At 35.4% G+C, this 51,163-nt stretch overlaps 3 protein-coding genes across 4 annotated transcripts; 2 read left to right on the forward strand and 1 right to left on the reverse strand.

Moving 5' to 3' along the window:
- The first annotated feature begins 24,592 nt into the window (after positions 1–24,592).
- On the forward strand, positions 24,593–30,857 carry LOC110816290 (Glyoxalase/Bleomycin resistance protein/Dioxygenase superfamily protein). 2 transcript variants are annotated; one of them, XM_022044424.2, is made up of 9 exons: positions 24,593–24,873; positions 25,170–25,374; positions 25,499–25,623; positions 25,787–25,851; positions 26,011–26,223; positions 26,358–26,405; positions 27,244–27,351; positions 27,469–27,609; positions 30,669–30,857. In XM_022044424.2, exons 1-9 carry the CDS (start codon positions 24,732–24,734, stop codon positions 30,708–30,710), a joined length of 1,089 nt encoding a protein of 362 aa, XP_021900116.1. In that variant the 5' UTR covers positions 24,593–24,731; the 3' UTR covers positions 30,711–30,857. The 2 variants fall into 2 exon arrangements, with proteins under 2 accessions (XP_021900116.1, XP_088064128.1); XM_088208002.1 differs by lacking the exon at positions 25,170–25,374 and having other exon boundaries at positions 24,734–24,873.
- A 1,030-nt stretch (positions 30,858–31,887) lies between these two features.
- LOC110816293 (S-adenosyl-L-methionine-dependent methyltransferases superfamily protein) lies at positions 31,888–35,478 on the forward strand. Its single transcript, XM_088208003.1, has 8 exons — positions 31,888–32,132; positions 32,444–32,558; positions 33,694–33,741; positions 33,886–34,159; positions 34,516–34,603; positions 34,738–34,803; positions 34,951–35,019; positions 35,110–35,478. The coding sequence occupies exons 1-8, from the start codon at positions 31,995–31,997 to the stop codon at positions 35,197–35,199; spliced, it is 888 nt and encodes a 295-aa protein (XP_088064129.1). The 5' UTR covers positions 31,888–31,994; the 3' UTR covers positions 35,200–35,478.
- Positions 35,479–38,297: 2,819 nt separating this feature from the next.
- LOC110816263 (casein kinase 1-like protein 3) lies at positions 38,298–42,943 on the reverse strand. Its single transcript, XM_022044381.2, has 15 exons — positions 42,689–42,943; positions 42,548–42,588; positions 42,169–42,238; positions 41,860–42,008; positions 41,498–41,593; positions 41,310–41,380; positions 41,079–41,140; positions 40,920–40,983; positions 40,654–40,738; positions 40,435–40,561; positions 40,071–40,153; positions 39,886–39,946; positions 39,168–39,304; positions 38,730–38,902; positions 38,298–38,606 (listed from the first exon to the last, which is right to left on the reverse strand). The coding sequence occupies exons 1-14, from the start codon at positions 42,762–42,764 to the stop codon at positions 38,738–38,740; spliced, it is 1,287 nt and encodes a 428-aa protein (XP_021900073.1). The 5' UTR covers positions 42,765–42,943; the 3' UTR covers positions 38,298–38,606; positions 38,730–38,737.
- Positions 42,944–51,163: the final 8,220 nt, after the last annotated feature.

Here is a 51,163-nt window from a genome sequence, read left to right on the forward strand (position 1 = left end):
TAAATATGGTCAAACTTATTTGATTACGTAAATAATTTTAATTAGATTAAATCAATCGGCAACATGTGGTAGTCTCATTTATTGCAAAAATTTAATCATGAATAGTTATGTAGCTTAAATTATTTACACCCTATCGAAGAATGATAGTGCTTGGAGAAATTAGGTTCTATAAGTTTATTAGGATATAATCTCAGCTAACAATAAAATATGAAACAGTCAATCAAAATATTACACATTGCATTGTGAATCAATTTTAATATTATGTATCGTTAATAAATAAAAATTTATAAGGCCAAACATTTGCAACATTGCACAAAATAATTTAATTTTACATAATAATGAAGGTATTACTAATTCAAGTGATTTAATGTATTTAATAAAGTAATCCGTTTAGACATTTGTATGCCATTTATATTATGTAGATAACTAAATATTTTATATTATAATTTTTGTGCTTTTTTTTTTTCTTAAATCAGTTAGTAAATTAACTCAAAATAATTATTTATTGACTAGCATCAGCTATCAGCTAACTTGTATGAATCACACATTACACATATTTTTCAGCATTAATTAAAAATCGATATTATTTTTATCACGTAGTATCAATTTTTTTATTTTTTTAGTTATGTACGTCAAAAAAATGCAATTAACTACTCATTTATACTATTTAGTATAAGTAACATGTTGGACCCAAAAATTATTTATATTGTCAAGTCAATAATTTGATTTTTAATTTTCGTTCAAATCATTTAAGCAAAATAATACTTTAGATTAACAAAATTTTTATAAATCAGCTTCGTATATAAAGAATTAATCTTTATTATTTTTTTATTTATAATAAAATTTTATAAAAATTATAATTATTATTATTGACAGAGATTTGATAAAGTTGCATTAAATATATGTTTAGGTACGCCGCCACCAAAATAGAAACTAAGATTGGGAGTAAAAGAGTTTGAGAAGGCCACCCACGTTGGTTAATTAGTTAGTAATTGATGGATATAACCTTTTCATTTGTGGTCCCTCCTCCCATCTCATTTTTTATATCTAACCTTAAACTCTTTTTAATCCAATATTATTGAATCCTCCTCAAATTTTATAATAAAAATATCTCTCAATTCTATTTTTATACTTTTTTTTGTAACGGCTCTGAAAATTTTTAAATAAAGATGTATGTATTAAAAATTTTAAGTGCAGAAGCGAAATAAAAATTCTGATTAACATCCCTTACACAATAACCATAAACGTATTCAACGTATGAAAGAATAAGCTAATTAAAAAAAATACTCGAAATAAAAACTATAGATAGAACTATAAAATTTTTAGGCGTCTAACTCGCCGTCTTCCTGCAGAACGGGCTCAGAAACTACGTCTTTCTGATCTGAAATAGTTAAGTAAGGAATGAGCTACACTAGCCCAGTAAAAACATCACACTATCTCACTGCTACGGAAGTAAAGGTTGGTAGAAAACAAAAACGACCAATAAAGCATAATTTATAACAAACTCATTTATTAATGATAAAAACTTTTACTGTTCACATACCTCAGTGAGATTCTTGAAAATAACATATGGAAATGATAACGTTATAACCATCATAAAATCATATACACTTTGTAACATAATACATGTTATACTTTTGCACTTCAGTAATCAGACAACAATTCTCCTCTTTTACCAGTCTACTAGTATTCATGGGGATCCATAAGGGGTCTCCGTTACACGTGAACCATTAACATCAATAACCTGATTCCAGGGCCGTCCCCATACTCCGTCCAGTATGGGGTGTCAAAACCATAAACCTCAATACCCCGTCCGGTATGAGGGTGAAATGGGTCGTCCCCATACCTCGTCCGGTATGGGCGCCAAAATACATAAAGTCTTCATACCCCATCCGATATGAGAGACCACGTTCCCGGTAGGGTTCCCTACGGACCCGGTCCGTCCACCATCTCCTAGGATATCTAGTCAGACTGTCCACATTATCCATTTATCAATTCACATAACATTTTTCCTATTTTTCTTGGTCTCAATTATCCAATCATACACAAATACGTAAATCAATAATGAACACCAAACAAAATAACACAACATCGGGTTCATCATAATTCAAACCATAATAAAAGAAACCATGATTCATGCATACGTAACCAAAAAATAAATACATCAAATACCATACTATATTTAAAGCTGAAAAATAGATCAAACAACAACTGACCGAAAATACATTAGATTCGAGCTCCATTAGTAACCTTAATTAATTATACACATGTATTAATTTATAAAATGTCGTTTTATTATTTATTGTGCTTTAATACCGTGATAGAAAATAGGGTGAGAAATCCTTACTTGTTTTGGGGTCTGAAATCAACTTTACAGTGCGCCTACGGACTGTCCCTAATTTTTTTGAATTTTTTCCAGAAAACTGAAACGCACTACCGGTACCTGCACGTGTCCCAAAAAATCCCAAATCAGACCTAGGGCCCCTTTCGGCCAATATCGGAATTCCGGCACGGTGGCTCCGCCGTGTTCCGGCGACGGCGCTGCCGCTTGCGGCAGCGATTTGTCTCGGGTTGGCCGTTTTCGGCCGAATTTGACCAAACTTGCATCGGTCCTTGCGATAAAACAATTCTAGGGCCCTCGGTGGGCCAAAAAATCAAGAAAAACTGAGACTTACCTGCAGCGATGCTCTCGGGTGCGGCGGCTCATCCAGCGTGAGTCGCGTTTTGATGTTTGGCTCCGATCAACCTGTAGAGAAAAAAACGGTGATCACAGTGGTATAAAATTTGCATTGAACGGAAGCCGGGAAGGCCCTCATCGGAGGCAAAAACAAAGGGGAGTCGCGGCGGCGCCGCTGGACTTCGGCGAGATTTTCTGGTTGTTTGGCCATAGGTGGATTCAGCATCGAAAAACGAGCCAGAGGGAGAAAATTTACCTCAATTGGCGGTCGGAAACTTCTCCAGTGCGGCGACGGGCGGCGGCGGCCGGCTCCTCCGGCATCTGGTTCTTCTTCTCCGGCGAGGCACTGGCGGCTAGGGTTTTGTGGTCAGGTGTGGGTGCGGTTATTTATACCCTTTGCCTTTTAATCTCAACCGTCCATCAAGATTAAATCTGAACCGTTCGATCGCGATTTAATTGGAATTAAATCTGGGCCGTCCATCGCGATGCAATCTGTGCCGTCCGTACGCGTGAATCTAGGCCGTCCGTGCGCACATTTGATCTGGGCCGTCCGTGCGCACGGGAACGGATCTGGGTCATCCGATCGCGCGCACATGGATCGCCCACGTGGCCCGTCCCGTGTCAGCGTTTCCTTGCCACGCAGTGTGTCTTGGTTGGCCGGGGCTGCTGACGTGGCACAATTTTCTAAATTGCGTTTTGATCCCTAGTTTCTGATTTTTTTTTCAAAAAAACCCCCAAAATCTAAATTTTCACCACTTTTTCTCAAAATCAATTTCAATTAAATTCAAATAATATTTTTACCCAATTTTATCATTATTATTATTTTTATTTTCCTTAAATTAAATTAAATTAAATAAAAATTTAAAAAATTCAAATACAAAAAAAAAGAAAAATAAATAAAAATAAAAATAATATATTCTAAAAAGCATTTTTCTTTTTAATTTACTAATAGCATTCTCAATCTCAATTATTGTTTCTCAAAATGTTGCATTCTCTTATTGTAGATGATGGGTTGAAAATGTATAAAAATTGAGTTTTCTTTTCAATGATTAAATATATTAATTTTTTTTTCTTTTAATACATATTAAGTTACATTTTTAATCTATTATAATTGTCTTAATTAAGAAAATTTAGTTATTATATAATATTTTTTTTTAACAAAAAACATAATAAATTTATTAAAATTAAATTTAATTTGATCGCTCTTATATTCTATTTTAAAATTACGAATTTAAATTTTATTAAAAATATAAAACTTATCTCTTTTTAAATATATTATGCATCAGTAATAATCGATATGTAATGTTTGATAAATTAAATTTATTAATTAATACTTTATACATAATTAATGTTGTTTATATAGTAACATTTGAATACATAAAACAATAGATATTGAATATAGAATTTTTATTCTATAAAAAAAAAAAATCTAAAATATGGTATTCATTTAACACTTGACAGCATGTCAAACTTTCTATATATTTATTCCTAATTTATTAAAGTTTTAAACCATTGGGTCTTCTTCTTCTCTCAGCCGCTGCCCCCTAAACCACCGAAACCCTTAATCGCCGAAACCCTAAGATGCTACTCTCTCTCAACATCGCCTTAACGAAAAAAGGGGAGGCGTTGCCTTGCCTATAAACGAATCAGTCCACAAAGAAGTTTAAGATAAGGTCGGAGGAAAATCACTCTCCATTTTCGATGAGCAACAGAGTATGGAGGAAGGGATGGCGGACGGAGAGATGGAAGCAGAAGAGACGCCGCCCGACCCGAAAGTAAGCCGAATACGGTGGAACGATGCGACTCGTGCTGGGGCCGACCGCCTCGCGTCAATGGCAGGCGAACAGGGCCTGGTCCCAACGCCGATGGGAGGAGATGCGAAAACAAGGGAGGTGGAACGTTCTTGTGTGACCCGATCTGCGTGCCCGAACGTGACTTAGCTGATCGCGATTCAGAGGGTGGTTACGGAGGATGAGCTGATGATGGAGGCAACGTTGGTTGACAGTAAGCCGGCAACAGAGGCGACTCTCCACTATCCTGGTATGACCCGACCGACAACCCCAACCTTGCTCCAGTTTGGTGTGAAAAAGTTGAATGTGGAATATGTAACTATGGTGGATACTGTGATTGGGGATGGGTCTTATGGAATGGGCGGAGAGACAGTGAACCTTAGGCAATTTACAAGCGAGAAACCACAAGCCACACACCTTGGAAAATATCCTTGGCCTCAGGAAGCACCAAATGTAAAACTCTTCTTTAAAGATAAACTCATTAATAGTCATCAAGCTGCTAACCACCACAGAACGGGGCAAGTTTACTCGATTGGCGGTTGCCTACTATATGCTTTGATTGCGGAGTTTATGGACACCTTAAAGGCCAATGCAAGGAAAATGTTGAGACGAAGATTGAGTCAGTCAATAGTGGAAACATAGAGTCAGTCAATAGTGGAAACATAGGCCCCAAGGAACAGGATAATGTGGCAGTACCAGATGAAAATTATGGTTCCTGGATGCAAGTCCAATGCAAGGGGAGGAAAGTTGGAAGTAAGGGTCCTATTCTACCAAGTAAAGGTTCAGATATCCCAAGAGAGAATAATAAGAATATATCAATATTTAGTATGATTGTGGACATGGAAGGAGCCTTAAAAGGACCAAACTAGTTTGTGGTTAAAATCCCTAAACAGTCTTAAGTGAGAGACAATCCCCAAGGAACAAAAGAAAAACGTCGGTGGTGGAAGACAGTGATATGTCCTTCCCGAAATCATGGTTCCACCATGTTGGCCAATACTAAGCTCACAATTGGACGGGTGATGCCCATGACTAATATGACCTGAGAATCTAGTGAGAGAAAGAGACGTTCCAGCCCCCATGGCGCATGAATGATTTATACTGAGAAGTTTGTAATAAGTCAATGCACTACTATATTGGAACTTTCAAAAAATAATGTTGTAATAATTAAAGATAGGGCGGACCAAGACCACGAACTCAATCGGTCCTCCCCCCATAGCTCCATGGCACCAACAATCTTTTTGAGAGATCGCATCAGGGCGGTAGTCAAACCGTTTGATAGACTTTGTATTAGTAAATGCATAAAAATTAATAAGACCTTTAAAAAATAAGTTAAGACTAAAAAAGGGGACAAGGTAACTACATCCACTTATTCCACTACGATCAATCCCCTTTTGTTCAAAATTTAAGAGTTCGAGTGCTGTTGATGCCTTTCAGAAGGAGCAAACATAGTCCCTCTTCTGAGCATCAGCTCCTCTTTTCCCTTATCCTTACCCTTTGGATTATTCATTTCTTGTGTGGAATTGTTAGGGCGCTGCAAAAGTTGGCCTCCGGCATGCCCTAAAGTCATTTGTCAATATCCACAACCCTACTTTAGTTTCGTTGTTGACGCCTAAGACGGCAGTCGAGAAAACGGATAAAGTGATCAAGAACCTGGCTTTCGGCTACTCTCATAGAGTTAAGGCGATTGGATTTTTGGGGGCTATTTGGATGATGTGGAGAGAGTCTATCTAGGTTAATATAGATTACAACCATCGTAAGTTAATATATTCCAAGATAAACAAGAATGATGGTCGAGAGAATTTCTCTCTCTATTGTCTATGGGAGCCCAAATCCCCATAAACAAAAAGACCTTTGGGAGGAGCTCACCACTATTGAGAATAACATGGATCGCCCTTGACTCCTTGTTGGGGATTTCAATGCAATCTTAGAGTCAGACGACCGAAGAGGGGAGACGGCTAAACGGTCTAAAGGTTACGCTCTCTTTAACCAATTCATTGATATCAATTTTTTACAGCAGCTTGATTATGTAGGACCTAACTTAACATGGTGTGAGACCTTTTTTCAATGGCTTAATAGAGCTACCTGTAACCAAAGATGGTTCAACCAATTCCCATAGGCCATCATTCACCACCTTCCAAAAGTGCAATCTGATCATAGACTTATCCTGATTATCTCTTACACCCGTCACTCTCACAATATGGACCCTAAGTCCTTTTACTTTTTAGCTGCGTGGCCATCCCACCCCGATTTTCCTAACTTGGTTCGGAGAAATTGGCAAAATCATCTTCATATCAAAGAGAACATTAATAATTTCAGCGAGACTGTGCAAGACTAAAATAGAAATGTGTTTGACCATATCACTAAGAAAACATATCTTCCTGGCAATACTAGATGGGATCCAACGAGCATTGGAGAGACACCACTCTGTTCGGTTCTAATAGCTAGAAAAATCCTTGAAAGAGGAATTAGAGGGGGTGTTATGGCAAAAAGAGATGCTCTAGAAGCAAAAATCTTGATATAATTGGATTTTTCTAGGAGATAGGAACACTAAATACTTTCATGCTCAAACCATTTCTATAATAAAAAAGAATAAAATTAGTATGCTTAAGGATGGGGATAGTAACTGGAGTACCGATGAAGGCCAGCTTCAGATAATGGCCTCCACCTTCTTTGAGAACCTTTATATGGCTGAAGAGGGACCCATACCACAGTACCATGTTAGAGGCTTATTCCCGAAGTTAACAGCTATTATACAGACTACAGCCTTGCCTAAATCTCTATGCAATCAGATTGAAGTAGTGGTTAAGAAGTTTATCTGGGGTCAGGGGAGTGGCAACCGAAAAATCAGCCTTGTCAGTTGGACTGACATGTGTATGCCTTACGATCCTAGGGAAAGCGGACTTCAGTCTATCCACAAGTAAAACCAAGTTTTCCTGATGAAATTGGGCTTTGCTATGATTGCGAAACCCGATCTACTATGGGTCTAGATCCTCACCCATAAGTACAAATGATCTGACTTATCGCAGAGTTACAAGCCAACAGGACCAATCTCTCATCTTTGGTGCAACCTTAACCATCTTTGGATGGACCTTCAAGTTGGCATCAAATGGTTTATTGAATTAAGGAAAAATGTTAGGTTTTGGGAAGATTGTTGGTTAGGGGACATAGGGCCGCTTAAGCTTTTGGCTTTCGCACCTATTGATGAGTATGATCTCCATAGATGTGTCAGGGATTATGTGGTGTCGTCTAGCCAATAGAATTGGGAGGCCCTGTACTGGGTATTGCCAATGGGCACGTTGCTCCAGATGGCTGCAATACTAACCCCTAGAGATGGCAATATTCCAGACTCTTGCTTTTGGAATATGACGAGCTTTAGGTGTTTTTCGGTTAGCTCAGTTTATGCCCTCCTAAAGAATGATCATTGGCACCCAGAGGATAGGAATTTGAGAGACATTTGGTGTTGGCTAGGTGCTCAATGGGTGCGTATGTTCCTCTGGTTGGCTATTAAGGGGAAGCTCTTGACGAATTGGGAGAGGTACCGACATCACATGTCCTTTACTGCGAATTACAATAGGTGTGACGACCCTATTGAAGATGTGGATCATGTCCTCCACAATTGCAGCGTGGCTAAGCTGTTGTGGTTGAAGATCATACCTGCTGAAGCCCATTCAATGTTCTTTTATGGTACTGTTGATGAGTGCTTCGTGCTAAACCTCAAAAACAATTGGTCCTGGTGCAAGACATTTCAGGATTGGAGAGTGACATTTGGCCTTACTAACTGGAACTTGTAAAACCATATAAATAAATTTATTTTCCAAGAGAGTGAGAGGAGCATCGATGAGGTTTCTAAAGATGTGTCCCTCATTACTGATTATACTTTTATGGCTAATAATATAAATCTTTATTTTCTTTCAAGTATGGCGTACAGGTTGAAAAAACTTGTAGCCTGGCAGAAACCTCCTAGGGATTGGTGGAAGGTGAACATTGATGGTATTTATCGCGCTGCTACCAATCTCGCATGCTGTAGTGGACTTATTAGGGATAAAGATGGTGTTTGTCTAAGAAGCATCTGTTCTTCAAGCCAAGCTTTGGGGTGCTTTCGATGGCCTTCAACTCACTTGGCATGCTGGGTTCTGTAATATTATCCTGAAAAATGGATAGCGCATTGGTGGTGTAGTTACTTACTAAGGAGGATTACGATACTAATAGGCATACTGCCCTCATTCGTGAGATCAAACATTTGATATTGCAGAATTGACAGGTCATGATCTAACATATCTATCATGAATGAAATAAATGCGCTAATTGGTTGGCAAATGTTGGTTTCTCTCTAACGATGGGCCTCCACTCTCATATTCAAGTGTCAAATGATCTCCAACAGCTCCTCACTGACAATATCATGAGTGTCTCTTGAATCCGTATGTACATGATAATCTTTTAATTTTTTTCTTTTAACTTTTGTCTCTCTTTGTAAAAAAAAAAAAGTTTTAAACTATTGAAATTCAAATCGAATCCAAAAGGTTAAAAAATTGCATTTATATTTTCACAATGAATTTGAATCCAATCTAATCCTTATTCTTTTGAATAAAAAATCTAAAATATGGTATCAAATTAAACATATGTTCTAAGATATGGTATTCATAATTTATTAAAGTTTTAAACCAATGTAATTTAAATCTATTCCAAAGGTCTAAAAATGTATTTATATTTTTATCTAAAAAAAAAAGTCAAAAAATGTCTAACTCCAATCTAACACAAAATTAATTTAAAATTAAGACATTATTTTATTTCAAATGTTTGTTCTATTTGTATTATAATAACAAATTAACTTTCAAAATCTGTAAAAATAAAAAAATGAAAAAAATAAAAATTGTATAAGAAACTAATCAAAATTGATCTCATGTTTTAAATAAAATTTTCACTCTTACAATTAAAATTAAATGAATTTCGAATCCAATTCCAAAGTTAAAAAATAATAAATTATCAAACAAGCACCAAATTTAATACTTTTTTTACAATCTGAACTCTAATTATTTTTTTTGTTACAACATACTCCATAATATTTTCTATTTTATTTCAAATGTCTACTTTCTTTTTTTCTAATAAAAAATAAATTAGTTAAATCATATTTATATATTTTAAAACAATAAGTTAAAACAAGTTTAACTAATTGCTTAAATTAATAATAATAAAAATAAAATTTAAATAATTAATTTATTAATCTATTAATTTAATTAATTAGTTAATATTATTTTTAAATTATTTTTTAAAGTCTCTACATATCATCTAATTATTTTAATATTTTTATTATAAAATAAAATAAAATAAATTATTTGAAGTATAAAAATACCAAGAACGAAATTGTAAGAAGTGACAAATTTTGGCGACTAAGATGATTTATTAAAAAAAATTTAAAGATGACATATTAATAATGTACGAGAAATATATATATATATATAAATAAGTGTTGAAATTATTTTGGTATGGCCTTATTATAAAGAAGAAGAAAGTAAAAAAAAAAAATTAAAAAAAAAAAAAAAAACATGTGAAATCACTTGAGAAGCCTAAAGAAAATAAACAAGATTGGCAAAAGCCATAATGTCAAAATTGAAACAACAACTAAACGTTAAAATGAAAAGATTACATATATGAACTCAAATCACATCACCCTACCCTCCTTGGCCCCCTACCCATATGCTTTCTCTTTTCATAAATGTCTAAGTTCAATTTAACACCAAAAACAAAAAGAAAAAAAATAGAAAGAAAAATCCATTTATGGGTAAAGAATTTGGAGTTTGGGTTTGGCAAAGAAGGCCATAAGAAAAGAATGTTGTCTCCTTTTAAAACCCATTTATGGGCTCCCATAAATTTTCTAAGAAGCCCATATGTGTCAAGCCTTTTCTAATTCCTAATTTTCTAATAAATTAACTACTTACTAATAAGGTATTTATTTTCTTATTTCTTTATGCTAAGGCATATATATATATATATGTATATATATTTTTTGCTTTATATTATTGTAATACTTGGTTTAGAAAAAATAATATGATTATTTTATGGCATTGATTTTACATTGTAATAAATAAAGAGGTTATCTCATAAATAAAGAAAAAAGCACAATAGTGCTTTTCTCAAGAGGTGGAGAATCACTCTATGTACAAGTTAATTATTGGAGCTTTATTTAAAGATTGGAGAAAGAAAATGAGGATGTTTTGTAACAATAATTTAAGTCTCCTAAACCTTTAATTAGAATTTTATTACATGACATAAAAGTTAAAAGACAAACTCGTACACGTGCAATAGAAGAAAGAATTATTATGTTCTCGCTACATTTTTTATTCGTTCGTCAAACTTCTACAATCTTATTTTATTCATAATTTAAATATCCTAAACTTTTTTATAGGTTCTGACATTGCATAATTTAAATTAAAACTGAAGAAATTTCAACCATATTTAACTTTTTTTTTATAATTATTATCAACTTTTAGTCATCAAACTATTTTATTTATGACTTTATAAATTATAATCCTTTTATAGGATTAGAATTAAGCAAATTATGAATTTTTAAAAATCAAGGCTGCTGTATAACATAAATCGCATGATAGTGATATTTAGTTGCATTTTTTCAATTTTTCTAACTTTTGATCACCCGATGAATAAATTTCAACATCTTAAACTTTTTATAAACACTAAGATTATATAATTTGGATAAAAAAATACAAACCACACATGTAGTGGTGGCATCCAATGTCCGATTTCAAGACTCATATAACTATAAGTTAGATGCCATAAGCTTTCTATGAACATTAAAATTACATGATACATATGAGAATTGAGAGAGTTCAAAATGTTTTAAATATTTATGAATGCTAGAAAAAATTCAAATCTTAACAGCAATTTTAGGTTTCCAATTTTTTTAGTAACATTTTTTATTCGTCCATTATTTTAACTTAAAGTCCTGCATGCTTGTCCATTAGTATTTGAAAAATATGTCTTAAATTGATCTATACTGATTGAATTTTTAAAAGTAGTTATGTAACAGTCCGAACTCTCATTCAGAGTTTTAACCGTACATACACTACATAATGATAAAATAATCTATAGGAATACTTTCCACAGTAAATATTAAAATAATAAAAGTATATCTCTTACGTACTTAACTAAAAATATCCAATATTTATGCGATATGTTTAAACCCTAAAATAATATTACTACAAAAGAAATAATTAACTTTAAGTGCTGTTTAAATTAAAATAGAATGAAATGATCTCTTAATAAATCTCTCATTATTCATGAACGGAATTCTGATTATCCTGATATGAAAAAACTGAATAATGAATAGTGCAACGGCCCCAGAAATTCAAAAGAAAATATATAATAATTTAAGTGCAGAAGCAAAATAAAAGGTTAAGTTTTACATACTTTACACAATAACTTAAAAGTACTAAACAAACATCACGGAATAAATTCTCTGAAAAAAATACGAGAAATGAGAAAAATAAAGGAAAATATAAAATATCTAGCATCTACGCATAGTCTTCTTGCGGATCGGCCTCGGAAACCAGGTTCTCTTGATTTGAAATGGTTAAATAAGGGGTGAGCTACACTAGCCCAGTAAGAACAACATACTATAACACCAGCATAGAAGCAAATGTTGGTAGAAAATCAAAACAACTAATGGAGCACTAAATTTAGCAAATTCATTTATCAATCATAAAATCATTTACAGTTCACTTACCATTGTGGAATTTATGAAAACAACCTATAAAGACAATAATATCATACAGATCATAACTTCATGCACAATCAATAATATAGAACATATCATAAATTTATATTCATTAACAATAACTAAATCATAATCGTTTCTCGTTTCACCACCCTACTAGTATCCATGGGGATCCATAGGAGTGTACCCGTTACACGTGAACTATTTTTCTTAACAATCTTAATTACAGAGTTGTCCCCATACCCCGTCCGGTATGAGTGCTAGGACATTAAACCTCAATACCCCGTCCGGTATGAGGGTGAAGCGATCGTCCCCATACTCTGTTCGGTATGAGTGCCAAATGACTAAGTCTCCCTATCCCATCCGGTATGAGACAACGCTCACGGTAGGGTTCCCTATGAACCCGGTCCGTCCACCATCTCGCAGGATATCTAGTGAGGCTGTCGTCTTATCTGTTTATTTGATCACACCCTTTTCCTGTTTTTCCTTAGTCCCCGTTACCAAATCCAACATAATCACATAAACAAATGAACATGCATCCGGTAATGCAATCATATTTTAAATCTCAAAATTACACAGTGGTCAAGTAAGGCAGTAATATATGTATTTAAAATCATAAAATAGATAAACCAAATACTATCATGCTTTTAGACTGTAAAATAAATCAACAGAGAACAATATCCTGTTCGGGCTACATTAACAATCCATAATTAATTATGCACATCTATTTAATTTATTCAAAAGATCGTATTATTATTTATTTAAACTTCAAATCTATGATAGAAAATAGGATGATGGGTCTTTACTTGATTTGACGCCGAAAAATTAAATGGTTTACTGCACTTATGGGCGGTCCCTAGGTTCCCTGAATTTTTCTTCGAAAACTGAAACGCACTTACGGTACCTACAAATGTTCCAAATAAACCCAAAAATTAGTCCTAGGGCCTACTCGGCCAATTTTGAAAATTCGACATGGCAGCTCGCCGTGCTTCGGCAATGGCGATCTGCCTCGTGTTGGCTGTTTTCGGCTAAATTCAGCTAAATTTGCATCAGTTCCTGTGAGAAAACACCCTTAGGGCCCTCGGTTGGCCAAAAAATGTAGAAAACTAAAACTCACCGGCGGCGGAGCTCTCCGGTGCGGCGGCTCCTCCACCTTTTGTTGCGGTTGGGTATTTTGCTCCGGTCAACCTATAGAGAAGGAAACGGTGATAACAATGGTGAAAAAATACATCAAATGAGAATCGGGAAGGGCTTCATCGAAGGCATTTTTCAAAATACCCCGCGGCAGCGCCGCCGGGCTTTGCTAGCATTTTTCGATCAATCAGTGGGTCCTTTTGCTCCGATTTGGTCATGAGGGTGTTTAAAATTAAATTCTGAGCAAAGGATAAAATTTTTACCTCATCTGGTAGTCGAAAATTGCTCTGGTGCAGCGATAGGTGGTGGCGGTCAGCTCCCCGGCGGTTGGGTTGTCTTCTCCGGCGAGGGGTTCTGACGGTTAGGGTTAGGGTTTGGGTGCGGATGGGGTTATTTATACCTATTCGCTTTTAATCTGGGTCGTCCATCGCGATTCAATCTAGACCATCCGTGCGCAATTTAATCTGAACCGTCCGTGCGTGATTCAATCTGGACCGTCCGTGCGCGCAATCAAACAGCTGAGGTCCGTTCCCGCGCATACGTGGATCGCCCACGTGGTTCCCCCCCGCGTGGCCTCCTGCGTCAGCGCCTTTGCCACCCGGCGCGTCCTGGTTGGTCGGGGCTGCTGACCGGGCATCTGACGTGCAGTAATTTATTAAAATTACGTTTTGACATCTGATTTCTGATTTTTCTTTCAAAAATACCCACAGAACCCAAATTTTTACCATTTTTTTTTCCAAAATTATTTTCAATTTAATCCTTAACTAATTTTTTTACCATTTTTTTAATTAAAATAAAATAAAATAAAATAATAAATAATTATATTTATAAAAAAGTAAAAAAAAAATAATGTTGGGTGTTACAAATAGAGTGAGTTTAACATGTTCCGTAAACGTGTAAGTACCAATAAATAATAGAGTAATCTATCCAAATCGGTATAATACATAAAACTGCTGACGAAGAGAGTTTAAAATAATTTTATTTTTAATTCTAAAAATACGTAGTATTTACACTCTAACTCATTCACTAAAGTTCTAAATCAGTTCATTCAACAAATATCAGAATTCAGTATAAATAATTCGATAAACATCAGAATTTAGTATTCTAATATCATAAATTAAGACATATATAGTTCAACAAACATCATAATTCAGTGTCATAATATCATAATATAATACCCAAATAGTTCAATGAACATTAAAATTCAGTATTTCTGTCTCACAAGCTACACAAATGACTTACATTCGTTCCTATCGATCTATTTCTCATTAAAAATAATTTCATCGCGCGATACCATTTTTGTCGGTATCAACGAGGGCAACAAGAATCCCCTCTACCACATGAATTCGTTGCAGTTCAACGTTCACAATTCCACAGTATTTATTGTTTCGTCACTTCTAGCTAAAATTGTATCCACAGATAAGGTTCACCATAGTCACACGCTAAAAGGCTACACACATACCCACCCCTCGGTGATACCAGTTAAATGATTTTTTTTTAACGTATTTTAATATTCTTTTTTATTTTAATTAACTAATAAATTCTCTAATTTTGTGATTTAATATTTATGATACACATACTGTCAATATTCATCACCTTAAACTCGTCTACATACCCTTAATATATTGACAATTAAAACTTAGCAATCAATTACACAGATTCAGTTACAAAATAGAGCAGAACAATTTATCAATAATTTTAGTAATAACTATAAATAAGAATACAAAAGTCAATAGTAAACTCTTGTCAGAATACTGCACCTATTTATAATTTAAAAATAAAATTATTAATTATTATACGCTATATTTTTAATATCATAGATAAATTAAACTATATTTGTAAGCACTTATATATTTACCTGATTTCTATCTAAATCTCTTTCACGAAATTAATTTCAACATACAAGATTAATCTGTTATAGTGATATCCGTCTTGGGTTAGCAATGAATTGATCGTTTTCTAATTTCAAACACTGTAATTCCTAATTCTAAATTAGCTAAATAATTTAATGCATTAAAATTAAATAAAATTAATTAATCTTAAATCTAAAATGGTAAACGATCAAAGTTTTTGAACTCATTTACTCATATTGAATTTCAAGATCCACTACACGCAAGCACTAGAAGTCTGTGCGCCTCCGCATGTGCTGCTGGTGGACTGCCACGCGTCGCCACCAAACCGCCACACACCGCTGCAAATCGATCGACAACCACGACAAAACACCTCTTATGTTCAAATCTAGCATATATATGATGAAGCCATGCCGAAAGGAGATGCGAATTTGTGAAATTGCGCGACCGACCATCGCGATTCTTATTCTTTTTGGATCGCACTGCGCCATATTCCCTTTCCACAGTATTTTGATTTTTCAAGTCCGCACGAGATTTGGTAAATATGCTTTGTAACACCCCATTATTATTATTATTAGTATTATTTTATTTTGATTTTTTTTGTAATTTTTATATGAATATATGAATTTTTATATGGTTTTAATTTAGTTTAATTTAATTAAATAGAAATAATAATAATAATAATAAAAAAAGGGGTAAAATTAATTTAGGGATTTAATTGAAAACGATTTTGGGGAAAATGGTGAAAATTTGGGTTCTGGAGGTATTTTTGAAAGAAAATTTAAAAACTGGGGGTCAAAACGTAATTTAAAAAATTTACACCACGTCAGCTGCCCAGTCAGTAGCCCCGGCCAACCAGAACGCGCCGCATGGCAGAGACGCTGACGCGGGAGGCCAGATGGAAGGGAGCCATGTGGGCGATCCGCATGCGCGCGATCGAACGACTGAGATCCATTCTCGCGCGCTCGGACGGCCCAGATAAAAAACGTGCACGGACGGTCCAGATTTATTTATTTTAATCATGATCGAACAGCTCAGATTAAATCGTAATAGACAGCTCATATTAAAAGTGAAAGGTTATAAATAATCTCATCCACACCCAAACCCTAACCCTAGCCGCTAGAGCCCTCGCCGGAGAAGACAGCCCAACTGCCGAGGAGCTGACCGCTGCCACTCGCCGCCGCACCTGAGCACTTTTCGGCCGCCAAACGAGGCAAAAATTCTCCCCTTGGCTCAGAATTCGATTCTAAACCCACCTCTGACCAAATCGGAGCTAAAACACCGGCCAATTGGCCAGAAAATGCCGCCGAAGCCCAGCGGCGCTGCCGCGAATTTTCTCAATTTTTACCTCCGATGAGGCCCTTCTCGATTCCCGTTCGATGTAATTTTTACACAATTGTGACCACTGTTCCTTTCTCTATAGGTTGACCGTAACAAAACACTAAATCGCGACTCGAGCCGAAGGAGCCGCCGCACCGGAGAGCCCTACCGCTGGTAAGTTTCAATTTTTGGTGTTTTTTCGGCCCACCGAGGGTCCTAGGGATGTTTTCTCACAAGAACCAATGCAAGTTTGGTCGATTTCGGCTAGAAACGGCCAACTCGAGGTGGATCCCCGCCGCAAGCGGCGGTGCCGATGCCTGAGCACGGAGGAGCCGCCGTGCTTGAATTTTGAAATTTGTCGAATAGGCCTCAGGTCTGATTTTTGAGTTATTTGGGATATGTGTAGGTACCGTAAGTGCGTTTCAGTTCTCGAGAGAAAATTCAGGAAACCCAAGGACTGTCTATAGGCGTAGTGAAAAAATTCAATTTCGATTTTGAATCAGGTGAGGACCCCTCACCTTATTTCCTATCACGGGATTAAAGTTTAATAAATGATAAAACTGTATTTTATGAATTAAATAGATATACATCCTTGTGAAATGCAGGTGCAGAGAGATGAGAAAAAGAGGACCCCCACTAAACCGAGCAGTTCGGGATGGTTCACTTCGGAAGGACGTTGACAGAATATTTGAGATGCTGGAGAGGCTCATTGCTGCCCAGCAGGGTCGAGAGGAGAGAAGGGAACTACCTGACCCTCCCCCATTGCCGCAAGTTGAGCCACCACTTCAGCAAGAGAATCCCGAGCCACCCCGGTACGAGTCTACTCTTCCACAGTACCACCTGGTGCCACCATCGCAGTATAATCTGATGCCCCAGCCGCAATACTGCCCGACACCACCACAGTATAATCTGGTTTCCCCCACCATACCAGCAAGTACCACCACAGGGCCCCCCAGTTTATCCTCAGCCTGGCCCAGTCCCTCTTTCGTAGGACCCAGGTCCTTCCATGATTGACCCAAGCTACGTAGAGAGGTACATGAGACTGAACCCATCCACTTTTGTAGGGGAATTCTCCTTTGAAGATGCCCAGTATTAGTTGACAGAGACGGAAAAGGCCTTCAAGACTTTAGGAGTGACTCCTGAGCAAAGGGTCACTCTTGCTACCTACATGCTAGTGGGAGAAGCAGACCGCTGGTGGGAACTCAAACAGACCACCATGCCTGTTCCAGTCACTTAGGAAAAGTTCTTAACAGCCTTCCATGCAGAGTACTTTCCAGGGCACATTCGACACCTGAAGTTGGTCTAGGGGAACATGACGGTGTTAGAATATGCCCGTAAGTTCTTGAAGTTAGGCCGATACTCCCCTGAGACGTTGATGGATGAGGGCAGGAAGGCTAGGAGGTTTCAATGGGGCCTTCGCCCAGAGATCAAGCAACATCTATTTGTACTGGAGCTCAAGACATACTCACCTGTCCTGGCCAAGGCACAGTTAGTTGAGAAGAGCCTCCACACCCTCCATCGGCCAGTAGGGAACCACCGACCCTCAGCTCCACTCTGCATACCAGCACCTACTGCGTCTGTCCAACCGAACAAGAGGCCCAGACCGGTGATCCAGGCTCTTTCTCAGGCTCCAATGGCTGGATGTGGTAAGATCTGTCAGCATTGCGACAAAGATCACGGGGACCGACTATGTTACCGCCTCAACAACACTTGTTGCATATGTGGTAGTGCCCAACACTATGCGAGAGAGTGTCAAGGAACCAGAATCAGGGAAGACCTCCTATCCAGGGTAGGGTTTACAACCTCACCCAGCAGGATGCCGATGCCGACCCGGGCATAGTACATGGTATGTACACTATCTGTAACCATTTTGCTCATGTTTTGTTTAACACTAGTGCATCGCATTAATTTGTTTCACCTGTTTTGCATCCAAATTTAATGTATTACCTGATAAACTTGATTCGATGTTAATTGTATTTACTGATGGGAGTGCAACATTACTAGGAGAAGTTGTCTACAAGGCTTGTGCTGTATAGATAGTAAATAGGAAACTGAGTGTAGACCTGATAGAATTAGACACAGGAGATTTTGATATAATTTTAGGGATGAATTAGCTAGCGGCGTATCACGCCACTATAAATTGTTTTAGCAAAAAGATTGTATTCAATCCTCCAAATGGGGAGCCATTTACAAATGAATAAAATCATTTAGTACTTATTACTTGATGACAATTTTCTTACTTGTCGAGTGCCTTAACCTTACTATTTTCTCTAACTAGGCAAACTCAAGAAAAAGAATTGTATTCAAGAGATCTCGGTCGTCCGAGACTTTTCAGATGTATTTCCGGATGAGCTGTCCGGACTACCAGTAGACAGAGAAGTCGAGTTCACTATAGACCTACAGCCTGGCATCCAACCTATTTCGGTTGCTCCTTACCGCATGAGTCACGTTGAGATGGAGGAGTTGAGGAAACAGATCACTGAATTGTAAGACAATGGTTTTATCAGACATAGTGTGTCCCTTTGGGGCGCCGGAGTCACTTTTGCCAGGAAGCGAGATGGAACGTTGAGGTTACGCATTGATTACAGAGGATTGAACAGGGTCACAATCAAGAACAAGTATCCCCTTCTCAGAATTGATGACTTCTTTGATCAGTTGCAGGGTGCACAGGTCTTCTCCAAAATAGACCTGCGATCAGGTTACCATTAGGTAAAAATAAGAATAGAAGACATCCCCAAGACGGCCTTTCGAACCAGGTATGGACATTATGAGTTCCTGGTCATGCCATTTGGGCTAACCAATGCCCCAACCATTTTTATGGATATGATGAACAGGGTCTTCAGAGAATTTCTAGATCAATTTGTTATCGTGTTCATCGATGACATCCTGATCTACTCAAAAAGTAGATAAGAACATACTCATCATCTAGCCCAGGTTTTGCAGGTTCTTAGAAGAAAGAAGCTGTATGCAAAGTTGAGTAAGTGTGGATTTTGGCTTGAGCAAACCGCATTCTTAGGACACATCATATCAAAAGATGGAGTGTCAGTGAATCCTGAAAAGGTTGACGCGGTGCTCGACTGGGAGAAATTGACATCAGTTAAAGAAATTCGTAGTTTTCTAAGAATGATGGGCTATTACTGCAGGTTCATCGAAGGATTTTCTAGCCTAGCGGCTCCCCTAACCCGACTCACAAAGAATAATGTCAAGTTTGAGTGGAATGATGACTGTGAAAGAAGTTTTTTAGAACTGAAGAAGCAGCTGACTACTGCACCTTGCTTGCCTTACCGAGTGAATCGGGGGGATATATAGTTTACAGTGATGCCTCCTATCTAGGCCTGCGTTGTGTCCTAATGCAGCATAGGAAGGTCACAGCTTATGGGTCCAGACAGTTAAAGAGCCATGAAAAAAATTATCCCACCCATGACTTAGAGCTTGTCGCAATCATACACGCCTTGAAGACCTGACACCATTATTTATACGGAGAGACCTTTCAGATCTATATCGATCACAAGAGTTTAAAACACACATTCACTCAGAAGGATCTCAACATGCGTCAGAGAAGGTGGATAGAACTTCTTAAAAACTATGATTGTGATATCTTGTACCACCCGAGTAAGGGCAACGTGGTAGCCGATGTACTCAGTAGGAAAAGTGCAGGTATCTTAGCCCATTTGATGGTCTCAGAATGCAGGTAAATTGGGGCTACACAACAGGTTCAACTTCAGTACTTGAGGAAAGCCACATGTTTGAGCCATTTAACCGTCCAGCCTGAGTTACTCCAGAGAATAAAAGAAACTCAATCAGCTGATTCCGCCCTAGTGGCCCTCAAGAACAATGCAGGACAGGGAGTTAGTTCAGAATTCTGAGTCTCTACCGATGGGTTACTCCGATTTCAGGATAGGATGTGTGTTCCGAATGACAGTGAATTGAAGAGAGACATTATGACTGAGGCCCACAACTCAAAGTTTACGATGTATCTCATAAGCACCAAAATGTACCAAAGTATGCGACCCCAATTTTGGTGGAATGGGATGAAAATAGACATAGCTGACTTTGTGTCTAAGTGCTTGATATGTCAGCAGGTCAAGACAGAGCATCAGCGCCCAGGTGGGTTACTTCAACCTTTACCGATTCCGGAATGAAAGTGGGAACATATCGCCATGGACTTCGTGACAGGGTTACCTAAGGCATGCGCAGGACATGACGCCATCTGGGTAATTATTGACCAGCTCACCAAGTCTTCCCACTTCTTAGCCATCAGAATGACCAATCCCTTGGACAAGTTGGTAATAATATATATCCGGGAAATAATCAGATTACATGGAGTTCCAGTGACAGTGGTGTCCGATAGGGACCCTAGGTTCACTTCTCGATTTTGGAGTAGCTTTCAGCAAGCCATGGGAACGAAGCTGTCCCTCAGTACTGCATTCTACCCTCAGACTGATGGACAATCAGAAAGGACAATCCGTACACTTGAAGATATGCTTTGAGCTTGTGTCCTTGACTTTAGGGGCTATTGAGATGACCATTTGTCCCTGATAGAATTTGCCTACAACAACAGCTACCAAGCGAGCATTGGTATAGCTCCGTTGAGGTGTTATATGGGCGTCTATGCAAATCGCTAATTTGTTCGAAAGAAGTGGGTGATAGAAAATTGTTCGGCTCGGAGCTGGTAGAAGAGACCACATCCAAGATAGTTAAGATCAGAAGGAACATTCAGACGGCTCAGAGCAGGCAGAAGAGTTACGCGGACACCCGGAGGAGAGATTTAGCGTTTGAGGAAGGCGACCGGGTGTTCCTTAAGATCACTCATTTCAAGGGAATTAGTAAGTTTGATAGGAGGAAAAAACTGAACCCCCGATTCATTGGACCATTCGAAGTCTTAGACAGGATTGGTACTACCGCCTACAGACTAACACTACCTCCAGAGCTTTCCAAGGTCCACAATGTATTTTATGTGTCCATGCTACGCAAGTACAACCCGGACCCCTCTCATGTCTTGGCCCACGAACCCTTCCCACTCTAGGAAGACTTATCCTACGAGAAAGTACCAGTCGGCATTACGGATTGAAAGAGTAGGTTATTCTGCAACCGGAAAATATCTTTTGTAAAGGTCGTATGGTAGAACCACACACCAAGGGAGGCTACATGGAAATTAGAATCAGACTTTAGAGCCCAGTACCCCCCATTTGTTCGATCAAGAGTAAGAGGCAAATTTGAGAGACCAAATTTCTTTAAGGGGGGGAGAATTGTAACACCCCAATTATTATTATTATTGTTATTATTAGTATTATTTTATTTTGATTTTTTTGTAATTTTTATATGAATATATGAATTTTTATATAGTTTTTAATTTAGTTTAATTTAATTAAATAGAAATAATAATAATAATAATAATAAAAGGGGGTAAAATTATTTTAAGGATTTAATTGAAAGCGATTTTAGGAAAAAAATGGTAAAAATTTGGGTTCTGGGGGTATTTTTGAATAAAAATTTAAAAATCGGGGGTCAAAACATAATTTAAAAAATTTACGCCACGTCAGCTGTCCGGTCAGCAGCCTTGGCAAACCAGAACGCGCCGCGTGGCAGAGACACTGACGCGGGAGGCCACACAGAAGGGAGCCACGTGGGCGATCTGCGTGTGCGCGATTAAACTGCTGAGATCTGTTCCCGCACGCACGGACGGCCCAGACCAAAAACATGCACGGAGGCCCAGATTCATTTCCTTTTTAATCTCGATCGGATGGTCAAGATTAAATCATCATGGACGGCTCAGATTAAAAGTGGAATGTTATAAATAATCTCATCCACACCCAAACCCTAACCCTAGCCACCAGAGCCCTCGCCGGAGAAGATAGCCCAGCCGCTAGGGAGTCGACCGCCGCTATCCATTGCCGCACCGGAGCACTTTTCGGCCGCCAAACGAGGTAAAAATTCTCCCCTTGGCTCAGAATTCGATTATAAACCCACATGTGGTCAAATCGGAGCCAAAACACTGGCTAATTGGCTAAAAAACGCACAGCGGCGCCACCACAATTTTTTTTAGTTTTTGCCTCCGATGAGGCCCTTTTCGATTCCCGTTTGATGTGATTTTTACACCATTGTGACCATCGTTCCTTCCTCTATAAGTTGACCGGAGCAAAACATTAAATCGCGACTCGAGTCGGAGGAGCCACCGCACCGGAGAGCCTCGCCGCCGGTAAGTTTCAGTTTTCGGTATTTTTTCGGCCCGCCGAGGGCCCTAGGAGTGTTTTCTCATAGGAACCAATGCAAGTTTGACTAAATTCAGCCGAAAACGGCTAGAAACGGCCAACCCGAGACGGATCGCTGCCGTCGGAGCACGGCGGAGCTACCGTGCTGGAATTCCAAAATTTTTCGAATAAGCGTCGAGTCTGATTTTTGAGTTATTTGGGATATGTGTAGGTACCGTAAGCGCGTTTCAGTTCCCGAGAGAAAATTCAGGGAACTCAGGGACTGCCCGTAGGCGCAGTAAAAAAATCCAGTTTTCGATTTCGAATCAGGTAAGGACCCCTCACCTTATTTCCTATCACGGAATTAAAGTTTAATAAATGATAAAACTGTATTTTATGAATTAAATAGATATACATAATTATTACGATTACTAATGGAGCCCCAAACTGGATATATTTTTCTGTCAGTTCCTGTTTAATTTATTTTACAGTCTAAATGCAGTATAGTATTTGATCTATTTATTCTATGGTTTTAAATGCATGAATCACTGTTTACTTTATTATGGCTTGATTTTGTGAATCCGATGATATGTTTGTCTTGTTGGATGCTCGTTACTTGTTTAAGTATTCATGTTTATGTGAGAAACAAAAAACTCAGAAAATAATAGAAAATGTATGTGAATTGATAAATGAATAAGTTGACAGGCTCACTAGATATCCTGGGAGATGGTGGACGGACCAGGTCCATAGGGAACCCTACCAGGAACGTTGTCTCATACCGGACGGGGTATGGAGACTTTAAATATTTTGGCACTCATACCGGACGGAGTATGAGGATGGCCTGCTTCACCCTCATACCGGACGGGGTATTGAGGTTTATTGTTTGGCGCCCATACTGGACGGGTTATGGGGACAGCCCTAGAAATTAACTTTGTTAAGGAATGGTTCACATATAGCGGAGACTCCTATGGATCTCTATGGATACTAGTAGGCTGATGAAAAAGGGGTAACTATTGTTTGATGATTGAAATATAAAAGTATGACATATACTATGATACAGATTATGTATGAATTTATGATGTTATTGTTTCTATGGGTCGTTTTTATAAATCCCACTGAGGTAAGTGGACGGTAAATAGTTTGATTATTGATAAATAAATTTATTTAAAACTTGTACTCCATTGGTTGTTTTTAATTTTCTACCAACCTTTACTTCTGTGACAGTGATATAGTGTGATGTCTTTACTGAGGTAGTGTAACTCACTCTTTATTTAATCATTTCAGATTAAGAGGACTTGGTTCCCGAGACCGATCTACAAGAAGACGGCGAGTATTTACCTAGATGTTTATTAGTTTCTCTTATAGTCTTTTATTTCCAGTATTTTCCTTTAGAGGACTTATTTTTGGTATTGTTAGTACGTTTAAGTTATTGTGTAAGGGATATTAACCAGAACCTTTTATTTCGCTTCCGCACTTATATTCTTTATATACATTTTTCTTTTAAATTTCCGGAGCCGTTACACGCTTATTACCTCTAGAGACATCTCGTTTAAATTCACAGAATAGGTTCTCCTCCAACCTTTGGTAAATTTATGTTACAATATCTAATGTAGTAAATTAAAAGATAATAAAGTAAATTAGAAATGCATATGAATCCATTTTTACGAAAATAGATTGAGGCTAATGATCTTTAACCTAAAAAATATATAATAACTTAAAAATTGGCATAAATAATATTTAAATTTTTCAATAATAATTAAGTGATTAAATAAGAAAAAAATAAAAATAAAAATAAAAAATAGAAAGAAGAAAGTGGCCCTCCCTAAATCCAATCAGAAACCCCTCTTCCCCTTCCCCCATCTAAATAAAAACAAACATTCATTTATTCCAATATTTACTGTCGCGTATTTTAATTAATAAAAAATAATACCCAAACATTTTCGACATTTCCAGGATTTTATCCCCAAAATTTTAGCTGGTACGCATCCCAATTCATATTCTGGAACGTAGGTTTCCTTTAATATCAACACATCTACAGGGATGGTGAGTGTAATACCTATGGCCTCCTCAATTCGACCTTCTATCTCCTCCTTCAATTGTGCTTCTGTTGCCCCTCGTCTCGCCTTCTCTCTCTCTTCTTCCAATCTTTCTCGTAACCTCCTCTTTTCTCACCTCGCCAGTGGTAAGATTCTACCACACCCTTGTATACCCTGCAAAACTGCACACGTGCAGAGATTATTCATTTCTAGATTCGCATTGATGGAATTAGGTTATTTTTTTCTGGATTAATTGTTGTGGTTTATGCTGGCTTTATTTGATTCGCAATCTGTTTCCTTAATCTGTTTGGTTTCTCATGCATTTATCGTATACGGCTGGATTGCCAGACTGTTGGGCTTAGAGGCTGTATAGCAAAATGCATCAATTATTTCGTACTTGAACAAATTTTGGGTGATTTGATGGTTTTAAAATTGCAATCAGCTGTTCCGCAATCGCAATTCTTTGGTTTGAAAGCATCCAACCTGTTGAGAGGAGAAGTTACCAGCATAGCAGTGTCTGCATCTGGGAATACGGCACAAGCAAGCACAAGTACCACGCAAGAAAATGTCCTTGAGTGGGTCAAGAAGGACAAGAGAAGAATGCTTCATGTAGTTTATCGTGTGGGAGATTTGGACAGGACCATAAAGTACACAATCATATGTTGTTTTGAATTGCCCTATTAATCTTATAAATGATGTACTATCTTTTATTGGTCTGTATGATCAGTTTTATTTGAAGGGTAGAATTAAATGCAACATCTATTCATGCAGATTTTATACTGAGTGCCTGGGAATGAAGCTTCTGAGGAAACGTGATATTCCAGAGGAGAGATACACAAATGCCTTCCTCGGATATGGGCCTGAAGATTCTCACTTTGTGATTGAACTCACTTACAGTAAGCCACCTGGCTGTTCTTTTTTTTTTTTTTTTTCTTTTCCACACATCTTAATGCTTAATGGTAATACTTCTTATAGGTATGCGACAAGTACGTGGAATATAACTTTTTAGTGCTCTGTAGTCAGTGCATGCTTATATTGTTTTGTTATTGGTGGTGCCAGATTATGGAGTTGACAAATATGACATTGGAACTGGGTTCGGCCATTTTGGTATTGCAGTTGAAGATGTAAGTCTCTGCCATCAAAGTTTTGTTTCTTCCAGTGACCATTTTTGGTTTCCCTCAATCCTCATCAAGTTTTACAACAGAAAGTTTGCTATGTTATTTTAAACCTCCTGTTTGTAATTTCATCCTATTAAACTCATAGTTTTGTGCTTCTTTAATTAGGTTACCAAGACTGTGGAGCTTATAAAGGCTAAGGGTGGCAAAGTCACTCGTGAGCCTGGCCCTGTCAAAGGTGGGAAGACAATAATTGCATTTATTGAAGATCTTGATGGTTATAAATTTGAGTTATTGGAGAGGGGACCTACACCCGAGCCCCTATGTCAAGTTATGCTTCGTGTTGGTGATCTTGACCGGTCAATAAATTTCTATGAGAAGGTGAGAATTTCTTGCAATGATTAAATATTGATATATTTGTGACTTGCGGTTCCTATTGGAAATTATGCCGGTTGCTTTCGGTTCGCTGGATTAAGTTGTGTATATTTCTTAATATGTTTCTTGTGTTGTTATAGGCATTTGGCATGGAGCTTCTTCGCACACGAGATAGTTCAGTGTATAAGGTAACATGTTTGTCCTACATGCTTAAGTACTTTTCCTTCTCCATTTTTTAAATGAAATTATAGGAAGAAGAAAGAGGTACAAGAACACAGGATAAGGTATCCTCCTAAGCTAACAAAGAGGTTGTGTAAAGGGAAAAAAAACCACATAGAGATTAATACAAAACTCCATTATATTCTCTTTGCCAAGTAGCTGAAAGAGATATTCTTAAAGAACTTGTGGGTCTTTGCCTATAGAGAAGCAACGAAAATCTTAGAGAAAAGACAATGGAAGTAACTATCCTTGAACTGTCTAGTATTCACCCACAATAACCATAATAAACCACCAAGAAGAGCTTGCCTTCAGGGCACCCTAATTTCCTTCTTTAGCCCATTTCCCTTAAGGGAAAAATGAGAAAACACTCAGGGGAAAGTTGGGAAACACAACGGGGGAAGTATCAAAAAGCCTATATCAAAATCTCCAAGCTACTTCAAGATGCAATAAGAGGCGAGAATGGGACTCGGCCTTCTGGAGCACATGGTTCCAACATATGGAGAAAGAGCCCGGTTTGGTCTGTGAATGTGCAACAGATAATTTGTGTTGATCTGTTAAGAACAACCGTCCAGACAAAAACCATTAACTCAGAGGAAACTTTTTCTTCCAAAATGCACTAATGAAATTTTCTTCTCTAATTTGAGCGTACTTTTTAATGCTTCTGTTTTGCTTATCCCTAAAAAGTGCATAGGTGTGAGTTTGCGATTTTGCTTACTTTTGGCAAATGAAAATATGATTATTTGAGCTTTGTCCGGTAAATATAAGATTTATATGAGTTCTTGAGGGCATAAGTTTGTGGTTGTTCAGTATTCAGTAGCCATGATGGGCTATGGTCCTGAAGACAAAAATGCTGTGCTTGAGCTGACTTACAACTATGGAGTCAACGAATATGAGAAAGGAAATGGTTATGCTCAGGTAGAAATGCTTCCTCAGTTGTCTCTCCTTCTCAAGCCTGTTCTGTAGATTTGTTTTTTTTCAGCTGTTCAACATTATATGAAGAGATCAGAGACTGATTTCTTTGCATCTTTGCAGATTGCTATTGGCACAGATGATGTTTATAAAACTGCAGAGGCAGTAAAGCTTTGTGGAGGGAAAGTTACCAGAGAACCCGGACCACTACCTGGGATCAATACAAAGATCACTGCATGCTTGGATCCTGACGGCTGGAAAACTGTATGTTTTCTAATTTTACCCTGACCTTTGTGATCTCAGACATGATGCATGTGTGCCGGATTACTTTAGTCTACCTTTTCGGTTTATAAACTTATGAGATTCTTCCAGTAATATTCAAATTTGGTATAAATTAGAAATGGTAAATCTCCTTAGAAAAGAGAAAATGTCGGTTGTGCAAAATTCACTGGGATAACCCTGGGAAAGTAAAACTTGGTAACATGCTTTTGAGTTGTTGGATATGCCCACCTTTAAAGTTAAACAAAAAAATAAACCTATTTTATTAAGGGTTGTCCTCCTAAAATTTATTTTCTTTAAATTTATCATCTATTTTTTTGTATAAAAAAAATCTAAAAATACCTTTTCTATTAATTGTCCCGCAGTTTGAAAAGAAAAAAATCAATTAGAAGAGAAAAAAATCCTATGCATTTTTCTCTAAATCTCACTCCACCTTCTCCATGTTTCAAAGGAAACTATAAACAGTTCTAAAAAAAAATCTGTAATCAAAATAATTTAACTTGAGTATGCTGGTACAATTTTAAAGAGAAGAGGCACAACAAATAGCACAATTGAACAAGATTGAAGCCTTGCATATAGGGATTATTGATTGCATTTGGAGCATGAAACTATTGGCAACATGGTGATTTTGCAGGGCTTTCTGGGGATAAGCTGAAGAGTTATGTTTTGGGAATAAAAATTTGACGTTTAAATAAGTTAGGATTGAAAGAAGATATGAGAATTGAAAGAGGATTTGTGGAAAAATTTTAGGGACTAAAAAAACTAAGAACAAATAAGAAAAATCTTCTCACCCATGCTACTCTTGCCAATTCCTCATAACTTTCTTCCTCCCTTGGGCTCTTGATCTCCAAAACATCTTCTCCCTCTGTTTTTTTTCTCCTTACCCAACTTTAGTAAACCATTCTTCAACATTCTTCTGATGGCAAGATAACCAACAATAGTACAGATGTTTAGAGTTTTGCCCAAGATTTTGACTTGTAATGTTATAGATTCTTATATCTTCTTTTATGACCATCATTGCTGCACTCAGTAACACTAGAATCTGCTGAGAAAGAAGCATCTCAAATCAACTAGAAAAAGATAAAATTAAGATCTCCTGGCATTTGTTGCCTGGTGACTAGAGGCAAGAACAAAACTTGTTGTTTCCAATTATTAAGGAAATTGGAAACAGTGAGTTTACTACCCGAGATCATATCACATTTTAAATTAAAAAATTGAACAAATTTTATTATATTAGTATTTATTGTTCGCGTTTAGTATTTAGATAGATTACCAAGGATATTATAGTAATTTTAGTAAGAAGAATGATTGAATAGTAATTTTACTTTTCAGTCAAATTTAACTGCTCAATTTAATAATTGATGTATAATTGTTTGTATAATATGAATATTTTGAGTTCAAATTTTAAAACCTTGGTTTTTTTGTATATTATTTTAAATTTGAGGGAGGTTTTTGTAATTTGCTCCCCCACCTTATTCTGCGATGTCTAGCACGTCTGAGGGTTTTGTTCAAATTTTTGCCTCTACATGTATAGTTAATTTACGCCGTTTGAACTAACCTGGAAATTTTTTGGAATACATTTGAACCTAATACAGTTAGGAGAGGATGTAAATTCTATTAGGAGATGATTAAAGTTGATCTTATATAAAATTCTATGTGAAACTAAAACAACCTGTTCTTAATTCTGTTAGTTATTCTAAAATTTATCAAATTTATTGTAATTTGAAATTTATTGTTCAACTTTCATATGAAATTCCGTATAGAGGGTTTTCCCCATCTTGTAGTTGGACGGAGGGTAAGTACGTAAAAGAATTCTAACAAATTTTTCTTAATTTGTCCCAAATGTAGTTTTACATCTTGTTTGGATCGTGGTAAATGATAGTTAATTAATGTCTGATACTCCACGAGCAGGAAAAAATCATGTTTGTTTTAATTTCTAAGCGGATGAGATAGTAACAAATGACATCTGACTGACAAATTTGGGATAAATTTTAAAATCACTAAATTGGTGATATGTGACCGACCATTAATTTTTTTTCCGTTATACCCTCATAAAATATACTTAATTTTAGTTACACCATCAAATAAACATCCTATTTCTCTTATCTTTTCCTCAAATTAACTCATAATATGTGATTATTTCAAACACATTTTAATTTTTTATTTGTTGAAATAATTTTAGATTTAATATAATAATATATAGTATAACTATTTATTTTTAATATATAAATAATTTTATTTGTATTAAAATTAAATTAATGTGATACTATAAATAATAATTATTTATTTCATTAAATATAAAAATTTAATTTGATTATGTGTAATAATTATTTATTTAAATACAAATTTCATATTTTTATTATATAATTTATTTATTTTTTCATTACATATTTCTTATATATTATTTATTATTATATATAATAGGTAGGAGTAAATTAATAATTTGATTAAAAATAAAATTATACCATTCTATCATCAAAATAAACAATTGTCATTAACATACATTAATACACAACCATTCAAATATAAAAAAATTTTGTCATTCCCATCTTATATTATTATCATCCAATTACTATTATTGTCATACATTAATTATCCATCACTAAAATTTATCCAAATAGGGTGTTAAAGTTTTTTTATGATTTCTTTACCAAAGAAAAAAAGTGAATATTAACATTAGGGACATGCACAAGCATATCCTTATATGCCTTATTTTAAAAAAAAAAAAAAAGTTTTGGAAATCTTTTGAAGGGTTTGATGGTGAGTAATAACTTGGATACTTTTCTCTTCAAGAACTCTTGTTTAGGTAGTACATCCTATCAATTCATATGTTTTGATGAAGGATTTAAATCCTTTCATGTTTCAGCAGTATTATAGTGTTCAAACTCTTTTTTAACAATTCATTATTTCATTTCTTATTAATCATGTATCCTTAATTTTTTTTTTGTGCTGCTGAGAAGTGTAGAGATGCAGCTGTTTTTGCATCACTCTTGATGGAATAGTTAAGTATTTTAATTTATTTGGTTCCTTTTTTTATTTTGCAGGTTTTCGTTGACAATATTGATTTCCTCAAGGAGTTAGAGTGAGTTTTACAGAGTCATATGTGAATTTTGAAAATGGCAATAGTCAATCTGCTGCATCCAGGAAAAAGTGGTTCTTTTAGGTGTCTGGAGAGGGTATCAAATCCCATTTTGTAGATAAAGTCAGCATCGTTTAACATTTCCCGGGCCAATGAACATCTTGCTATTGCTATTAATCTTGCAGCAGAGAAGTCAGGGTCTGAGACATTAGTTTTGAAGTACCCTTAGTCTCTTGTTCAAGCAAAAAGAAATTTACTTTCGACATTGTTGATGTGATTCTACTCATCTGGAGATATGAATTTGTATTATAATTTAGTCTGAGATGGAGATGACTAATATATATTGTAGTCAACAATTAATTCCCAAGCTATCATCTTCAATGCTGAGTGCAGAAACTTTTGCAATGGGTTGGCCAGTTTGAGCTTAGGATAAGGTTGACAACATGATTATGAAATGGTTTGCAATGTGGATAGAATGGTAAGTGAAAGTTTGAAGTGTTGTTGATTTAGATTTTGTTTCTTCTTTGTCCATAATAAATAAAAGTTACGTGGGAAGAAACAGGAATTTATTTATCAACAAAGATACAAAGTTATACACTATATAATTAAAATTAATATCTATAAATATAAATTTAGGGGAATCAAAATTAGAGTAGAATGATTAAAAGATAAGTATAAAATTTTATTTGAAATTAGAATAAATAAATTATAGTGTGAGGAATAAATTTTACATAAATTATGCATTTCTTTCAAAATAGGTTAGTTAGGCCTATGTTTCGCAATTTAGTTAAGGTATGAATAGAATTACTTTTTTTTTATTATTATTTTTAAATTTTATAATAAAAATGTCATTAATGTTATAGAAAATATTATATTTTAATGAAAAAACAATAATATAAATATTATGGGTTTTTCTTTTTTTATTATTGTTAAATAATAGAAAAGAATTTAGATATATATACATACATCGTGTAAAGAAGAGCCTTATCACCGTCTTTCTTAATTCCTTAAACAGTCAAATAAAAACAAAAAAAAAAAAAAAAAAATGATATTTATTAATTCTTAACAAATTCTAAAACCCACAGGCTTTTTTTTTTTTTTTTTTTTGTGGAAAAATATTTTACAGGATGACGTGGTGAGACATGATTGGCCAGCTGAAACCCTACACCCTAAATCAGTAAGGAACAGATTTTGCCAGCGAGCAGATCTCTGGACTGAAGTAGTATTTACACAGTTTTTTTGGTTCGCCCGGAGGGGGCGAGAGAAGAAGAAGAAGTAGAAAGGTACGGACATGGATACTCACAAGTCTAGGAAAGAGAAACCACAACAAGAACAAGAAGAAGATCGACAACAACAGAATGCAAACGCAAAGCGAAAGCGAAAAGAGGTTTTTCCCTTCGGGAATTACAGAAATTACTACGGCTACCGTGTAATTACCTCTTCTTTCACCCTTTACTCTTTTCCATATCTCCTGTTTTCGATTCCTTAACCCACATAACTTAATGTATCGTCATTTGCTCTCAATTTTTTCAACAAGTATGTTATTGGTTTTGTGCGGAGTCGCTTGTTAGCCTTTCTTTTTGAATTAGTTAATTACATGACTGTAGATATTTTGTTCCTTATTCAATAATCTACTTGGGATAGGACATATATTAATTTTAGGACTCTTTCTTCTCAATTTCTTTTTTCTTTTTTACTTTTATCGAATAATGTTGTTCGCTGACCTCTACGATGTATCAGATTGGTCATGATATGGAAGAAGATCCTCGGCTTAAGGTTTTGAAGAAGGAGTGGTTCGAGGGCAAGGATTGCCTTGATATTGGCTGCAACAGTGGCGTTCTAACTATCCATATTGGTAATAATTCCTATATCTTAATGAATTACTATTAGTTTTAAGGTTTTCAAAATTCTAATCTTACTCAATGGGAATATTAATGTTGTATAAATGTGAGAAGCTGTTGGAACGAATATAAAATTTCAATTACTATGCAATTCTTGTTTGTTGATTTGTATTCTTATTTGGTCCGAACAGAAATCTATCACCATGAAATTCAATACAGGAGTGCGATTTCTTTAATTTTAAATCATGAACATTATAATCTAAGCCTACATAAAGAGACTTGGATCAAATGTATTATTATTACAGTCGTCTTCTTTCTAGTGAACGGTTCGTGCATTTGAACCATGCACTGTTTAAGGAACCAGAGTTGGTTAAAGTATTAGTCCTCTCTACATTCTAATGTCTTTTCTTCTAAAGCAAGCTCCTTTTGATGGTTAACTTATCTTTTGGTGTGTAAAAAATAATGGGTAAAATGGGGGTTTTTCATATTGCAATGTTAATAGGAATTTTCTTTTCATCAATGCTTACAGAATGAAATGGGAAAAAACTTTAGAACTACAAGTCAAGGATTAGGATAGCACATTGATTCTTTATTACAACAAGAAATTTGGTCCATTTTCTGTTTATCAAAATGCAACTGAATAGGAGAGAATAAAAGTGGTCATTTCTGTTGTATTCCTTCACAAATCAATGGTAACTACAACAAAAGCAAGCTTGAGCATGGCTTGCTTGCCTTGAGGTAGATCTGCACATGATCTTATTTGAGCAGTGTTTCTTGCTGCTTCAGTATTCTGAACTTCTTTACTCTTTCAAGGTTTATCCTCTATAGTTGGGACAGGGATTGGTTACCTTTCAATTGGCAAAAGAACAGCATTAAAAAGTTCCAAGTATGGTTTGTCTAGCATTTCCACCAGGAAGTATAAAGTTGGAAACCAAATAACTTGTCCATGAAAGTTTTTACATCAGAAGTTCAAGTGAGTTTAAATCTTGTAGTAATTTTTCTAGATAAGTTGTAGCCTGCATCCATGGGGATCCCAAAATGGGAACAGATGAAGATGCTTTCCAAAGTGCTTGGAGAAGATTAAATAAATTTGATTCAACTATCAAATTTAATGTCTTTTATATTTTTGCTAATTTTGTTTTTATGCAGCAAAGAAGTTTCATTGCCAGAGCATCATCGGAATCGACATTGATTCTAGTAAGAAACTACTTTATCTTAGTGTCTGTTTTCATTGTTATAGAACTTCAATTTGTTTATGTGTGCATTAAAAGATAAATAGTGCTCATTTTTATTCAAGACATCCGAGGCGCCTCTTAATGTTATTCCTTGTGTTAATTTTAGATCGAATTGAAGATGCATATTGGCACCTCAGAAAGTTTGCGAAACTAGAGTCTGTTGCGAATGCACATGCAAAGAAACCCAGATTTGAGCCTGTGGATAAAGAAAATGGTTCAGAGTACAATGTTAGTTTATCTGCAAATAAAGAGACAACAGATACTTCCACAGATTGTTCTTCTTCTCAGGAAAAAAATCTTCTTCAGACAGTTTCTTTCCAGCAAGAAAATTTTGTTAAGAGTCGGCATTCAGCAAAAAAGTCATACGACACTATCCTTTGGTACTTCTTTATGTTGTGCACCTCTAACATTTCTGTTAATCTAGGAAAAAATAAGGTTGCAAAAAGCAGTACAATGGATGGTTGCCAATTAATCTCTTTCTTGCTCCTGAAAATTTTAATAATTTACATAAACCATAATATCACTACAAATCCTTCGGTCTTGTATCTTTGTCCAACCCTTCAGGCAATTACTCCTTGTAAATCTACCTGCCATGTTTGCCTGTATGAAAATGTTTTCTCATCTATTAAAGTGAAAAGTATCCTTCAATCTGGTACTTAAAATAATTGGAGGAACACATTAGTTAACCTTCAGAAATTGGCTGTAATTTGAAATTTATTTGTCTTCTGTGATGCAGTTTGAGTGTCACAAAATGGATTCATCTTAACTGGGGTGATGATGGGTTGATTACTTTATTTACAAAGATTTGGAAACTACTCCATCCGGTAATTGTTAAATCTTTCATCTTGTGATAAATTTTATTTTTGCAAAACCGTACTATCACCACAAGGCATTTCTTTGATAATGTAACTTCACATCTTGAATTGTATCTTTAAGAATTATGTCTAATTGTGAGCAGGGTGGCATTCTTGTCTTGGAACCACAACCATGGAAATCATATGGAAATAATCGTCGAGTCTCTGAGGTATTGTACTTTTTATGACTCCTCTTAACCTTTTTCTTTCCCAGTATTGTTATGATTACTCTTTCAGAAAGCATACTTACAAAATTGTCAAAGATTGTACTGCTTGAATGGAGATCATTTAGGAAATCCTTTCCTCTGCTTTTGCAGACAACAGCAAGTAATTATCAGAAAATAATTTTTCGCCCAGAGTATTTTCTAGAAATTCTTCTGGACAAGGTATTCATTCAATCTGGCAGTAGTATTCGAGTTTCTTTTATCATATTAATTGTTGATTTACAGACACATTTGATATTTTTGATTGTGCAGGTTGGATTTAGAACAGTAGAAGACCTGACTTCAAACCTATCAGGCACCAAGACTGGATTCAATAGATCAATTTTTGCTTTCCGCAAATGATACACTTACTAAACTCCCCTGGTTTCACTTGCTAAGTGTGACCCCCCCCTGCATGCACAGCACAATTGATTGCGCTGGTGGAGATAGAAAAAGTTGCAGATAGCCAAAGCCAGATTTTTGTATACCTATCAAAGCGGCCTAATATATAGAGTGAATAGTATGAGGGTGCAAATTTGAATTTGAAAATTGCTTGAAGGAAATCATATGGACTGAACCTGCTGCTTACAAATGTAAAAGAAAAAAGCATGTTTATTAATCTATTTGTTGTGTGAACAGTCAGTTCTCCGACTTTACCAGGACTAACATATAGAATTTGACCAATCATGGAGCAGTGCATACTAAATATAAAATTATAATTATTATTTTGGCGGTTTTAATGCTGAGAAATTAAGTTTTAAGTAGTCAGTCACTAACGCCTTTTCATCCAGATTCCAGCCAAGTGGTTGCTCTGCGACAACAAACCAAATTCTACCTCATTCATTCGTTAAATCAGTTATCGCTGGAACACCAGAATAAATTTAACAATTTTTTTTATAACCACTGTAAGCATTTATCTCATTAACAAAATAATAAAATTAAATACTTAAAACGAAATTTTTTTTTCAAAACAAAGCATGGCCGTCGAATTTTTCGATTCCTTCTTTTTCTGGTCAAAATACTAAGAGATTGGAATATATATATATATAGATCTCAAAAACTTTGAAGTTCCTCTCAATAAAAGAAACCAAGAAGAAAAAGTCTAATTACCAAAGCACAATTATAGATCCCCGGAAATATTAATGCTTATTTCAAACTATGAGACCCAATAAAAGTCTTAAAACTCACGTTAAACTCTCTGAATCTAGCAATACCTAATCTCTTTTCTGAATAAGATTGCGAGAAATTTGAGATAGCAAACCACCATGCACAAACATAGAAATTCTTCCCACTGCAGCCAGATCAGATGACCCCTATATCTTGCGTTGAGAAGCTGAAGTAACTCTCAACGCATGCAAAAATATATTGACCTGAAAATACATGCTTGCAATAGAAACAAATGAAGTTTGCTGTCCAGAGGCAATGGTGCACCTTAACATGCACCGACTATTTCATAGTAAGTCCAGAATTGCAGCACCTGCATTGACGTGGAGAAAATAACATGTTGAAATAACTTTGCGGTATCTTTTCCATTTCTGTCTTCCAACACAACAAGACCCGTCTTCTGTTCATTTCCTCCTTATTAGGATTAAAGTGATAAATCAGAACCTAACACCGAAACTATAATCAAAGAGAGCCCAGTACATCTACCACTGACAAAAGACCGCAACTGTTAAAGACCCTGCAAGTCCACTATGATAAGCGCAACAATACAGCTCCATCTATACTTTTACAAAATTCACAAAAGACCACAAAGTGTCAAATTTGGGTGAAACTGCCTCATCTTTATATATGCAATCATCCACAATCAGACAACTGCAAATGAGGACTCTCCCACAAACCATAGTCACTTTGACAAGCATCACATTGAGATCATCCTTGCATGTCCAACATATTTTTCTATATAACAAAGCAACCATCAACAGAAACTTTAGAGAGCAAATGCAATTCCCATTAGAATGAGTTACCGGGATAAAGTAACTGCTCCTGACATCACACCCAGATAGTTAATAAAGACCCAGAACTCAAGTAGCATCAACACATCACTCACCAGTTAGCCCCTCTACTTCTCCCATCGCCAACTCTGTCAATTATGGAGTAATGAGCCACGAGAGCTGCTTGTCTAGCCCCTAAGCATTTTACTAACAACCTTACCACAACCATCATGGAGCAGAAGCCATTTCCTTGAAAGAGTGTATTCGTGCAAGAAATGCGGTATGCAGATGCTGAATTTCTATGGAACTAAACATCCCATATACAATGGATGCCAAAAATTAAAGAGTCTCTCCGGAATGTGGTCCCTGGTCAGCTATTAGGCAGAGCCCCTCAGTTGATCACAGATGGTTAGCATCCAAAAGAAAATAGTCTTCAAATGCCGTTCCTAATAAGTATTCCCGGTCATTTTTCACCCTGTAGACAACAGTGTAGGGAGAAAAGAACCCTGCATATTACAAAGTATGAACTTACAATCGGGACGGTCAAAACAATTAGTCACCAAAGCATAGAAATACATATGCAAAAAGTTGTAAAATTTTATATACAAAATTGACAAATTACTGAAACATTTATGTTAAAAGGTATGAACAAAAAATTTTAGGAAAATTGTATACTATAACAAAAAACGACACTAGCAAAAAAGGGAAAATAATAATAGCAAAACATTTGTAACCTAAGGAACAAAACCCCAAGAGTCTTATAAATGTCTAAAAACTCATCTACGCAAACATGTGATCAGCCTAAACCAGAAGGAAATTTGAAAAAGATGCGAGAATCCACTAAGCTTCCAAAATTAGACCAAGATTAAAGCACAGAAAAAACTCAAACCTCAATAAGTTATCTATGTCATTGCTGTACAGAAAAGGACAATAATCACATATAAAGATCCAGAATAAATCAGGGCTGAGGTAAAAAATTATCCAGGTAATAACTAACAACCCGAGCAAACTAACATCTTTTAGATATAAGACATCCCATCAGTTTGCATCAGCGCATTCTGGAATCAGTTTTGAACTCGAAAGTTTTTTGGGATCAAAATACAGACTAGAAACTACAGAAAACAATATAGAAACATTTTCATGACCTAGTGTGTTGCACTTTATTATGTATTAATAGCATATAACACACTGAATGCGAAGTCACAGAAAACATACATTGATGACCTAGAGTTTTACACTTTAATTGAGCACCAATCATGTCCTAAATTAAATCACAACCTAAGTAGCCTTCATAGTGAAAACAAACACAGGATCCACTAATCCACTATATCATATTTTATGCAGGGTGGTTGCTAATGATTAGAAAATACTTTTGGACAACCATTAAGTTCTAATGAAAGAGCTAACAAAACACTGAGCTTCCTCAGTAACTAATAATCATGAATCAATTATGAAGAGAAAAATAACTTCTAACTGCATCCATATTGCTGGGAAGGAATGGTCGATGCAGAAAGAATGAAAAAGATCTTCACAAATAATTTTATGTTACATAGAACCACAAATACATGGTTTCTGTGAGTCATTTATGACATCTATGTACAGCAAACAAACCAAATTGATCCCTGTATCTTATAACAACCAATGTGTTTGCAGTCACCTTAAGGAAAAAAACACACAAAACGGCATCCAGAGAGGACTATACAACTCTTGAATTTAGCAGCTCATTAGCAGCCTCCATAAATGCCTCTCTAAAAAGTTCTCAACCAGACATAGAATCACCATATATTTGCTGACTCCATAGATGTATGATTACAATCTTCTTGATCAGATCCACAGCTAAAAGCATCATGCAGAAGATTAGTCAATAACACCTTCGACTTTTAAAGGTATAGCAAGGATTCACAACTTTTACATAGAACCCGGCTTAGTAGAGACTGATCTTTGAACAAACAAAATTACCATTTGCATCACTTAGCCGAAGAAATGCGCTGCAAGGATGAAATCCAGCTACTTGAGGGACCAACTTTATTACTCTGCCCATACGTAGGATTTGCAGCTTCAGCAGGTTTAGAGGAGTTTCTTTTTGAGGTACCAGCAAGTGAAAATGCAGTAGATGGCATGTGACCACTAATCTGCAAAATCAATTTTTAACAACAGTGACCAAAGGGCATTAAATATAACTGTGCTGTGTAAGTAAAAAGACACCAAATAAAATACGCATCAACCATTAAAATTGTGGAAAAAACAAACTTATGCTGCGAAAACACAACTATAATGCATTTACACATCCACAGCAACAGTATGTTAGTTGAGGCAAAAAAAAACATATGTATGATTCTTCCTTGGCGATATTTTTTCCCTATAACAAACTTGGTTTGAGATATTGATGAAACTTACATTTTTCTCAACAGGATGATCCAATCCCAAATTCTTCCCCATCGTGGATCTAAATTGCATTCGTATTGCAGGACCAGTAGCATTATTTGATCTAATGTGCTCACTGACCTCAGCTACATGGGGAGCATTGCTGCTTCCTGTTAAATAGGGACCAAACCAGCATCAATAAAGTTCCTATATAATTCCCCAGCGTAATGAAAGAATTCTCTGTGGTTGTCAGTTTATATATATAATTTGAATGCAATAGAATACAACAAAAAACACCAAATGCCTCAAAAATTATAAAATTTTGGAGAACTTCTGATGTGCTTATACAACATTCTCATCTAAGAGAAACACTTTAAATATTCCCAAGAAGATAGCACAATCTTCTGGGGAAAAAGAGAGTATAGATTTATTTAAAGTGAGAGTAATAAATGCTCCAATCACCTTCTAAACCCAAATTTACTTCCAATAATTGGGAGATTAGATCAACTCACCAAGTGATCTTTAGCAACAGCAGATTGGTTTGCTTTGATTATATAATCCATAAATCATGCATATAAAGAAGGGTCAGGCTCTTTAACCCAGCACTTTGTACACATTCAAATCAACTTGCCCTCACTAAAATCTTACAAAAGCTTAGTATATCCGAAATTAAATTCTTCTTTCATAATAGGTTAAGTGACTTCAATATAATAGTCACTTGACATACATAAAGTACCTAGAAGATGCTAACCTTGATGATGATTGTCCATATCCATAAGCATTGCATGGTTACTGCTACCCCCAGGAACTGGCTGAATTTATGGAATAAAGGAACATCAACAAACTATCAATTTCGGAAACTTTAAAATATCACATGCCAAATAACTTTCCTTGCTAAGGTGAATTTTAGAAGAGAGAGCAAGAGATGTTACTGACTGATAATCGAGTTTGAGTTCTATTTTTTTGTGACTGCTGGTACTTGATTATAGTCCAATCAAAGATATAGTCAGATTCATATCCTGCCACGAAAAGGACCAAACTAAGTAAGATATATTGCATGAGAAACTACCCAACAGCATCAGAAGCCACACACATCATTTGCCCCTTGAACTGGTTGCTACGAAATGCTTCTGAAAAGAACTGTCAAAAAGATATTAATAGCAACTAACATAAGTTTGAACAACACCTTCCTGTTCCCTCATAAAGAAAAATTCCAAAAGTTATGTTTGTGCTCTAATAGTAGGACTTCAATCATGGAGTAGGAAACCAGCAAAAGTAACAAACTAAACTTGAGCACTACCTTCATGGGCAAACAAATCACGAAACAAGCGCTTCAAGAATCCATAATCAGGTCGCTGATCAAATGTTAACGAATGGCAATAATGGAAGTACGATGCAAACTCCACAGGATGTGATTTGCACAGAACCTTAAGAAACACAAATAGAGAAGGGTCAATCTTATGCTTCACGTAACCAATAGTCTGGAACTTCTCAAGGCACAGAATAATGGAGAACACACCTCAATAGGAGTCGATAGTTTTTTCTCACAAATTTTGTCATATTTCTGCTTCTTTGTGGCAGCTTTAAGACCCTGCCACGGAAGGCTGTATTGAAACATTGATAAAGTTAAGACACATATAAATAGTCTAGGGCAAATCAATATGTATTGCGGTTGTCTAATTCAACATTCTATCACTGCCCTGTCCACCAGAAAACAATATACTAGTTGCATGACAACTAATTACAACAGCTTTTATTTAAAAAAGTTGAAAATGTAATGCATACCTTCCTCTAAGAAAATAAAGAAGTACATATCCAAGTGATTCCAGATCATCTCGACGACTTTGCTCTACCATGAAGCATCCAATGAAATTAGAACAATTTAGGAGCTTGTCTTGCCGGGATGAAAAAAGAAAAAAATATACCACCAGAAAGTTGCCTTACCAATTCCAAGATGAGTATTGCAACTTGCATAACGTGCAGTTCCAGTTAGGTTCTTGTTTTCCCTACATATAACAATGGTTAGCTACCACAATCAAGCAGGAATCTTATTATTTCCCAGTATGAGGGCTTAAAGTCTTAAGAAACATAAGGAAAATAGCAAACAGTTTCTCAGCAGATAACAGAGATGAACCTAAAGTATACCAACAATTAATAAGTTAAACAGAGAACTACCTGTATGGGATATGGCGGTTAGTTGCGGCATCGCGGTATCTTTTGGCGAGCCCAAAATCAATTATGTATACCTGATGATTAAAATACAAGCATTAGAATGATGGGACCGAATGGCCAGCAATAATAAATTAGAAGTAGAAGGTACAACTCACGTCAGTTGGCATAGAGAGAGATGGTATAATTATTACCTGATTTGCTTTCCGTCCAAGACCCATGAGGAAGTTATCAGGTTTTATATCTCTATGCAGAAATCCTTTGGAGTGCACATATTCTATTCTTGTAATCTGGAAAAGAAAACAATTAAAGAAATGAACAATCAAGGAGTACATCATAGATTAACATCAGTCATCCATATAACCTCTGTCTCACAATCATATCAAACACAAGCATTTTATCAAATCAGTCCAAGAAGAAGTTTATGGTGCAAGCTTCTACTAGCTAAGACACAATATTCTTTGTTCATAATGTCTAAGCGTGTAATAAACAAGAGAGTAGGAACCTCTGTTTGCTTCAAAGTTTTAGAGAATGCAAACTATGAATTTATGCTCACCATTTGATCAGCCAACATTAGCACTGTCTTCAGTGAGAATTTCCTCCCACAATACACAAACAAATCCTCAAGACTTGGCCCAAGAAGATCAAGGACAAGGACATTGTCCTCCCCGTCTACACCAGACCATTTTATTCCGGGAATTCCACCTACAAATTTAATTGACAAAAAATTCTGTAATTATCAGCTGTGCGTATTACAAACATACTAAAATGCACAATGCTTCTGCATACACGTATATATTTTCGCATCCATGCCTAAGTAAACACACACATATCAAATGCAAATGAGCTACAGAATGACACATACTTCCTCCCTGAAGAATATTGTATAACTTAGCTTCGTACAGAAGTTGCGGATGCTTCGTTTTATTGTTTTCCTACAAATAACCCATAAATAAAGGATCATCAATCCTTAAGTTTCAAGTAATTAAAGGAAATGGAAGAACGAACACTACAGTATCTTTCCCGGAAATTAACAATTCTATACTAGCCATCAATTCATGACTCTAGATAAAAGCATAAGCCTCAACATCTGAGAGTAAACTTCAAATACATATCATGCCTGCCAGAGACAAATCAATCAGAACCGTAATCAAAGATCGCAATCAGATTACGATCTGCCTGTTTCCATCACTGCAGAAAAAACTAAGCAAACCGTAAAATCGAGAGATCAATCAAGAACTTACAATCTTAACAGCAACGATCTCGAACGTGTCGATGTGTGTAGCTGCAAAATCCACACAGATTAATCAGCATCATGAATACAGATATATTACGGTATGACATATAGATAGGTTTAGAAAAAGAAAGTATAGGTTAAAACAGACCGAGAAAGATTTCGCCGAAGGATCCACTGCCGATCTTGCGGCCGAGCTTATATTTACCACCGACGATGCGTTCCATGTCCGCGATTGTAATTAACCGGATCAAATCATGCAAAGAGGATCTAGGGTTTTCACTGTTTATCTAGAACTTTTTGTATTGAAATTAAAAAAGAAAAATAGATTTAATAGATTGAAGAAGAAAAATGACTTTTGTCAATGGCTCTGCTTTCTAATATATAACCAAGGAGACAGAAGACTGGAACCACAGAGAAAGAGAGAGAAGTTTAGAGCAAAGGAACAGGAGGAGTTCGGGTTTTTGAGAGATAAGGAAAAGAATTGCAGGGGCAGTTTTGGGATTTTGATTAGGTGGTGAAGCGCTGACGAGTTGACTAATGGGGGTGTTATCTCGTGAACAAAGTAGGTTGGACTTTGCTTTGCGCATAAAATGAGTGTTATGTATGGATGGATTAGATAGCTTCCTAAGGGTATTATTGTCATTTAACTCAATGGGGATGAGGGATTGTATGCTTTCGGTAAATAAAACGACGGCGTAGGGCCAATTTAGGAAAGAAGGCGGTGGCTAGCGGCGCTGCTGAGTATAAAAGTTTTTTATTTGAGGAATAGATGAATTTCATAAAATTTATTTTATGTTTATATTTTAAATTATGTAATTTGTTCAAAAAATTGTAGTGATTTACTTTAGATTTTATTTAAGGATTTAAAATCGTAAAGCACTAATGGTATTGGAAACTAATTTTTTTAAATAAAAATTGGTAATTTAGAATAATTGAAAGGTAAAAGAAGATTACAGACAATTTTTTAATTATTATTTACTCTTTTCTAATTCATATGTCAAAACTATCTTAAGCTTTTAAACAAATTATTTTAACATATATTTGATAATAATCTAAACTTATCTGTAATTAGAATTAAATGAAAGCAACATATAATTTAATCTGTACAATTAAACTATTTATTTATAATTTTTTAATAAATTGATATTTATTCGCATAATTTAAGTTGTTCTAATATAAAATCTATTATATACTAGTCTATGTATTTGGAATTTAGGAAATGTTCCGAGTGGTTTCACAAATTAACAACAGTAAGAGAAAGCCCACTGTATTGGGCTTCTTCAACCACATTTAGCCCTCAATCTTTTATATAAATAAATATAAAAAGAAAAAATTAAGAAACATGATATATAAGGCAAGAGTACGTATAATTTAATAACAAAATTTCGAAATGCTTTTCACGACCCTTGGAATTTTTCACTTAGAATATATTTGAGATTGTTTATTTTTGTACTAATAAACAGTCTGAAACACTTTGTTTCAGTCTTTTTATTTAATAAACAATATTTATAAAAACATTTTAAAAAAAAAAAAATTAAAAAAAGTATTCTTATTTTCTTCTCTTTGAATAAAATGACAATTGCACTTGAATTTAAAAATCTGCACCAAGTAAAAAAAAAAAAACCCCCCACAAAATAAGGCAATATCTGAACAAGTACAAATTCTATGTACATATATGTATATGTATATGTATATATAACGCCTCCAAAGTTAAAAGGCGTGTTGTAGCTGAATACAATGGTTATGAATCCAAGTGACACAAAATTATCAAAAGAACTAGTTAATTATCAAACCCAACTATTTTCTATCTTCCTTACTTATATTAGCTTATAAAAAATCTTTTGGGAGTTCCCCTCTACCATCACGTGAGTCATTCCAAGTCGTGTCTGCTTCGGCCACCTCAACAAAGATTTGTGCACGCTCTTTTTTCATGTCTTCAAAAAATCATGCTCTCAGCAGATACCCTCAATTTTCCGTATGTATTTTAGCTTGAGGAAGCCCTCTTGAGGGGACATCCAAGCTTGTTATCTCTATGTAGACAACATTCGATTTTGTTTTTGCCTTGAGCATTTTATTACTCCTTCAATCAACTTGGTAATACATAATTAAGCAATTGGGATCAAACTATTTTCTTCGGAACACCTATTGATTTCAATTCTATCATATTGTTATAATGAACTAATAGCATGATAAACTCAGCAGTGGACAAAGTTTCCACACATTAGTTGCATAATCACAAGAATAAAACAAGTGATCAAGTGTTTCTTCATCTTTCCCATATGTAGGATGTATACCATTAATCGCCGCTCTTTTATTATTTAGGAAACTCCTTGCGGATGTTAGTGGGTTCAACTCACATTAAATCTAAAAGGACAATATATATATATATATATATGTAATTGTTTTTTTTTTTTTTTAAGATTTGTTTTGTGTATTTGCGTAGAATTTAAAATTTTAAACAGAGTAAAATATATATATATATATATATATATATATATATAATGAAGAGTTTGTGACTAATGATAGGATACAACTAAAATCATTGAATAAAAAAGAAGAACGCTTGAAAAAAAAATGAGAACAAAAAACTCATTTGGGATGCATAAGAATTAAAGAAAAAATTGTGAGAATTCTTTTGTTCTTTGATTAGATTTTTAAAGCGTTGCCAGAAATTAATTAATTAATTTATTAGAAAAATTATTTCTTAAGTAGTTATTTACACACAAAAAGATTTGTAATGTATTGTTTAGAAAGATAATTTAAATATCTTTTGGTTATCGAATCTAAATTTATGAGTAATTTTTAAAAAATATATTTGATCTGAATTTTTTTTTTCTATCTACGCTTAGAGAATTTTTCAGTGTAAAATTTTGTGTTCTGTCTCTATTTTATTTGTGCCTATTTAGTTTAGTTCTTGAATCCACGTTGAATATTTTTCAAAATCTGTCTTTAATTAAATTTAAACAATGATATTATCTAAAGTGCAACAACTCCCTCTAAACTAGATTTTTCTTACCACGGTTGGCTCTCCATAACTTCTACAGCATAATTGAACTCGATTTTGCAGGCCAAGCTCTCTTTTATAACCTGATCTCTTAGTTTATCAAAATGCATAATTGTTTATTTTTTAAACATAATCAATCTACTTAAAAGATCCTTCAAATAGAATCACACAATTTGATGCACCACAGTGACATAAGAACCAATCAAAATTTAATTAGTAAATTGATATAATTTTTTTACAATAATATATTGATAAAGGGTTCGGTTTGTACCAACTTAAAAACTCATTAATTTATTCATTGTAATTGGTGAATATAAAGGTTGTAAATTTATTTTTATATAAGATATAATAGGTCATATGTGATAGATAGTTTAAAAATATTTCTGAATTAATTTTTTTTATTTGAAAATATATAATAAGGTTAAAAAATATAATTTAGAGTTAAATCGAAAAATAACAGATAAACATGAATAAGTTAGAATAAATATGAAAAGACATGGAAAAAGGTATGAATCTTTTAGATGAAGTTGTATAATGAAAAATAATGACTTTTAGATGTAGTGACATAATGAAAAGTGACAATTTTTATATGAAGCGACATATGTAGTAATCTTTTAAATGAAATGACACGTGAAAAATAATAACATTTTAAATAAAATATATAATACCCCGCTCACCATTGTGCTACATTTGTATTTAAAAACACTTATTTATTCGGGTCTTAAAACCACTTAAATTTATCTCATAGTTTTATATTGTATTTCGTAAATTAAATTCATAATTTTAATTTTATTATAATTTCATTATTTTATTTTTATTTTATTTTATTTTTGTTATATTTTTACAAAAAAAAATTTCAGGAGAAAAGATGAGCAAAAGGGGTGGAATCCCGCAGGGAAATGCCCAAGGGAAAGACCCGCCCGTGTGGGCATCACACGCTATGCACATGCGTGTGCGTGCAGCCAGCACAAGACGTGCGCACTATGCGCACGCCCTGTCCGTACGGGGCGTGAGGCCGGTCTGTGCGCATGTCCCATTGCGCGTATATGAGCTAGTCAACGCGCGTCACATCGCGTAAGGATAGGGCCAGGTGTCGTGTGCCCTGTGTGCGCGCTATCCGCGCAGTAGACCTGTTTGGGTGGAGAGCCGCCGCTAGTTAGAGGATTCTTCCTCCATTTTTTGCGTCACCATCACCTCACGTCACATCACTCTTTTTTCACTCAACTTTCTCTCTCTTCATCAGATTTTGCCACTTGGTGTAAATCCAATTGTCCCCATTTTCTATAAATAGGGATTCTTTTCTTTCATTTTTCTCATTATTTTTATTTCATTCTTCCATCCTCCAATAGCTTAGAGAGAGAGAGTGATCTAGAGTGAGAAGGAGAGGAGAATAAGAAGAAAAGTGTAGGAAAACTTTAAGATTTCAGTAAAAAATTTAGTATTTTCTTAAACATCTTAAGGAGCATTTCTAAAAATCAAAATTATGAAGTTTGAGATTTATGATTTACATGATTTATGTTAATTGTTCCAATGAAATGAATTGTTCTTAATTAAGCACGTTATGAGATTTTATAGGTACTTGATTATTTGCATGTGATTTAAATAACATGATTTTGGTGATAATTTTTTGAAATATGAAAAGAGGAATGAGCATGAAATGGTCCAAAAAAAATATATTTGTATTGACATGCATAATACATCAAGTGTCTCGTTAGACTTTTTATCTCTAAGAGATTTCTGTTTTTTCCTCCCCCATATGGCATGAAAAGACGTGAGAATACCGCTCCCTGTGGATGATGGCGCACCGTTTGACGAGAGCGGTGACACGAATATTTATTAGGGATCACATTTGGCTAAGTACTGCCATGACTATAGAATATCTGATAAGACCACTGTGGTTGATACGACTGTGATCATAGATCGTGTCATGGTTTGGCAAACTGGAAATGTGCCGTGAGCAAATTATCGTTATATATCTAATATGGTCATTCCACATGGATAGTTGAAAATTCGTATATGCCCTCTGTAGATGGAAGTTGGAACGACTTTGCAAAGTATGACACAAAAATATAAATATTTCATGATTTATTTAATTTTTTCTATTATTATTGGTTTGATTGTTGTGATTATGATATGATGGATCTAATATTTTCTTTAATAAATAAAATTATTTTCATAAAGTAAGAAAGGACCCTAACATGATCCGATGGTAAGTGTTGATAATGTAATTATTCACTTTTAAAATCTTATAATGTCATTTACATATTGTTTTGCTTACTGAGTATATGTCACTCACCCATTTTCATGCCTCCCTAGATGAGGAAGATAGTGAGGAACCGATCACTGACCTACCCCTTAAAGTTTATGAGGATCCCATGGATCCACAAACCTTAAGTGCATGATTTGTCCCGTACTCTGATGAGTCTATTCGCATAGTGAAAGAAGTGACCCTTTTTATATTTTGATATTTTGTATTTTGTTGTCACTTCTAGTCTCAGTTATATATGTGTAATTGGAACTCGTATACATTTTGATAAAAGATTTGCAATAATTTGCTCCACTGCATATAATTTTTATCATGCACTCGTAATTTATTTCTGTATCTGGCACCTTTATGTCTCAATTAGTATTTATGATGTTATAAAATAATATGATAAAAAGTGACAACTTTTAAATGAAATAGCATGACAGAATGGTTGCAAGATTTCTCTCGTGACTCCCCACCTATAAATAGGGGATGAGAGAATGGAGGAAGAGACTTTGTGGATGAGACAAAAATAGTAAGAAGCATAGAAGTGATGGAAGAAGGAGTACGAAATATGTGATTTTATGAGAGTATTGTGAAGTTTTTATATAAAAACCTTGGAGAAATTTTGCTAAATTTGTGAGAGCAACAGAAAAAGAAGAGAACATGAAGAAAGCTCACTGTTAAAATGAGTTTATAAACTGTTAAAAAGGTAAGCATTTTCTTAAGTTTTGAAATTCGATTTCTCTTTAATTTTTGAGATTAGTTTTTTTTAGTATTATGTTGGATATTTTTTAGTTAATAAAGTAACCAAAATAATCCTGTAACTTTACTAGATTTTTGAGAAAAAAAAATGTCATAAATGAAGTCAGAACTCTGCTGAAATTAAGATTGTGTGCTCCACAAGAAAATTAAAGTAATCTAAGGAGAGACTTTATCCGAGTGGATATATAGAGCGATAGATAAAAGAAAAGATTTGAAAATGTAGTTGCTAAGAACATAAGGTAAGTAGATATTATGGATTCATTAGCCTACATAATTTTTAAATATTTTACGTATTTTTAGTATAAAAATGTGCAAGTAGATGTTGTGACATTATGACTTATATAATTTTAGAAAATATTTAATTTGAACTTTTGTATTTACCATGTAAATATTTGTTAAACTTTTATTTCGATATAAGTATTATTTTTTTATTTTTTTATTTTAAAAATGTGATTTTGATATATGTGCATCACTCATTATGAAAATGAGTTATTTCAAAAGCACCTACATTATGCTAGACTTCAATGTGACCATAGATATTGTTCCCTGTTCAGGTGTCTTGGTAAAGTGATAAGTATGTACATATATATATAACCGTTCTGTGTTCGGGTGTATGAAAAAATAGTATAATTTGTGTGTCTTGACCATTCAATGTTTAGGGGATAATAGTGTTTCAAGGTAAGTATGTATGTCATTATGTGTTCGGGTACATGGGAAACCAATGATAAGTATGTGTATCTACACATAATATATGATAACTAATTAATACTCCATAATAATGATGAAGTATATAATAAAACAACTGTAAATTCATTTTCTGATTTTTACATTCGTCTTTTGATTCGTATATTTGTTTTTTGGAAAGAGTATATGATATGTCTTTTTGTTATACATAAAGAAAACTATATATTGTATGTACTATACTCTGATTTCATAATATTGTTTACTGAGATATTTTATCTCACCATTCAGATACTGAAGATACCATTATAGAGTGAGTGGTGATACGGTAAAAATTTTTTAAAGCTAGACCCTGATGTTAAGGTTACTATTTCATATTTTTGTTTTTAATGTAACCAAAAAAATTTAGAATCTCGTGTATATGTTTATGTTTTACATTTAAGAAAAATAATATTTCTGCAACTCTGTTATATCAATAAAGTTAAACTATTTTACTTAACTCGAGTTTATATGATTTACGTAAATTTGCTCCGGTCATTATCTTATAAGATGAGGTACGGTCCATGACATCATAAATGTTTAGTATCATTATTTATTTAAAGATGCACTCAAAAAGATAAATAAAATAAATTATAACATCAAGAATATATATAGAATGTAACACCCAAAAAAAAATTATTATTTTTATTTTTTAATTTATTTTAAATTGTATTAGAATTTTAGTTTAATTTTGTATATATTTAATTTATAAGGTTTTAATTTAATTTAATGAAAATAAAAATAATAATAATGATAAAATAGGGTAAAATTATTTTTGGGTTTAATTAAAATTGATTTTGAGAAAAAGGGGTGAAAATTTAGATTTTGGGGGTGTTTTTGAAAAGAAAATCAGAAACCGGGGGTCAAAACGCAATTTAAAAAAATTGAGCCACGTCAGCAGCCCCGACAAACCAGGACACGCCGCGTGGCAAGGAACGCTGATGCGGGACGGGGCCACGTGGGCAATCCACGTGCGCGCGATCGGACAACCTAGATCCGTTCCCGCGCACACGGACGGCCCAGATCAAATGTGCGCACGGACGGGGCAGATCTCACGCGTGGGGACGACCCAGATTTAATCCCAAATAAATCGCGATTGGACGGTCCAGATTAAATCTTGATAGACGGTTGAGATTAAAAGGGGAAGGGTATAAATAACCTCACCCACACCCGACCACAAAACCCTAGCCGCCAGTGCCTCGCCGGAGAAGAACCAGACGCTGGAGTAGCTGGCCCCCGCCACCCGCTGCCGCAGCAGAAAATTTTTCGACCGTCAAACGAGGTAAATTTTCTCCCCTTAACTCGTTTTTTGATGCTGAATCCGCCTATGGACAAATTGGAGCCAAACCACCGGCCAATCGGCCGGAAAATACCGTCGAAGTCCAGTGGCGCCGCCGCGACTTCCCTCTATTTTTGCCTCCGATGAGGCCCTTTCCGGTCTCCGTTCGATGCAATTTTTATACCACTGTGATCACCGTCCTTTTCTTTACAGGTTGATTGGAGCAAAACATCAAAACACAACTCGCGCCGAAGAAGCCGCTGCACCCGAGAGCACCGCCGCCGGTAAGTCTCGATTTTTTGGCCCACCGAGGGCCCTAGGGTTGTTTTATCGCAGAGACCAATGCAAGTTTGGCCGAAAACGGCCAACCCGAGGCGGATTGCCGCCGCAGCCGGCGGCGCCATCACCGGAGCACGACGGAGCCGCCGTGCCGGAATTTTGATATTGGCCGAAAGGGGCCCTAGGTCTGATTTGGGATTTTTTGGGACACGTGCAGGTATCGGTAGTGCGTTTCAGTTTTCCAAAAAAAATCCAGGAAATTTAGAGACAGTCCGTAGGTGCACTGTATAACCGATTTTAGACTTCGAAACAAGTAAGGATTTCTCACCAT

Source organism: Carica papaya, chromosome 7 (assembly GCF_054855325.1).
Source record: "Carica papaya isolate Zhongbai chromosome 7, ASM5485532v1, whole genome shotgun sequence".
Lineage (NCBI taxonomy): Eukaryota > Viridiplantae > Streptophyta > Magnoliopsida > Brassicales > Caricaceae > Carica > Carica papaya.

What these genes read in the sequence shown, in the direction of transcription:
- LOC110816263 (XM_022044381.2), bottom strand. Translation starts at nt 42,764, where the DNA reads ATGGAACGCATCGTCGGTGGTAAATATAAGCTCGGCCGCAAGATCGGC. An exon ending in CAATATTCTTCAGGGAGGAA is followed by an intron (nt 42,009 to 42,168) that starts GTATGTGTCATT and finishes TTAAATTTGTAG; the next exon opens with GTGGAATTCCCGGAATAAAA. An exon ending in GAACTCAAACTCGATTATCA is followed by an intron (nt 39,947 to 40,070) that starts GTCAGTAACATC and finishes CCATAAATTCAG; the next exon opens with CCAGTTCCTGGGGGTAGCAG.
- LOC110816290 (XM_022044424.2), top strand. Translation starts at nt 24,732, where the DNA reads ATGGTGAGTGTAATACCTATGGCCTCCTCAATTCGACCTTCTATCTCC. An exon ending in CTTTTCTCACCTCGCCAGTG is followed by an intron (nt 24,874 to 25,169) that starts GTAAGATTCTAC and finishes AATTGCAATCAG; the next exon opens with CTGTTCCGCAATCGCAATTC. An exon ending in ATCCTGACGGCTGGAAAACT is followed by an intron (nt 27,610 to 30,668) that starts GTATGTTTTCTA and finishes TTTATTTTGCAG; the next exon opens with GTTTTCGTTGACAATATTGA.
- LOC110816293 (XM_088208003.1), top strand. Translation starts at nt 31,995, where the DNA reads ATGGATACTCACAAGTCTAGGAAAGAGAAACCACAACAAGAACAAGAA. An exon ending in ATAATCGTCGAGTCTCTGAG is followed by an intron (nt 34,804 to 34,950) that starts GTATTGTACTTT and finishes CTGCTTTTGCAG; the next exon opens with ACAACAGCAAGTAATTATCA. An exon ending in TAGAAATTCTTCTGGACAAG is followed by an intron (nt 35,020 to 35,109) that starts GTATTCATTCAA and finishes TTGATTGTGCAG; the next exon opens with GTTGGATTTAGAACAGTAGA.